Genomic DNA, 70,146 nt, shown 5'->3' with positions numbered 1-70,146 from the left:
GCCTTCCTGAGAAATGACCTAACAGTGGGGAAACAGAACCAGAAATAGAGGAAAACCAGATCCTATCATAGCCTGTGAGCCCTGGATCAGGCCTTGCCTGAAGGCAAATACTGTTGAACTCGAGTTACGTGGGTCAATAAAGTTCCCTTTTTACTTTAACCAGGTTGGACCAGGTTTTCTGTTACTATAAACGCAGATAAACGCTCTCACAGAAGAAATGTACAGGACACCGGGAACACCAAGGGGCCCTCCCATTCTCTGTAGATGGTCTTGCAAGAAGATGGGAAAGTGCTGGAGCAGAATTCTGAAAGATGGTAGGGGTTAGTTAGCAAAGGAGGAGGAAGGACTGTCGAGGGGAAATGATTTATACCAAGTGTCCTTTCTAAGAATCCAGAAATGACATTCATTCATCATCAGTGGTCGTAGAATGCCTGGAAGGCCAGCAGCCAGTTGGTACTCCAGCAGCCTGTCATAGGGTGAGGCTCTGACCCCTGACCCAACATTGAGGGCAGGGGAGGGAGTTGAATGGCACTGCTGCCTGGAATTGCTCAGCCTCCTGACTTGTTCTGGGGTGAGAGGACCACTGACCTACCCATGGCCACATAGCAGAGTCTGGGCCTGAAGGCGGGTGTGCTGTGTCGGAGGCTGTCTTTTCCCCCCACTGCTCTGGCATTCAACGGGAAGCAACAGGTAGAACTGATTTTGGTGTTTTGAAAAATCATTCGTTTACCCCATCTGAAATTCACATTTGGGCTCCTTTGCCCTCTCTTGCTTTTCTTTGGGTCTCAGACTCTGTCTCCTGCCTTTTCTCTGTCCAGGCCTCATAAAATCCATCAGCGGATGGCCGCATTGATTTTTAATCATGTTTTACTTCCAAGTAATGAGTCTCTCCGGGCCCTTCTGACCACTCTTAACATAGAGGATCCAGAGCCTCCTGCTCTGGAGTTATTCAGACAGAATTATTAATAAGGCTATATTTACTCCTGAAGGGGCTTGCTGGGAGCCCTGTCCATGCAGCAAAGTGGGGGAAGAATCTAGGGCCTGCTCAGGAGGTAAAGAGCCAAGTTGTTGTAGGGCCTCCTGCAACAGCCTGTGCTGGCTCCCACTGCCTTCCAGGCTAAGGGCCAAACTTCACCCTGCAGACTAGCCGCTAGCTCTGAAGTTACCCCCAGCAACCAGCCCACCTAAAAGGAGCGGAAAGCTACACCTCTTTTCTCTAATCTGCTATTTTTGTTCTCTCCCCAGGCCCTGCCGAGGGCATCCAGTGGCTGGCAGAGCAGGACCTGCCATCAGCCTGGTGTTGGCCGGTGGCCATCAAATGGAGCTGGGCAGAGAACCACAGAAGCAGGCCACAGGGGCGGGCAGGAGAAGGGAGAGAGGCTGACCTCCATGGATCCTCCCAGGTCATTTCTGCACCTTCCCGCCCTGCCCAGGAGCCGGCTCTCGGAAGCAATGATTGGGTATTGCTGCTGTTGCTGGACTAGGGCACGCAGAGTGGGGGCCGAGGGGGCCACTCCCTCCCCAGCCCCTACCCGACATGTGACTGGCAGCAGGCACTTCCTTGGCTCAGGCTGGCAGGCTGCTAGCTCGGGAGGCCTTTCAGTGCCGGAGAAAGCAAAGCCCCATTCTTCTACAAAAGAGTTCTCCAGAGGTGGGGGCTGCCCTAGGCTGCAAAGTCTGCTGAGCGGTACATCTAGAACTCTGCCTCCAAACTCTCAGGCCAGTGCCCCCACCTACCCAAGCCACCTGAGGGGCTTTTCCTACATCCTAATTTAAAACATTCTGCCTCTCCATTCCCCAGACTCCATATGAAGCCTGGTTGCAGCCAGGGTCTGAGTGCCTGCAGTGGGCCCAGCAGGAATCAGGCACGGGGCCTGCTGCGGGTTGGGGCGGGAAGCCACAGCAGGCAATCTGCATATTAAGGAAGCCCTGGAGGTGATTGAAAAAAAAGGGTTTAAAACAGCACTGCAGTTGAAGACCCCACGAAGGGGGCTGTCAGGCTCCATCTGGGAAATATGAATCTGCACGGTGCAGCAGTCTTCTAGGCCTCTCCCAGGGCTGCCTGGAGGAAAGGGCTGGGGGGTGGGGGGCAGTTTGAGTGGAGTGGGGGACACTCACTTAACCATGCCACCTTGAGGGTTTTGTAGCCTGGAATCCTGCCTTCTGCCAGTGCTGGTAAGCAGTGAAACCTGGGCAGAGTACCACAAATGTGCGTCTCAGCAGAGCACACATTTCTAACTAGATTTGGGGGTGTTTTTGTACATCGTAGTGAGCCTAGCAAGTGGTAAAAGAGCACATTGGCTGTGTTTGTGGAGGGGAAGGAGGGTATCAGACAAATCTGCCTTGAATCCTTTATGGGTTATTGGGCCGCTGTGTGTCCCAGCACAGCCACTTGGCCTCTGGGCTTCACTTCCTAACACAGGATTCTGTGAAGGCTCAGTGAGCTGATGCATGGGAAGTGCTGAGTGCACTGCCTGGCACACAGCAAATGCACAAAAAAGTGGTTGCTGCCATTATTACCACTGGGCTTGCTATCTACTAAGGCTATACCAACTTCAAGTCCTAAAGCCATAGAAGCCCAAGAACTCCAGAGAGGGCAATGAATGCAGCCAGCTTCTCTCCTGTTCAGCTCTGAAGCCTCAAGATTGGACCCCTAACTTAGACTTGCTATAGCATGGACTGTCTCAGCTGGAAGGAACCTTGAACCCCTTCATGGTACAGATGGGGAAACTGAGAGTGATTGTCCAAGTCTGCCCAGGAAGTTAGTGGATGTGGAGCCCAGGACTGTGGCTTGGGCATTAGGATTAGGCTGATCTCAAGTAAATGATGGACTTAATGTCATGGTCAAAGATGAGTTGAGAGGTTGAAGAGTCAACATCCATCAATTCACTTGTGTTGTCTGGCTTCTGCTCTGGATTGGGCACTCGGCAAGCAGCAGTGACAAGACACATGCATCCCTGGGTTGGCTCAGAAATAACCGAGTTATGGGAGCCAGGACTCTGGGAGACCTGGGCCAGAATTTGTCTGGGCTCTCCAAGGAGCTGTCCCTTGGATCAGCCCAGGGCAGTCCAAGTCCTGGCTCTAGTCTCAGGCACTCTGAGGATGAGGAGGGTCTGTTTCTGCTTAGGAAACCAGCAGGCATCACTCTGAGCAATGGTGAAGTCCTTGGCACCCACAGTGGTGGCAGCTCCAGGGCCTGGGCTTCTGCTCTGAGCATCTCTGAGCTTGGCCCTGGGAGAGCCCACTGGTCACTGGAGGCTCAGCTATGAACCTGACAGAAGCCACAGGACATGCATCCTCCCTCTATGTGGAGAAAGCAAGCTTCACTCCTGCTTTTTCCCATCTATAAAATGAGCACATTGGATCTTGTGGTCTCCAAAGTAATGGCTCACAGCTTTAAAGATTCTCAAATTCTGTGGTATATGAATTACCTCCCCTAAGAATTACCCTTTCAGGTGGACCTCTGAATCCATAACCGCATGATCTGACCTTTCTTGGCCATGGCTGCTTGGACCAGAGCAAACATCTGACTCACATGACCTATCAGATCTTTTCTCCCAAAACTGGGCTTTCTGATTCAGCCAGTCAGTATGATAGGCAGGTCAGTGGGAGGGGATAAAAGACCCTGGCTGGAGCAGGGGGCACAGGGGAAGCTGTTCTGCAAAGGCAGAAACCACTGGATTTTGTGCCTCCCCATACGTTCATTCCCTCTTCCAGAAAAAGCACCCCAGTTTACCTTGGGGAAGGCTTACCCTCCCCCTTTGGAAGAAGCATTGGAGAAACTGTCAGGCCAGCTGCACTGCCTGTCCCTAGCCAATGTGGCCTGTGACCAGGCAAGGCCCTTCAGACAGTCTCTCCCAGCACTGAATTTTGAGCAAAGGTCTGCAGAGTGGGAGAAAAGTGACCAGAGCTAATTGCTCTGCCCCATAATGGCAGTCTGAAGACATTGTTCCCTTGTTCCTGCTGCATAGATCCCAGGTCTCAGAGATTCCTGGGTCCTGCCCCTCCTTAGCTGATCCTCCAGCTGCTCCTTCAGACCTGTGAGTCCTTTGCCTTGCCAGTTCTGCTGTTGTCAGCCAACTTTGGTCTCTGTTTTGGACAACCTCAGAGCCTGGGTGTTTGTATGTAGGAAACTGCTCCTGGCCCAGTGGCTATCCTTGCCCTCAGGTCCCCTGGCTTGCTCTCCTACCCTCCTAATAAATTCTCCTTTTTACCTCAGTTGGCTCAGGGTGGAATCTAGTCTTGTAACCCAGGATTTCTTGACGTAACCTTGGATACAGATAATAATCATTTGTGCAGCTGGAAATGACAGGCAAGTGCTAGGGAACACAATGGGCTCCCTTTCGCCTCCAGGGGAGGCTTTAGCTCAGGTCTCCATTGCCTCCATGCGGGGACACAAGGAGGCTAGTGGCTAGCCCCCAGTTTGGAAGAGCCTCACTCCCCTGGGGGAAGGTGAGGTTCAGAGAGACTTGCCCAGGCTCACAGGTCAGTGAGAGATTTCTAGGACCAGGAGACCCCACCCGTTAATTGTTGCCCCACAGAGTACGGTCATGGATGCCTAGGAATGTGAGTGAAGTGATTCCTTCTCATTTCCAGGGCACTGAAGAGAACTGAGGAGAGAGGCCTTTGTCCCCAGACCAGATGGGCTTTGCATCTGTTGCTCAAACAAGCAGGCTGCATGTTCATTCACAAATTCACTCAATCAGCTGTTCCATGTAACAACAAGGCCCTGTGCGACAGAAGGAGCCCCAGTTTCAAGGCTCCACAAACAGCCTGTGAAGCAGGCAGGTATCCCAGGGCACCGTGATCCCAACTTGCAAATGAGGAAACCGAGGCTCAGAGTGGCCACATACCTGACCCCAGATTCCACAGTCAGGACTAGCTCAGACTCCTGGTTCACAGCCTTTTCCACAGAAAGTTTGATTAAATGATTTCCTTTTTTCCTTCCTCCTAAGGTTTTTCAATATTAATAATAGCCAATTTTTAGTAATTAGTGGTAAGTGTTTTGCAAACCTCACCTCACTTAATCCTCATAAGGGCACTGAGGAGCAGTGGTGGTATTTTTATTATTCCCACTTTCCAGATGAGGAAACTGAGGCTTAAAGAGGTGAAGTAACTTGCCCAAGCCACCCAGCTGCTCAGTGCAGCCTGGCTCCAGGGCCTGTATTAACCGCTGTTCTACCCTGCTTCCCTCATGTGGAGAAAGAAGTTGGCCACTTCCACAGGCTTCTAACAAAATAAGGACTGACCAGAGGGTCCAGTGAGGGCATGACTAGGGTGGGCAGCTCTAATGTGGTGGGACGACTAGCTCCTGACCCTCTCCTAACCCAGCCTTGCACCCTCCATTTGCCCTGAGTGGATGGTGATTGTTACTCCAGGTGAATGGTGCAGCCAGGTGTCAGGGATTGATTTTGGTGATGACCCAGAGGGCCACATGGGGTGGTAAAGACCAGGGAATTCTTTCTAAGGGAATTCTGAGGTACATGGTGCCCAGCTTGACTCTTCCCCAGTGCCCAGGTCAGACAGCATCATGATTCATGCCACTCTTCTCAGCTGAGCCTGTGCTTGCTCTGGGATTCCTCCTGATCCAGTGTTCCAACAACCACAGCCCATGTGTGGGAGCTGGCAGCCTGCCAAAGTATCTGTTGGTATCCACAAAATAACTTGCTGGGATTTAGATTGGGATTGCGTTTAATAGATCAGATTGGGGAGAATTGACATCTTAGCAATATTGAATCTGTCTGTCAATGAACATGGGATATCTTTCCATTTATTTAGAACTTGTTTGGTTTCTTTCATTAGATTTTGGTAGTTTTTCTCATATAGAGCCTATAAATATTTTGTTAGATTTATACCTAAATCTTTCTTTTTTGGTGCTAATATCAATGGTATTATATATTTTTTTCCTTCTTTTCTTCTTTTTTTTATTAAAATTCATTTTATTGAGATATATTTACATACCATGCAGTCATACAAAACAAATCGTACATTCAATTGTTCACAGTATCATTACATAGTTGTGCATTCATCACCAAAATCAATCCCTGACACCTTCATTACCACACACACAAAAATAACAAGAAGAATAATTAAAGTGAAAAAGAGCAATTAAAGTGAAAAAGAGCAATTAAAGTAAAAAAGAACACTGGGTGCCTTCGTTTGTTTGTTTTTTTCCTTCCCCCATTTTTCTACTCATCCATCCATAAACTAGACAAAGGGGAGTGTGGTCCATATGGCTTTCCCAATCCCATTGTCACCCCTCATAAGCTAAATTTTTATACAATCGTCTTCAGGATTCATGGGTCCTGAGTTGTAGTTTGATAGTTTCAGGTATCTACCACCAGCTACCCCCATTCATTAGAACCTAAAAAGGGTTGTCTGTATTGTGCATAAGAGTGTCCACCAGAGTGACCTCTCGGCTCCTTTTGGAATCTCTCTACCACTGAAGCTTATTTCATTTCCTTTCACTTCCCCCTTTTGGTCAAGAAGATGTTCTCCATCCCACGATGCCGGGTCTACATTCCTCCCCAGGAGTCATATTCCACGTTGCCAGGGAGATTCACTCCCCTGGGTGTCTGATCCCACGTAGCAGGGAGGGCAGTGCTTTCACCTGCCAAGTTGGCTTAGCTAGAGAGAGAGGGCCACATCTGAGCAACAAAGAGGCGTTCGGGAGGAGGCTCTTAGGCACAATTATAGGGAGGCCTAGCTTCTGCTTTGCAGCAACAGTCTTCCCAAGGGCAAGTCCTGTGGTAGAGGGCTCAACCCATCAAACCACCAGTCCCCTATGTCTGTGGGCATGTTAGCAACCATCGAGGTGGGGTAGGCCAATACCCCTGCATTCTCCACCAGCTCCTCAAGGGGGCTCTGCATATTTTTGTCCTTGTTTTTTTTCTTTTTAATTAACTTCTTTTAAAATCAACTGTATAAAATAAATAAATAAATATTTTTAAAAAACATACAATAAAAGAGCATTTCAAACAGACCACAACAAGGGAGTAAGAAAAAGACAAGTAACCTAAGATAACTACTTTACTTCCAACATGTTCCTACTCTACCCCAAGAAAGTAACCTAAGATAGCAACATTTCTGTGAACTTGTTCCTACTATACCCATCAGACATTAACAGACCATTGTCATTCCTAGGCATTCCCAGAACGTTAAGTTTACCCACGATAGCTTATCTGTTCTTATTGGATTATCGTTCCCCCTTCCTTAATTGCTATCACTAGTTCCCCTACACTCTACATTATAAACCATTTGTTTTACATTTTTCAATGTTCACATTAGGGGTAGCATATAATATTTCTCTTTTTGTGCCTGGCTTATTTCGCTCAGCATTATGTCTTCAAGGTTCATCCATGTTGTCATATGTTTCACGACACCGTTCCTTCTTACTGCCGCGTAGTATTCCATTGTGTGTATATACCACATTTTATTTATCCACTCATCTGCTGAAGGACATTTGGGTTGCTTCCATCTCTTGGCAATTGTGAATAATGCTGCTATGAACATTGGCGTGCAGATATCTGTTCATGTCACTGCTTTCAGATCTTCCGGGTATATACCGAGAAGTGCAATCGCTGGATTGAAGGGTATCTCTATATCTAGTTTTCTAAGGAACTGCCAGACTGACTTCCAGAGTGGCTGAACCATTATACAGTCCCACCAACAGTGAATAAGAGTTCCAATTTCTCCACATCCCCTCCAGCATTTGTAGTTTCCTGCTTGTTTAATGGCAGCCATTCTAATTGGTGTGAGACGGTATCTCATTGTGGTCTTAATTTGCATCTCTCTAATACTAGTGAAGCTGAACATTTTTCATGTGTTTCTTGGCCATTTGTATTTCCTCTTCAGAGAACTGTCTTTTCATATCTTTTGCACATTTTATAATTGGGCTGTCTGTACTATCGTCATTGAGTTGTAGGATTTCTTTATATATGCAAGATATCAGTCTTTTGTCAGATACATGGTTTCCAAAAATTTTTTCCCATTGAGTTGGCTGCCTCTTTACCTTTTAGACAAATTCCTTTGAGCTACAGAAACTTCTGAGCTTGAGGAGTTCCCATTTAATGGTATTATATTTTTAATTTCAAATTCTAATTGTTCATTGCTGGTATATAGGCAAGCAGTTGACTTCTGTATATTTTATATATAAAGAGAGAGATTCTGTATAACCTTATGTCTTGCAACCTTGCCATAATTTAAAAAAATAATTCTTCTACTGAGACAATCATATCATATGTGATAAAAGACAGTTTTACTTCTTCCTTCCCAATCTGTATACATTTTGTTTCCTTTTCTTGTCTTACTGCATTAGCTGGGACTTCCACTATGATGTTGAGTAAGAGTGGTGAGAGGGGACATCCTTGTCTTGTCCCTGATCTTAGAGATAAAGCTTCTAGTTTCTCTTCATTAAATTGTGATGTTGGCTGTAGGTTTTTTGTAGATGTTCTTTATCAAATTGAGGAAGTTCCCCTCTATTCCTGGTTTGCTAAGAGTTTTTATCATGAATGGTGTTGAGTTTGTCAAATGATTTTGCTATATCTACTGATATGATCATATGATTATTTTTCTTTAACTTGTTGATGTGACAAATTATATTAATTGATTTTTGAATATTGAACCAGCCTTTCATACCTGGAATAAATTCTACTTGGTCATGGTGTATAATTCTTTTTATACATTGTTGGATTCAATTTGCCAATAATTTGTTGAGGATTTTCACATCTATGTTCATGACACATATTGGTCTGTACTTTTCCTTCCTTATAGTGTCTTTATCTGGTTTGGTGTTAGATAATTCTGACTTCATAGGAGTTAGAGAATATTCCCCCAATTCTAATTTCTGGAAGAGATTATAGAGAATTGGTATTATTTCTTTTTTAAATGTTTGGAAGAATTCGCCAGTGAAGGCATCTGGGCCTGGTGCTTTCTTTATTGGAAGTTTATTAATTATTGATTCAGTTTCTTTAATAGATTTAGGCCTATTCAGATGATATATTTCTTCTTGTGTGAGTTTTGGTAGTTTGTGTCTTTCATGTGACTTTCATCTAAATTATCAAATTTATGGCATAGAGTTGTTCATACTTTATTATCCTTTTAATGTCCATGGGATCAGTAGTAATAATTTCTCATTCTTTTCTGATATTAGCAATTTGTGTCTCTCTTGGTAGCATGGCTAGAGGTTTATCAGTTTTATTGGTCTTTATTTATCTTTTTAAAGAACCAGCTTTTGTTTCATTGATGAAACCTGCTTTTTTTTTTTTAGCTTATTGTGTTATCAACACCTGTTTTTCTAAGTCTATAGATTTCCATCTATGCTATACTTTAACATTATTGTATAGGATTCCATGGTATGGATAGCCCAGTCCCTAATTTTTGAATATGTAGATTGTTTCCAATTTTTTGTTGTTGTTGTTATAAATGCTGCTGCTATAACATCCTTGAGTCTAGACATTTGTATAAATCTCTGATTGTTGCCTTAGGATAAATTCTTAGAAGTAGAATTGCTGAGTCAGAGAATGTGGATATATATTGCCAAACTGCTCTTTGGAAAGGTTGCACCAATTTACACCTTGCTGGGCAATATCTGGATGCCCATTTTCTCATTCCTTTGCCAACCCTGGGTATATTAATTTTTTCTCCAATTTATTTTGAGCTTCTCTGATGACTTTTAAAGGAACAACTCTCACATGGGCTGACCACTTGCATTATTATTTTTATATTGCCTGTTCAAGTCCTTTCCCCAACTTTCTTTTGAGGGGCTCATCTTTTTCTCATTGGTTTAGAAAGCTCTTTAAAGATTAAAGATATATAACTCTTTGTTATTTGCTTGTGCAAAGCATTTTTTATCTTTATAAACCTTCCCCCCCATAAGAAGATCAGATTAGTTTATGAGATGGGAAGTGATCAGCCAAGAGCCACATAAGACCCTGTCACATGAGAACCCCAGCCTCATTACACTGTTCTCCATGCTGGGGATTCAGTGGGACCCCTCTTCCTCCTCCCACTCCTCTTCTTCTGGGGCCAAGTTCCAGCAACCCCGACCCCATCCCTGGCAGCAGACTTTATCCTGGGCATCCTTCATTTGCATCCCTGTTCCTACCCAGACCTGTAGAACAGAAAGGTGCTATGGTCAGGTATATAACAGGGGGACTTGAGCTCACCTGAGTTGAAGGGAGGGTTCAGCAAGGCTCCTTGGAGGAGGTGATGTTTAAATGGAGACTTGAAGCAATGCCCAGGACATTGCCGTCCCCTAGAAATATAATGCAAGCACATACGTAATTTTAAATTTTCTAGTAGATGCATTAAAAACAGTAAAAAGAAACAGCTGAAATTCATTTAAATATATTTTATTTAATCCTCTATATTCAAATATTATCAGTTCAATATTGATAGATGGTTTACATTATTTTCTTTCTTACTAATCTTTGAAATCTAGAGGATATTTTATACTTACAGCACATCTCAATTCAGACTCCCCACAATTCAAGTGCTCAATAGCCATGTGTGTTGAGTGGCTACCCTGTTGGACAGCGCAGGTCTAGGAGTTAGCTAGGCTGGGGGAAGGGGCTGGGAGAGCAGGTCAGGCAGAGGGAAACAGCCTCTGCAAAGGCCTGGAGGCCGAGAGTTTGACTTGTTAGAGGAATCAGGAGATGAGGCAGGAGAGAAGGTGGCTCCTGTCAGGTCATACTGGGTCTTGTAAGCCTTATAGAGAGTCAAGACATTTTCCTGAGGGCAAGGAGAAGCTTAACCAGAGGGAGAGACAGGGTTAGGTTTGTGTTGGGAAAAGCGCATTCTGGCTGCACTAAGAACACAGAATTTGAGGGGGCCAGGCAAGGCTACGGGGAGACCCCTGAGGTGGCTGCGTGGTGGTTGGGCTTTGTGAGGTAGTGGTGGCTGGATTAGAATGGTTGTGGTGGGGATGGAGAAAAGTTCAGCCCTGAGGGCTATTTAGAGAGTAAAACCCAATGGACTACTTATAGTTGATTGGATATGGGGGGGGGGGCTGTCTCTGGGAAGAGTGGGGGGCGCTAAGGATGTTTCAGATTTCTGGCTGGACCCATTGGGTATGGGAGGGACCAGGCAGAGAAGGGTACTTTAATGGGAGGTGATGTTTACGTTTCGCGCCTGATGAGTTTGAGGTGTTTATGCGGCACCCAAATGGAGACAATCCCCCCTCCCCCCAAATCACTGGATACAGAGACTAAGACATGGAAAGAGAAATCTAGGTAGTAGCTGTTGGTCTGGCAGGGGTGGTCACTGAAGCCCTGGAAGATTTAATCCAGTCCCCGCCTACCACATGTATGTAATTCTGTCCCCCTTAGGGGAAGGACTACTGAGCAAGTTTCTGAGGTCACTCTCCCAGATGAGCTTTTACAATAGGAGAAGAAATCTTCTTTGCTGAAAGACAAGTAAAGACAAGCATTAAAAACAGTAAAAAGAAACAGCTGAAATTCATTTAAATGTATTTTAATATATTAACACACATGGCTATTGAGCACTTGAATTGTGGGGAGTCTGAACGAGAGGCTGGGTTAAAAGCAGATTCCCAGGCCATACTACCCCACCTCCGTCAGAATCATCATGTCTGGAGTGAGGTCTGGGAATCTGGGTCATCAACAAGCTCTCGGGGTGGGGGTGGGGAGGGTCACAGCTGGGTGATCAGGAAGGCTCTTCCTTAGGCTATCTGCAGATGAGCAAAATGATGTGATAAATTATTTTTTCTTGTTTCAAAAGCCAAGTGTCTAATTACAGAAAATGATCTAGAAGTCCAGGACTCAGCTCAGGCCAGGCCTTCAGGGGAGAAGCTAGACTGAAGCACGTTTGGAGGTCGGAGGGGTGTTTAAGGCTGAAAGTGCTGGTGACTCTGGTTAGGGTTTCTCTGTCTCCCTAGTTCCTTGGAGCTTCCTGGACCCACCGCCCAGGCCTGAACACTGTACCAAAGGGGTGGGGGGGGGGGGGTGAGGGGGCCTTGCCCGTTGACTCATTCCTGGCTGGTGCAGAGCATAGGGTGGTCTCACCTTCCACGTTCTCTCTACCTTCTACACCACTGTCATTCCTTCCTCAGTTCTTCTTTCACACACAGAGGGATGCTGAGTAGCTACTGCACATCAAGTTGTCTTCTAGGCCCCGGAGATACAACTACAGATAAGACAAGAATCCCTAGGCCCTCCTGGAGCTCAGATTCTAGTGGAAGAGACAGGCCAAAAGACAATGAGTAAGTAAAATTTGTGCTCAGTTTGTGATAGTTGCCAAGGAGAAAAAAATAATAATAAAGCAGGGAAAGGGGATAGGAAAGGTCTCAACATGTAGACATTTTAGAAGGGGTGGCCAGGGAAGGCCATGAGGGGCTCTCTTGCCATCCTCTGCCCCTCTTGCTTCTGTCTATCCAGGTGGAATCCAGGACACTCACCACCTCCCTCTCAGCTCCTGACTGCTGAGTGTGCCTCCAACACAGGCCAGATCCGACCCTGCCATGTCCCTGCTTAAATCCCTTCAACGACTCTTGGGGAAAGAGGGACTTACCAGGCCCTGACTTTCTCTCTGGCCTCGTATCACACACACACACACACACCCTCTTCTCCACACACACACACACACACACACACACACACACACACCACACACACACTCTCTCACACACACACACCCACACACACACCCTTCTCCCTGGAGCCCTGAACCTCCGGCCTTCAGGCCTCACTCCCTCCACCAGGTTTTCTGAGACTGAACACTTTCCCACCCCACCCCCTTCCTCATCCTGGGCTTGGAGGTCACCTTTCCCCACGCAGCAGGTAGGTGCCCCCCACCATGCAAGCGACATCTTGCATAGCAGTGCCCTCTGTCCCTCAGCCCCGTGTCTGTACAGCCCGTCTGTACTGTTTACCGCCATGTCCCAGCGCCCAACGAATACGTGTCGAATGAATGAATTTCACCGGGCAGGGCCTTGGCCTCATTCATGTCGGATCTTCCCCCGCCTGGCTCCGCCTTAGAGCGGGGTGAAGCACGGGAAATCATTCCGAGGAGAGGGGTGGGGGTGTGACCTCCCCCCCGCACCCCGGACGCGATGAGGAAAGGGGGTGCCCCTCTACCGGCCCTGGCTCCATCCTCGCGGAGCCCCCCGTTCTGTCAGCGGAGGGCCTGGCGGAGCGGGTGCGGGGCGGGAGGAGGCGCCGGGCGCTGAGTGGCGGCTCCGCGTCCACCTCTCGGCGCGCCGCTGCGGGCGGGAGGCGGGAGGCGGGGAGCGCAGGGGCGGCGGCGAGAGGGAGCGCAGCAGCGAGCATGTGCCGCCGAGCCCAGTAACCAGGGACGACCGCGGCAACAGAGCGGCCGGCCGGGTCGGCGCCGAGCCCAGCGAAGCTCCGCGCCGCGGCGCCCGGAGAGGGCGGGAGCGGTGGCCAAGGGCGGCGGCGGGAGGGCCGGTGCCCACGCCCGGGCCTGCCGAGCGGCTGCCCCGCATCCCGGGCCCTGCGCTGAGCCCTGGGCGGCCGAGGAGCTGTGAGCAGCGCATCGCGGCGCGCCGGAGCCCCGCGCCCGGGCCGCGAGAGCACGGCGCAGACAAAGGCGCGGCCCCGGCCCGACCCGGCCCGGCCCGCCGAGCCCTCCGTGCGCCCCGCCCGCGGCCGGACCGCGCCGGCCGAGCCGCTCCCGCTGGGCGCCCTGACGGGGTCCGGCCCGGGGGGCGGGGGCCGCGGCCGCCGACGATGGGGAAATCCAACAGCAAGTTGAAGCCTGAAGTTGTGGAGGAGCTGACCAGGAAAACCTACTGTGAGTGTGCGCGCGCCGAGACCCCAGCCCAGCGACCACCCCAGTCCCGCGCTTCCTCCTCCCCCTCGCGCCCCTCCCCCATCGCCCCGTCACCCCCAAACCCGCATTGCTCCTCCGGCTGTACACCTCTCTCAACGCCACAGCCCTCCCTCTGTCATTCCTTCTCCTGCCTCCACCCGGGGCTCCTCCGAGGTTTCCGGGCCGCGCCCCCAGCCCCCTACCTGGGCCCTATTGTTCTAGCCCCCGCCCTCCCCAGCTCTGGACGCGTGCTGTCTGTCAGCGTGCGCAGGGCCACCCCCAGATCGGGCGGCAGAGCCCTGGCCCACCCGCGGGCCTCTCTCTGCAGAGCTGTGGGAAGGGGCAGGGGTTGCGCAAGTGGAGGGGTGGTAGTCCGGGGAGGGGGCGCTCGGTTGCAATGTGGCTCGGGCTGCGCGGAGCCGACTGGCACGAGCCCGGCTGGGTGGGTGATTCATGCATCACGATGCTGCTGCTGCTGCTGCTGCTGCTGCTGCTGCGAGGTTGGCCTGTCGCCCCCTCCCTGGCCCCGGATCGTGTGTGGGGGGTGGCGAGATTTGTCAGAGCTCAGGGCGGCGGCGGCTGGGGCGGGGAAGGGTCCTTGCGCCCTGTTGGCTGCAGAATTTGCAGGCTGAATTCTTCTCTGGCCTAAATTTCACCACCCCTCTTCTGTCTCTCCTTGCCCAACTGCAAAATGGGTTTACAAAGCCATGGGTGATCTGGTCGATCTGATCATTTAACCATCGGGGCACCCGGAAGAGAAGGGTCTGTCAAATTTCAAGATTTTCTAGACCAGATCAGTGTGTCGCTCTCTACCACTTGCCCAACTTCATAACTCTCCTGTCCCTCTGCCTCTCCAATTTTTCTGGCTTCCTCCTTACCTGCATCTCTCTGGAGATGCCCAAGCATGCCAGGGGTTAATGGCACTAGGTCTCAATCACATTATCTTTCTTTGGGGCTGGAACTTGGGGAGAACATGGCTGTGTGGTCTTCAAGGGACTCTGTGTGGGTATTTGATTTGGGAGGGGGCAGTGCCCCTGGGCTCAGCTTGGAATTCAGAGCCCATCACCCAACAACTGTGTAGGCCCAGCTCCTCGGCGTCCCCCCGGATGCAGCAGATTGACCCAGGGCGTTGATGGAGGCTGGGGAGGTAGCTTCTGGTGGTGCATTGCACAACCTCTGTTTCCCGCTCCCCCCCACCAGCCCCCCCCCCCATCAGTCTTCCGGGCATGTTTGCAGGTCTATCCAAGCCCACACTTCATCTCCATGCTCCTCATCCTATGTGCTTGGAACAAAGGGGTCTTTCCTGAGTGGGTACTTGTCTGCTGAGGGATGGGTACTGACCTTTCTCCAGTTGAATTCTGCAGCAAGGAGCTCATCTCCCAGTAGCTGATCTGCAAAGGGGTGAGGCTCCGAGAACCAGGAACTATGTTCTTATTGCTCTCACTCTTTTCCTGCAGTTTGGGGGTGATCCTTTCCAGTCTGGCTGCTGCTTTATGACATGTGCTGGGACCACCTTCAGGCTCTGGCCAGATATGGCCCACAGCTGTCAGCAGGCAGGCTGCAGAGGGGCCCCACACCTGGGGTGGCAGAGGGCCCTGTGGGCTTCACTGGGAGAGGTGGAGCATGGGCTGCACTGGGCATATCCATCGTGATCCAGAGCAGGGGAGCAGCTCTAGGAGCCAGGGGAAGCCAGTGTCCTGCTCTGAGTGTGTCATGTTCCAAGCTCTTTGCATGTGTTAGCACAGTGAATTCTCTCAGCCCCACGAATGGTGGGTACTGTTACTATCCTTGTTTACAGATGAGGAAACCAAGGCTCAGGGAGGCAAAGGGGCGTGCCCAAGATTCCACAGCCAGTCACAAGGCGGGGCCAGGATTTGAACTCAGGTCTGTCTGGCTCCCCAGCCATGCCCAGTTAGAAACCTCAGGGCACATGCAGACAAGTCAGGAGGGGCCTTCTTCTGGATGTCACTTTTAGGTTTCTGCTGTGAGCCCATGATGGTGGATTCTGGATGGGGAAGGGCTGGACATTTCATCCACTCCCCACCTCCCCCTCTGGGAAGGTCTGTCAACTCTAAGAGAAGTTGAGTCCACAAGTCTTTGTTAGAAACATGCCCACGTGGTGCTGTGCTGGACTATTTTTAAAGGCCTTCAGAGACATGAAACAGTTTCGCTCAGGGAGAGTTAGCTTGGGTACTTTTCCTCTGCAGAAGCCCTTATTAGGGTTGGGTGAATGGAGGTGGTGGTGGGTTTGTTTGCCTCCTGTCTGTCTCTTTGGCCGAGGCAAGCTCCCTGGGGCCAGGCCTTGTCTGTTTAGTTGACAGCTGTTCCTCCCATGTCTTGGCACTTAGTAAGTCCACAGATATTTGTTGAATGAAGTCCCCCAATAAGAAAAGCAGAGAAAGCCTCCAGCTTGGTTCTAAAACCCCCAGATGGGCTTCCTTCTAAAGGAGAACAGAGCCATCTGCTCTTTGTTCCAGGGGATTCTGGGTCCTGGGTCAAGACAAGGGCTGTTAGGAAGGACTCTCAAATGTCAGAACCTCCCAGGTACCTTCCCAGAGTTCAGATGCATTAGGTCTGTGCTGAGGCCCAGGAATTTGCATCTCTGACACATGTTTGTTGTGCAGATGGTGGCTCCAGGGAGCCCAGTTAAGAACCTTAGTTGTTTGGGGGGGTGGGGTGGTTCCTGGAGTAAGTGTCACCTGGTGTCCTAGACCACCTTGTGCACGGCTGGCTACAATTCCAAGCAGGGCCCAGATGGAAGCCCCAGATGTTCATGCCTGAGTCGGTGCTGGATACCATCCTCGGTGGTGATTCTTCTACTCCATGGAAGACTGTCCTGGTGGTGTCTGTGTGTGTAAAGAAGCAGGTCTAAAAGTTCCAACTGCATGGCCCTTGCCAGACACATCTGGGTTCAGCTTGGCCAAAACCCCCCATCTTTCAGGCTTATGACGGCAGAGCTGGTGCTTTTCTTCCTCTGCAGATAAGATTTTTAAAATTGTCATCACTCCATATCCTGAACCTCGGCCTTTCTGGCACAGCTCACATCCAGGATCAGCAGGAAGTCAGTGCGAGGTAGAGGTGGCCCCTGCTCGGCCGGGACATACTGCAGTCCAGTTTCTTTGAGATTTGGCCCACTTTCTTCCAGCTTGTTGGTGAGGCCATTGGCATCCCTGTGTTCCCAGGTTGTGGGGAGCCCATTGAACAGGCCCATCGCCTCAACTAAATGAGCCTCAGTTTCCTCATCTGCAAAATGGGTGTGGTCATGGTACCTGACTGAGAGGATGTGAGGAATCAACAGGATAATTCACATACAGCATTGGGCCTAGTACCTGGCAGTCAATATATGTTAGCAATCACTGTTAATGTTGTTGGTTTTGGCCACACAATTCAGCTCCATCTTCAGTCGGTCTTAGTTATATCTTGTGGGCAAATTTCCTCTCTCCACAGAGGAACCCTTCTATTGTCCTGATCTTTGTGCCCAGCACACAGTAGGCATTGAAATGTAGAGTCTTTGATAGGTTTGCCTGAATCGTAGCTGGGTCTCATTTTTACCTGCAGCACTCTCCACCCATCCCCGCTTATTAAGTGAGTGTTCACTCTGCCAGGCGTTGAGATAAAACAGGGAACAAGAGAGATGTAATTCCTGCCCTCAGGTGGAAACCAGACAGGGAGTCCAAAAACCGAGTTCACAGAACTCAATTCATTTGTCATGGTCTGAGCTGCATCCATTTCAAGGCTTCTGGGGGCCACCCAGGCCCAAGCCAGCCTGCCTGAGAGGGAGAAGCCTCTGCCCTCCCTCCTTCTCCTTGTCTTTTCCCCGTGATGCTCACAGGTACTCCCCAGGGACTCTCCGTCCATCACTTCCTCCTTGTTGCTCTTGGTCAACCCCGGCTCTGCCTCGACCTTGCTTGCCAACCTTGAGTTTCTTCCTCCTTTTTTTCTAATGCCCAGGATGGTGCTGGGCACGCAGCAGGCCTGTGGAGGGAAGGAGCTGATGGGAGGTCTGGGTAGCCAGCAGCTAACACCTCTGGGATCCAGAGAAGAGAATGGGTCCCTAGCTCAGGGCCAGGGGCCTGGTGTTGAGTGATGCTGGGTGTCAACATCTGGGCTCTTGGGTCTCTGGCTTTGGTCTGGTTGTGGGACCTGTGGTCAGGGGAGGTCCCTTCCTGTAGGATAAGGATATTCTCTGATCACTGCTCCTCCTACCCATTTCTGCTTGACCACACAACACAAGACATTACCTTGGGGAATGCTCTATCCATCACCCGTCTTGGGGCAAATATAGGAGTTCGGTGGCTACTGCGTGAGGGTGAGGACCCCTGACTAGGCAAGGAATAAGCCACCAAGGAGAGGGAAGGGCCAGAGGCAGGAGATGGCTTCTGCAGCCCCTACACATCTTTTGTGCTTGGAGATAAAATGAAGAAGGCTGGCTCCCTATCTGCATCGAAGATCAAACAAAGCAGAGCCAGTGGAACTGAGGTTAGACTTTTCACACTGGGGTGGGACATCTGGGTGAGACATGTCAGCTGTTATTAGCAAGGAACTCAATGTCCTGGGAGAATGGAGCTGGGTCCTCACTTGGACTCTGGGACTTTTGGCAAATCACATAGCCCCTCTGAGCATCGGTTTGCTCATCTATGATACCTGCCCCCATGACTCCATGGACCAAATGGGAGGAGTGCTTCGAAGTGCAGAGAGCTGTACAGAAAGGGAATGGGGGCCATTTGGCAGCAGAGTCTCTAGGAAGAAGTGGGACTCAGGAGCCAGATGTGCTGGGGCGAGCAGCCTGGTTCTGGTCCTTTCCTTGGGCAGCCCCTTCTCATTGGGTTGCACTGTCCCCCTCTGGAAAATAGGCACGACAGGACGCCCCAGAGCTGGGGGGGATTCATGGTAAGTGGAAGGCCTAGCTTGGTTTGCAGGGCACCCTTGAAACCTCTGTGGTAGCGACTGGTCCTAAGGACACAAATCCTCCATCTTCTAGAGCAGGACAGGCAGAGCTGGTGGGCAGCCTGCCATATTGTTGTACAGAGGGAGAAGCAAGGGGCAGAGAGGGCCAGGGACTCACCTGGGGTCACAGGGCCCAGGCCTCCTCCTCATGAGCCTATTCCAGCTCTTTCTGTTTCCTTGGGCTTCACGTTAAATGTGACCGGCCTCCTCCCGTCCCCCCACCTTCACCTCCTCCCCCACCCCAGAGGGTTCTCACTTCTCGCTGCGTCAGGCAAAAGCCACTTCTTCTGGTGGAGACCTTGGGATTGGACCCAGCTTCCTCCCAAGGTCAGGCCTGAGTCCCTGTGGGGCTGGGTGGGGGTGGCAACGGTGGGAGGTGCTTCCCAGGTGGCCATGGAAAGGATTTCACATTTTCCAAACCAGTGCTTTGCCGTGGAAGGGGGTGCCGGAGACACAGTTAGGTTTGAGTTTGGAAAGACCGTTCTTGGCTACAGTCCGAAGAATGGATTGGCAGAGTGGGGAGGTAATCGAGGCCAAGGATGATCATGGTGATGAACTGGGTATCTGAGGGGATGGCACAAAGGACAGATTTCAGATATATTTGGGAAGAAGAATCAATAGAACTAGGTACACGTCTTGTAAACTTGGGATTTTATACTTTTTATTTTCTAACTTTTAAAAACTTAACAATTGTGAATTGCCCACATCATTAACTGTCCTCCTAAAACATGTGTTTTAATGGCTGCATCATATGAATACAACATATTTTATATAATTCCCTGTCATTGGACAGTTTGGCTGCTTTTTTTTCCGATATAAACAGTGCTGTGATGGACGTCTTTATACAGACAACTTTGCTCATATCTCTTCTTGAAGATAAATTCCCCAAAATGGCTGTGGACATATTAAAAAGCTTTTGATTAAAAATTACAAAATTGCTCTCTAGAGAGTATGCTCCAATATACATTTTCAACATAAGTGAATGAGAGTGCTTATTTCCCTGCATTCTTGCCAGCACTGGGTATTATTGTTTTTCTTAATCATTGCCAACTATATGAGGAAGAAGAAAGGTAACTCACTGTTTCAATGTTCATTTATTTAATGCCTATTAAATAGAATCCTAGACTATTTGAGCTGGAGAAGAGTTTTGGGGTCATGTAGTCCAATGCCCTCATTTTACAAATGGACTTAATGAGTAGCAGAGAGGTGAAGTATCTCTCCTAAGGTCACACAGCAAGTATATGGCAGGGGCCTGGGACTCCCGATTCCTGTCCAAGGTGCCTCCCACTGTGCTACACTGTCCATTGTGCAGGCCATCGGGGTGAGGGTGGGGATGTGTTGCTTTCTTCATTGAAGTACCTTCTGATACAGTTCATCTTGTCTTAAATGTCTCTAGCTCTTTGATAAGGGAAAAAATATATAAATTTAAAAGCACATTCTCACTACTATCATTACAAGACAAAACAAGTTGCACATTCTGTGTATTATCTATTTACCAAGGCAAAGAACATCGTAAATTAATGTGCAAAATTTCCAGTTGACTTGCAATTGGGGTCAGATTCGTGACCAAGGACAGGGCAGCAGTGTCAAGAGCGTGGCCTGGGTTTGAAGGCTAGCTCTACCGATTTCTGGCTGTGTGACTCTGGACAAGTCCCTCACCTCTCTGCAGCTCCGGGTGCCTCATTGTGAGATGGGGATGGACAGCAGTGCCTTCCCCACAGGGCAGTGCGTGGGGGCTCCTCCCATCACAGGGGCTGGCACGTAGTGTACGTCTTCCAGGCAGGAAGCTGTCTGCAGTTGGTGTCAGGAGCTCTTGGCTCAACTGGGAGTGGGGTGGCAAACATGGACGGTTCTGCGCTTGGCCTGGCTGGGTTGGTGGCCAGATCATTCTGCAACAGGCTCCCTGCTCTCCCAGCTGGGGAGAGAGGGACCACTCTGGAATAATGGGTTTTAGGATCCTGTGTAGATGTGGGGTCTCGGTTCCAGAATGATTGCAGCCTGCACAGCAATTTTGGAGCCATTGGTTTTCCCTGGGCCTGTTTCCCCTTCTGTACAATGTGCCGATTGCCAGGTGGCAAGATTCCATGGCGAAGTGCCATAAAGTCTCTGAGGTCCCAGGGACGGGGTGTGCTTGGGCTCTGGCATCTGAGGACCTGAGCTCTTGGGCCGTCTTGGCCTCAGGCGTGGTTCTTAATTTCTTGGTGACTCAGTTTCCCCAGCTGCAAGTTGGGGATAATAATAATTCCACCACAAAGGGTTTGTGAGGTTAGAAATTTTAGGGACACCGAATTTGGTGGCTCGTCTGGGGTGCCCCCTTTAGCTTATCCATGGTAACAGAGAATCCATAAACAGCAGTGCCTGTGCTCCTGCCAGGAGGGTCTGGAATTCAGCCTCTTCCGAGTGCCCCAGGCCCTGTGCTCATTGCTCACCTGCATTCCTCATGGGAGCCCTGTGTGGTCCTCATTTTACAGAAGAGGAAACCAAAGCCCAGAGGGGACAGGAGCTGGCCCAGGGCTACTCAGCTGGCGATTGGCAGAGCTGGGATTTTTTTCCTTGCAATTTTATTGAGATATAGTCACATACCATACAATCATCCAGAATGTACAATTGTTCACAGTATCATCATATAGTTGTGCATTCATCACAATTTTTGAACATTTTTATTACTCCAAAAAAATAGTAAAAGTAAAAAAGAGCACCCAAAACAACCCAACTCCCCATCCCCCCTATTATTCATTTACTTTTTGTCCCCATTTTTCTACTCATCTGTCCATACACTGGATAAAGGGAGTGGGAGCCACAGGGTTTTCACAATTACACGGTCACACAGTGTAAGCTACATAGTTGTACAGTTGTCTTTAGAAATAAAGGCTACTGGGTTGCAATTCAACAGTTTCAGGTTTTTCCTTCTAGCTATTCTAATACACTAAAGACTAAAAATGGCTATCTATATAATGCATAAGAATAACCTCCAGAATGACCTCTTGACTCCGAGATCTCTCAGCCCTTGAAACTACTTTGTTTCATTTCTCTTCCCCCTTCTGGTCAAGAAGGCTTTCTCAATCCCATGATTCTGGGTCCATATTCATCCCCAGGAGTTATGTCCCACGTTGCTAGGGTAATTTACACCCCTGGGAGGCCTGTCCCACATAGAGGGGAGGGCAGTGAGTCCACCTGCAGAGTTGGCTTAGAGACAGAGGGGCCACATCTCAGCAACAAAAGAGGTTCTCTGGGGGTGACTCTTAGGCACAATTATAAACAGGCTTAGCCTCTCCTTAGCAGTTACTGTCTTCATAAGGGCAAGCCCCAAGATTGAGGGCTCGGCCTACTAAATTGGTAGTCCACAAAGTTTGTGAGAATGTAAAGAATTCCCCAGGTGGGTAAATTTAATATTTTCACATTTTTCCCCAGTCCCGCAAGGGGGCTTTTCAAATACTTTTTTATCCTCTGCCTAAATTACTCTGGGATGTATCGGGCCTTCACACTAACCTGTACAAACCAGATCTCACTCCCTATTCAAGTTTCCATGTAATTATGGTGTTTGAATAAACTGACTATACAAGTTAAATTATGTAGCAAGCTACAGAAAATATAGATTTTCCACCAAATAAACATCTCTACCTTTGGTCTCTCACAGAAGTTGAGGTTTCATAACACAGTCAATATCATCCTCTACCCTTTAGTCTGATCTACCTTAGTCCTAACCAAGGCCATTTCGTTCACATCTCTAATTGAAGTCTGGTCTCTTTTTCAGCGTCGTTAACACTTGCTGTCTGGGGTTGAAGCTGGGCTTTGAGCCCCATCCTGTGTGAACCTGGAGCCCACACTCTTAACCCCTGGGCTGTAGTGAGGGGCCCTGTGTGTGTGTGAGGGGAGCTGGGAAGTCACCATGGTGGTGTGTGGGCGAGTGTGAGCAAGCGTGGGCGCCCAGTGTCGGTGTGCGGGTGGAGTGAGGGCTGTGGATCACGTGTGCACGCCCTGATTCCCGTGTGCACACTCTTGAGTGTGAGTGATCGGGTCATGGTGTGTGCCAGGAGTGGGTGAGCAAGTATAGATGTGCGCAGGTGCGTGCTGGCATGTGTGAGGGCAGCTCTGCACAGGTTGTAAATGCAAATGTGCATGGGGCTGGGGCACTTGGGAGGGAAGCACAGACAGGCCTCGGAACCTGCATCAGAAGCTGGGAGCTCAGCTGCTGGCTCTGGGACCAGGGAGTTTGGGCCAAATCCCCGGTTCCAAAGACAAGGCTGCCACTTCTCAGTCTCCTCCTACCCCAGCCATGGTGGTCCCCAGGAGTCCAGCTGTCCTGGACAGTGGGGGTAGGGGCAGGTATAACTGGAGGGAATAACAGTAACGACGACTCATGTTTATCTTGGTGCCAGGACAGGTTTTATGGCCGCACAGTTTTGCCACAGCTCTGGGAGATAGGAACTAGTGTGTCCATTTCACAGATGAAGAAAAGGAGGTCTAGGCAGGTTCCGGGATGTACCCAAGGCCTCACAGTCAATCTGTAGCAAAGCTGGGGCTCAGGCTTAGATCTTTGGGTTGCTAAAGCCATGCTCTTGCCTGTCACATGGCCCCCGTTGCCTGCACCGCTGGCCTCCCGCAGTCTTGAGCCTTGTAACCCTCGGAGCTTCCTGCCAAGGGTCGTGAGCCCTGGTCACTGGAGGGGTTTGAGCTGCTGCTGGAGCATCAGGCACTGGCCAGGCAGCCAGGATTCCTGGACTGGCTGTGAGGTTGGGCCGGGGGTAGGTGTGGGGTAGGGTCCTTCCAGCTGGGTACACAAGGCCCTGCTGGTTCCAGATGTTCTGCCTCCTGCAGGGGATTTGGGATGGCCTCGGCCTCAGCTTCCTCCAGAAACAGCAGGAGACTGTGTTTGGAGGAGTCAAGGAGTTGACAGGAGTGTGTAGTGAGCGCCCCCCCCTTAGCCCCCTCCCTCAGGCCCTGCCTCATTCCGGCACTCAGGTGCTTGCCCATGCACCCACCACTGTGCTGGGTGGTCACTCATGCAATCTCATGGAATCCTCCCATTTTACAGTGTCGGCACTATCCTGGCTCTCGGGGAACCTGCAGGCTGAGGCTGGGACCAGGATTCTGCAGGCATCTGTGGAAATGCAGCCGCAGCCCAAGGAAGAGGCAGCGGAGACCGAGAGCGCGGCTCAGGCTCCGCAGGAAGGGTCTGTAGAAGGAGGGAAGAGACTGAGTTTTGATGATGCAATGTGGGGCTCAGGGGGCACGATGGTAGAGGGGCCATTGGGGTCTGGAGTTCCATTAGCAGTATACCCCAGGGGACTGTAAAGTCCCTGAGGGCTTTCCAGGAGTCTTTGGCCTCCCAGTACAGTGCCTAGCCCAGAGCTGTGCACAAAGCAGGTCCTGTGGATAGTGTCTTGAGATTTCCAAAGTGCTTTTCCATCTCTTGTTTTGGGTGGGACCTATCTGTGCTTTGACAGTCATTGGATAGGGTCGGGGCATCTCCAGGGACTCAGGAGTCTGGGGTCTTGTTTCCAGGCCCAACTTGCTGTGGCCTTTGGTGGCTGCTTTCTGGGTCCCCCTTTCCCCTTCTGTCCCCCTCTCTGTGAGATGGGATTTGCCTTTTCTCAGCCCTGGGTGTCCTGAGGTTGCTGCTGGAGGGGGAGGCTGGTCCTTGTTGAGAGAGCTTGGTTATGGGGTGCCCAGAAAGGAGGGGTTCAGGGCATCTGCTGGCTCGGACACTTCTGTCTTGTGGTGTGGCCCCCAGGCAGCTGGTGGGACACCCAGGCCACCGTGCCCTGGATCCCAGCTGTGGAGGGGGGCAGAGGGCAGGAGGGAGGGAGGGATATTTAATGCAAGGCAGAAATAGCACTCTGCTTTTTTATTTCAGGCTTGGGTTTTCAGCAGGGAAGTGCCCTCTCTCTGTCCAGCCTCAGGGCCATGGTTATGCTGGCTTCCCACAGCTCTGCCCTTTGGGGCCAGGAAGTGGCCTCTTTTCTTTCTTTCTTTCTTCTTTTTTTTCCCCCAAGTAGTTGCTCTGGGGAACAGAAAGGGCCCTGGATTTGGAAGCAAACAGCTGGCTTCAGAGCCCTCCTTCTCCTTTTCCCAGCCCTGTGATGCCTTCTGCTCTGAGCCTCTGCTTTCTCTTCTACAGAATGGGGGTGGGTGAGAGGATCAGCAGTCGTTGAGCTGACATGGCTTGGCTGGGTGGGGCAGTGTCAGGACCACCTGCTCAGGGGCCTATCAGGCCTGGGTTCTAATCTCAGCTCCATTTCTTATTAGCTCCAGGACGTTGGCCAAACCCTTTCCCAGCTGAGCCTCCTAATTTCATTTGTAAAATAGGCAGATGATGATAATCCTGCCTCCTAGGATCGTGGATGGAATTAATGCAAAAATGTGAAAGGTCCTGGCATATCCCATAGCCTGAACCCTGATCGCCTCACATGTAAAATGGGAAAACAATGGCTTCTTTCAGGCTTGCTCCAAGGTAGAATGGGCGATCCATTCCTGTGCTTAGGGGGTGCTCAGAGGCAACTTCTCATCTGCCCTTCAGCGTGCCTCCTCCCACTGGCCCCGGACCCACCCTCACCCTCAACTGTGCTCTCCCAAAAGCCTGATGACCACTTCCATAGGAGGTGTCTTTGGACCCAACCAGGAGAGCTGAGCTTCCCCTCAGATCTGGTGGTGATGATTCCTTTAATTCTCTCTCTAACCATTCGGCTGTGGGTCCCATGAGGATGGGACTAGGTCTTGTCGCTGCTGAATCCCAACTTCTAGAACAGAGCCAGGTGCATAATAGGGGCTGAAGAAATATTGCTGGAATGAATGAAGAAACAAATAAAGAAATGAACAAATGAATGAACAGAGTCTCTTCTCATCTATATTGGGTCATCGCTTTCTGTTTCTTTCCAGCTCCCTCCTCCTTCCTGGGCTGGGGGATTTGCCCATGTCTGGGGATGGACCTGAGAGATGAGGTGCTGGAAGGCTGGACCTGGGCGGGTCAGGCCGAGTGAGGATCTCAAGCCCCTCCTGAGGCTGGGGCTGGAGAGACCAGGAGGCGTCCAAGCTACCTGCCAGCCAGCAAGGCCCCTCCTTCCAGACCCCTTCCACCTCTTTGTAGGAACCAAAAGATTCCTGTTCAAAGGCAGGAGATGGGGCTATTTTGGGCACTGTGGGGGAAAAAGTGAATGCTTTCCTTCTGTTCAAAAATATATGGGGCGTGTGCTGGGCAAATGAGGAGCTCCACAGAGCTCAAAGCCTGTGCTCGCTGGTCTCCTACCTCGCCTCCCACAGACCTGCCTTCTTCCGTGGCTCGGCAGCCCACACCGCCACGCCAGGTGATCATTGTTTCCCGACTGCCTATGACGAGGTCTTTGCTGGGCCCAAGCGGAACATGATCTTAATTATAACTAATGGCAGCCGTCAAAATAAACGAGAAGAACCTGCCTAGCTGCCCTTGCCTCGATTCACATTTTTTCTGCTCCTGCTCTGTGCAGCTGGGGGCGGCTTTGTGAAGTGTTCTGGTGAGAATCTTGTGGAAGGAGATCCAGCCAGTTGTGGGAGAAGGGCTGGGGGTCTGGGGGCCTGTGTGAGGCCAGCCTGGCTGAGGGCATCCCTTGGTTGCCTTCATTCTCCTCACTCCCTCATTCAAAAAGCATTTATGAAACAGCTGCCAGGCTCTCCCAGATCCTGTGGACACTGAGGACACAAGGGAGGTTGGATGGAGGGATATCTGGCCCTTTTGGTATTCAGTTTGATGGGGAAGCAACTGTTAGACCGGAATAAGCTTCACAGGGCATTGCAAGAGGCAAAGGGTATGCACAACAGGGGGTCTAGCTCAGTCTGGGGTGTATCTGGGAGGACTTCTTGGAGGAAGTGATGTTTCAGTTGAGACCTGAGGGTAGGATTCCCAGGCATACTATAGTAAAAAATTGTTTGTTGTTTATCCGAAATTCAAATTTAACTGGGTATCCCATATTTTTATTTGCTGAATTTGGCAGCCATACCTGAGGGAGGAGTAGGAGTTGAGTGGGCTCAAAGAGGTTTGGAGGGGTTTGTGTGTGAGATGTTGAGAGTGTTCCAGGCAGAAGGAACGGCATGTTCTGGATCTAGAGCCATCAGAGTGTGGCAGTTCTGAGGACCTGTAAGATGTGTGGTGGCCAGAGCATAGAGGGGCCTGTGGGACAAGGGGAGTCAGGGGCAAGGTGGGTGCTGTTGGCAGGATGTCATGTGCTATGCCCCACCTCAAGCCTCAAGAGTAGGGGATACTGGGAGGTAGATGAGCACTGGAGGCTGAGCATGCACCACCTGGGCTGGCCTGGAGGTGAGTTTAGTGACCAGAAATGGATCCAGTTTGAAGCTTGTCTCCATGTGGCCCTGGGCAAGTCCTTGGCATCTTTGCACTGTGGTTTCCTCTTCTGCTTTGGGAGCCACGTGGTGAGCAGTAGGCACAGTGGGTTAGCTCCTTAGAGGGGCATAGTGACCCTGGCAGGGCAGGGGACCCCATCTAGAGGGGGCAGCACTGCTGTGGGCTGGTCCTGGGAAACAGGTGAGCAATGTGAGGCCACAGGGCACACTCAGGGAAGATGGGGTGCCCCACCTTGGCACATGGAGGCACCAGCAGGCATTGTGGTCAAGATCATTTGGCCTCTGGGGAGGGCTTGAGGGGTGTGCGGCTGTGCCTCTCCACGCCCCATTGCTACTTGGAGCCCCTGGCGGCACCCCACCTTCCCTCCACACCAGGGCTGGTGTCCTCCTGCTCCCCGAGGAGGCTGACAAGGACCTTGATGTGTCATTTCTGTGCCTCTAGCCTCAGCTCTTAAAGGGCCAGGCTGGAGCTGGGATTGCTGCCTGCTGCTGGCCCTACAACCCCCACCCCACCCTTACGGGGCCAGGTGCCCTGGAATTTGAGCCCCAGAATCCCCCAGGGCCCCTGCTGGAGTCGTTCTGCTCCAGTGCGGCTCAGGGACAGGATCTCAGCATTCTGTGGCCATTTGGTGTCAGGAGGGGATTTGCTGCAACCTGGGCAGGAAGGGGAGGACTTCCTGGAGGCACCACTACTGCCCAGCTCCCCCTCAGCAAGAGGCACGAGAGGTGGGCGGAAGGCGAGGTCCTGGCCCTTTCCCAGTTCAGCCCCTGCTTGGTCTGTGTCTGTCAGTGTCATCTCAGCCCCTCCCTGTGTGGGTGCTTTGCACCCTTTCCTGGGGGGTCCCTTTGCTCCCCTCTCTCCTCTGTCTGGTCTTGGGTGTCCCTCAGTGGCCCCTCCCTTCTCCCACTCTGACATTCCTTGTTCCATTGGTTGTGACATTAGGGACTGTGACCGATCTGGCTTCTGCCTGAGCTGTGATAGGAACCAGCCCAGCGTCTCCCACCCCCTCTAGGAGGTGTGGAGGGGGAAGGGGTGGGAGGAAGGGAGAAAGGCAGATGCCACACGCTCCACGATGGGGTGGGCAGGAGGGAGGCTGCTGTCTGAGGCTTCTTGGCTGACGCTGCGGCACCCTACCTCCCTGGGGCCCGCAGGATTGGCACTGCTGGGCCTGCCTTGTCTTTGGGTGCAGTGACACCTTTATTAGCCTTGGTAACAATTGTGAACATTTTGGGGCACTTACTGTGCTCCCTCTGCCTGGCCACAGTTCCTCTGGCTAAGGCTTTGTTCCAGCGAGATGTGGCTTCTTTGGTTCCTTAAACCCACTGGGCTCTGTGTCTCTGAACTTTCAACATACAGTCCCCTCCTCCTGGAAAACTCTTCTCCCTTCCTCTTTGCCTGCCTAAGGGCTGCTCGTCTTTTATATGACAGCGTTCATGCCTTTTCCCCTGGAGAGTACTCCCTGCCCGCTCAAATTTTTTCACACCTTCCCTCCTTAACACTTATCACAATGGATTAGACCATTGTTTGCTTAACATCCATCTCCCCCTTTAGATCAGGACCCCTGGAGGACAGGGACTTGTGTCTGGGTCATTGCCATATACCCAGAGCCTAGCACGAGGCCTGGCCCTTTGGGAGTGTTCAGTAATTAATTGTCGGATGAATGACAGGGCAAAAAATCCATTTTTGTTCTTTCTAACCACCTGTGAGGAAGGTATTGTCACCACCATCACTCACATTTTACAGATGAGGAAACTGAGGCTCAGAGGGGTTGATTTAGTTGCTCACAATCAGTCACACAGGGGTGAAAAGATGACTCTTATTGACAAATGAGTTGCCTCAGAGCCTCTCACAGCCTCTGACCTTGGCAGGTGCTCAGAAAATGCTTGGGTAATTGGGCTGAACTGAATCCTTGAATGCCTGAAATATTTGAGAGGTTGTTCACCAGGAGTCTTGGAGGAAACCTTGCATGCCAACCTTTCTCCAAGATCTTGAAGGAGAAAGATGTGGTTCACCCTTTCAGGATTCAATCTTCTGGAAGAGTTAGAACCTGGCAGTAGAGATGGCTTGAACCATGAGGCTGTTCTTGAGGCCTGTCCTGTTGTGTGTGTGTGTGTGTGTGTGTGTGCACACACAGATGAGTGAGAGAGAGGGAGAGAGTGGGGGGATGGGGAGAGAGAGTGTCTGTCGGGGCAAAGTCCATTTATTAGCCAGAAATAAGTCAGAAATAAGTGAGTTTTAGAAAATAAAAGTAGTCTTGTCTACCTTCTAACATACACACCTAAAACAAGCACAACACACATATTCTTCAAGAAAACATGCCAAGCACCTGCTAGTTGTGCCAGATGCTGGGGATGTGGCTGCAGCTTTGGCCATATAGTTCCTGCCTCCAGGGAGCTCGCAGTCACTGGGGAAGGACAGAATGTCACAAAGGCGAGAACAGAAACACTCCTCATCCCACTTCTCTGCAGCCACTGACGTTAACTTTTTGACCTGGTTCCTTCCAGTCTTTTTTCTATGTATGTAGCTTTATCAGCCTCAGTTTACTGATGAGGAAACCAAGGCCCAGAGAGGTTAACTGGCTGGTTCAATGTCACACAGCAAGAATGTGGTAGAGTTGGAATCTGAACCTATATCAGTGTGACTTGGTCCTTGGCACTCAGTCAAATGCTGAGGGCCTTTGCTTCCCAGCACCAGCAGTGCTTTGTTGTGGTGTCGGAGAAGCAGAAGATTCCGTACCTCTTTGAGGGGACCCGATGCACTGGCACAGGAGTCAGGCAGGTTTAAAGGTGCTCAATTCCCAGAATGCATTTGTGCGATGTTTTTAACACTGTACTTTCCAGCAAGTTCTGGAGTCACACAGACCCTGGTCTGTCCCAGCTCTACTGCCGACTAGCTTTGGACCTTGGACAAGCAGCTTCTTCTCTCAGAGCACCAGCTTCCTCATCTGCATGATGGGACAACTAAAGTCCCTACCTCATAGCATCCTTCAGGCATAATTGAGATTAATGCATGCAAAGTGCTTAGCCCAGGATCCAGTGCATAATAAGCGCCTGATAAATGGCAGTTTTTTTTCCTTCTTCTTATCATTCCTGAGATTCACAAGACAGTGTACCTCTTCTTGCAGTTTTACCTAAGAATTTTTTAGAGAAAGTTATTTCACTTATATAGAAATTAAAGTCAGTGTATTTTATAACTTTATTTTTAGAGTGAAATAAACACCAACAGATGATGGATCAGAATGCATAACTTGCAGAAATATTGGAACTGGAACACAGGATTTGAACTACACCTTGTTTGCAGTGGCTGCCTGGGGCTCTGTCCCTAGTCTGGTCCCAGAGGACCACCCGCCCTCTCCCCTCAGGGGCTCTGCAGAGGGCACCTTGAGGAGCTCTTGGATTCCCTCTTTTCACATGGTCCTACTCCAGGGAGGAAGCCCGAGCTAGTCAGACTAACATTCATACCCATTTGTTAGGTGAGAAAATTGAGGCTCAGCATGAGGAAATGAATTGCAAGGATTCAAGTCTTATTTGGGTAAATCTAAAAGCAAGAAGGGCTCAGGGTGTCCATGGAAACACGGAGCCTGGGGACCTGACTCTCCAGGGAAGGCTCTGAGAAGGGAGGGCTTCCCTGCTGGACTGTGTGCTCCCAAGGGCAGGCATGCGAGTCTTATCCACCTCAGTATCTGGCACACCAGGTGCTCAGCAGGTGCTTGCTGTGGTCTGTGGGGGTAGGGGGCTGTGCTCAGTCAGTACCCCCCTCCTTGGGCATGACATCCCCAAGGCTCAAGCCTACTTGAGCTCAGGCTCTGGAGTCGAGTGGACCTGGGTTCCAATCTCTGCTCCTTTGCCACTGACCGTGTCACCTCGGACAAACACCTTCCCCTCCCTGTGAAGGCTCAGTTTCTGCATCAGTGAAGCAGCTGGTGGTGATCCACCTTGCAGCACAGGGCCTGGTGAGGTGTGAGAGACAGTGAGCGGAGGCCCCTCAAGGGCCACGTGGGACCAGGCAATCGGGGCTGGAGGATTTGAGCGGCTCTGAGCAGCTCTCGCCTCTGTGCTCCAGCCAGGGCCCGGCTCTTCTCCCTGACTGTGGCAGGCAGTTTCCCATCTTGATATCCGCTCTGCAGTCCGGCCCTGTCAGCCAGGCCCCCTGTTGCTGCCCGCAGTGGCATGGAGACCCTGACGTTTTATTCAAACATCGCGGCTCTTCATAATGACAACAACAGCACCATCTCTGGGCTGATTGCTTGGGGCCCAGCTTGAGACACCTGCATCATCTTGTTTCCTGACACCAGCCCCTGTGACCGAAGGGAAACCAAAGCTCAGATTGGGGAGTGTGTTGACAAAGGTCACATAGCGACCGAATGGCAGCTGGACCAGTATGTGGGAGAGAGCCCGGCTTCTGGGGCCACAGGAGCTCAGGGTGGTGAAGGGCAGGTCCCTGGAGCCAGGTGGTGGTCTCCTTCCCCCAGCCCTGGCTCGAGTCTGAGTCTGCCCTCTAGGGTCAGGGAACCACCCATCCCCTCCCTATCCCTGAAGCCAGGGCTAATGGGTGTGAAGATCTGCCCCCCCCACCCCCAGCCTCCCTCATTTCAAATGGGCTCTTGTGCAGCTGCAATCTCCCTGGGACTGCCCAGTCATCCTCCTGCCCAGTCATCCTCCCGCAGCGCAGCTGCCTGGCTCCCTCTCAGCAGGGGGTGAGGCCATTATGAAAGCGTGTAAGGAGAGGAGGGGGGAAGCCTATGTGCATGTGGGGTCCCACCTGGGTTCAGAGCCCGGTTCACTTGTGCATGTGACTGCCCCTGCCCTACCCCGGGCCTCGGGACTTCGTGGTGACACCGGCATAGCAACAGCCCGTGACCCCTGGAGCTGCAGAGGCTGTAAGGAAACAGCACACCCCAGGCACTCGGTGCAGGGCGGCCATGCAGGCGGCGCTCACTAACAACCGCAGCAATGATGGTGGCGGGCAGGCCTCTTCATCCGTCTGCAGATGGCTGGACGGCGGCTGTTGGTTACCAGCTCGCGAGCCCGCAGAGAGGGTGTCGTGTGGGACCGAAGCCGGCAGGGCCGTGCCTGTTCTTGTTGACGGCTGCGTGCCCGAGCCCAGCTCAGGGCCAGCCCCAGCGCTGCTCTGCTCGGCGAATGTGGGTGGGAAGAGCGAACACCAAAGAGGCTGAGCCGCCTGCCACCCCCATGGTGGGAAGAGGGGGAAGAGGGGGGCTGGCGGGTGCCGGAGCGGAGGCGGGTGGAGGGGGTAGAGGGGGTGGGTGATGGGGATGGGCTCTGGGAACTCACTCCTTCTGGGTCAGAGCAAGGGGCTCCCTGCAGTGCCTCAGCTCCATAAAGAGTATCTGGGAGTTCTGGGCAGGGTGCCAGCCTCCTTTCTGTTGAAACCCAGGCCTGGCACTGAGGCCCAGCTTCCCCCCAGCTGGGCATTTGTGGAAAACAGGCATGGGGTGGTGCGGAGGTGGGGGAGTCTGTCTCTCTTCTTCCCCCTGGCAGAGGCATCAAATATTCATCACAACAGTGGTTACAGTAATACCAGGTACCATTTATTAAGCACCTACTTTATGCCAGGCATTTCCTGCACATGTTTTCAGGTTACCTCTGGTTTTCACAATAATCCTTCCCCAGTGCTCTGTTTCATGGAGGAGGTTGCAATCCTTGGCTGCAGCACCCAGCGTGTTGGTGGATCTGGGACCCGCCCCAGGTTGTCCGGCCCAGGGTCTGGGCCTCTGTCTCTGCACTTCCTCTGGTGCCCAGGGGCTGGTCTTCCCAGGAGACACAACCTGCACCACACAGATGGGCACATGAGGCCCAGAGAGGGGACAGGGCATGGCCAAGGCCACACGTGGGGTGAAAGAAAAGGGGGCAGTCCGGCGGCCCCTCTGCCTCCTGGCATCCCCAGTGCATCTCTGTGGGGTTCTGGAGACAGTACCCCACAGGTGCTATGTGACCTCAAGGAGGTGCTGTGAAGGTGCCCACTTCAGGCCAGTACAGGGGAGTCTGTACTGCAGGAACCGGCTGGGGGGTAGGGAGGGCTTCGGGGCAGGGGGCAGCTTATGGCACCAGGAAGATTGTAGAGTGCAGGTAGCTGCTGCCCTCTATGACAGGAAAACCCTGCAAAGCATTTGACTATCTCTCTTATCTTCCTCCTGCCTCCTGGGCGCAGCACTTTTCAGTTGGCACAACCAGTGAATGTCTGCTGGCAGTAGGAGGAGCACAAGCCATTTCCCATTTCGCAGACAGGGAAACTGAGGCCCAGAGAGGGAATAAGATCAGACAGCAAGGTAGTGACAGTGCTCTGGCATCCAGGTCCCATGAGACCACTGCCACCTTCACTTTAGGGGAATCGCCCCTCCTTGGGGTGCAGGGATGACTGTCCCTAAGGTGGTAAAAGGGGCAGGCCAGGCTGTGGGGCAGGAGGGCACATGCTAGCCCGAGATTCCCAGGCAGATTCCCTCCCTTCTCTGACGCAGCTTTGCTGTAGCTACCCAGAGGAGGAAAGGAAGAGCATTCCACTCTGAGGGAACCGCACGGAAAGAGGCTTCTCAGGGCACTGCGAGCCTGAGCTTGGCTGTGGGGGAGTGGTGAGAGGGGCAGGGATGAGGCTGGAAAGTTTAGGCTTGTGCGGATCTGTGAACTTTAACCAGAGGGCAGAGGAGGCTGGTTCTAAGAGGGGAGGGACACAACCAAATTAGGGACGTTGGCAGCTGCTGGGTGGGGAAGAGATGAGAGAGGGGGATGGAAAAGGGGGGCTGATGCAGTGCGGGGAGGAAGGGAACAGGCCAGCCCCGCTGGGCTTGTTGGCAGTTGGTGTGGGGCTGCCTGGTAGGGCTGGACGGGAAGCACCAGGGAACGCACACCTGGGAGGAAGAGGTCCGGCTCTGGGGAGTGGGGTCCCTGTGGGCCACATGGAGCTCATCTGGGGCTGGAGCCAGAAGAGGGGCCCTAGCAGGAGAGGAGCCTGGGCATCAGGGCACGGGGTGGGGACTGAGCCCAGGGTGCAGCTGCCACCCCAGAGAGCGTGTGAGGAGGGAACTCAGAGGAGCCCCGACATTCTGTGGTTGGGCCAAGGAGACGCCTGTGGAGTGGGAAGAGCTGCCCGGGGGCCAGTCGGGGAGGAGGAAACCACCAGGCGAGCTGCAGTCAAGGGGTCAGAGGAATCAGGGCTAAAGGGAGTGTCAGGCAGTAACAAGGGGCCCCTGGGGACCAGGCCCAGACATCCCCCACATTCTAGGGGGCCCCTGCCGATAGGTTTTCCTTCATCGGGGTGGGGGGGGCTGGTGTTTAAGGGGGAGGTGTAGCGGATGTAACCTTTGTCCCTGGAGATGCAAACAGGGCCTCCATTAGCGTTAGTGACAGGAGAGGGTGGCTGACAAGGCCAGAAACAGCTCGTCATCGCCCGTGCTCCTTCCTGCTGCAACCGGCACCTCTGTGGGGGCCGCCAGCCCCGGCTTTCTGTTCCCACCATGTTTGAGTTGAGCTTCAATCAGGAGAGAGGTATTTTGCTTTAGGGAAATCAGAATCAGACTCAACATTTACCCTGGGCTCCTGGGACCGGCTCTCGTGTTCGTTCCTGGCAGACAAGAGCTGCGTGGAAGGAGGAGGAGCAGGGAGCGGGGAGCAGCCTCAGAAGCGCTGCTTGGGGTGAGGAGGAGGCTGCAGGCACTGTGGGTGCTCCCGGCGCGGTGATGGGTGCGGGCCTGGTGTCAGGGAGCCAGCTGGAGGTGGAGGCTGGGCCCCCTCCCCACTCAAGGTGCTAGGAGGCCCCTTCCTCCCACCCTGCAGCCTCCGCTTCCCTGGAGGGAAGTGGGAGGAGATGAGCGAATGCCCAGCTCTGCTCTCCTAATGGGAATTTTCTATCCACCTCTCAAGAACTCCTCCCAATGGCTCTGCCTGGTAGGAGTTTGTACCCCATCCTACAGATGAAGACTCTGAGGCTCAGAGAGGTTAAGGAACTTGTCCAGAGTAACCCAGCCTACAAGTGGCCAAGACATGATGATCACTCAGAACATCTTACTGTTCTGGCCGCATGGAAAGCGTGGCTCATCCACTTTGAAGATTGCCTGCAGCACGTTTTAGATACTGGTACTCTAAGGAGCATGGACCTCTCTTGTCTGGAGGTAGGAGTGTGCTGGGTAAAGGCAGCTTGTTTTTAAAATTGGCCAACGCCAGATGTAACTGTGGAGGCAGACATGTTGAGAGGAACACATTTTGGGATGTGTTTCAAACCCTGCCAGGTGGCTTGGGCTCGTCCCTGCCTCCCGTGTGCAGGACACAGGACCGGGCTCCATGGGTGATGCTAGGATGAGTCAGGAGAAGACCTTGTCCTCTGAGGCTTAATGTTCAGCTGGGAAGCGGAGGAGAACAAAATCCATGGTCCTATTGAGCACTTGCTGGTGCCAGACTTTGTGCCAGGCCCTTAAGGTTATACTCAGTGAAATCGTCCAACAACCCTGGAAGTTCAAGGCTGCTATTTGTCTCATTTTACAGATGAGTCCTCAGAGAGGTAGGGTCACTTGCCCAATGGTACATGACCAGAAGGGTCAGGGCCTGGCCTGGAGCTCTGGCTGGGCCGACCACAGAGCTCTTTCTCTGGCCACTCAGCTTCGCCACTGCCCACCCCCACCCTGGCCTGGCAGGGCACCCTCTGACCTGCTGTTGTGGAGCTGGCACGAGGACAGCCTGCAGGTGAAGCAGTGATTTCCCCCATGTGAGGAGGACTTCCAAAAAGGGAGATGGAAAGGTCAGGAGGACTTCCTAGACAAGGAACATCTCAGCTGGGACTGGAAAGATGGATGAGGTTACTCAGGTTGAAGAGATGAGGAAGACTGTTCCATGCAGAAGGAACAGCAGGCACGAAGGCTTGGAGGCAGGAACAGTCAGAGGACGTTGAGGGGGGTCACCAGGTTGGGTCTGGGCAGGAGGCCCATGGAGCTGGGTGCACTGAGTTTGGCGTTCACTGCTGCTGGGGCTCCTGGCCCTGAGTCCTCGCGGCCCAGTGGGTTTCATACTTGGTGGGAGGCTCTGGGAGAAGTGGGCGTGGGACCCGGCCCAGGAGCCTGAGCCTAGGAGAGCCTCTTTGGCATCTGTACAGAGGGTGGAGGCAGAGGGAGGCTGGACCCAGTGATTGTCCCCCATTGTCCCTTCTCCCAGTGCTCGGGGGATGCTCTCCGTGCAGGAAACCCCAGCCCTCCTGGCGCTGCCCAGTGTGGAGTGAGCCGGTGGGGTCACACACAGGGATAAATCCTGCATTTCCCCCCAAATTTTTATTTTGAAAAATCAAGAAAAATAGTGAAATAACAGTGCCATGAACACCTGTCTACTCTTGATCTGGACTCACCAGCTGTTGGCATTTTGCCACATTTGCCTCCTCACTTTTTCTAAACACATAATGTGAATATTTCTGAGCCATTTCACAAGAAGCTGCAGATTGTCCTGACCTTTCACCCCAAGTACTTTGGTGCATATCTCCAGGGAATAAGGACATTCTCCTACATAACCTCGATACTGTTACCACACCCAAGAGAACCAACAGTGGTTCAATATGTCATCTAATGGCCAGTCCACAGTTTGAGTTTCCCCAGTTTGTCCAAATAATAACCGTTTCTGGATTGCTCTTTGCATTTTGGTTGCCTTGTCTCTTTCATCTCTTTCTCCAGAACAGTCCTTGCCTTGCTTCCTCTCTCATGGCGCCGATGTTTTCAAGTGTCCTGGCCAATTGTCCTGTAAAATGTCCCATGTTCCGGATTTGTCTGATTATGTCCCTATCATTAGACTCATGTTAAATGTTTTTGGCAGGAGAACTCCATGGATAATGAGTCCCTCCAACTGCATCCAATAAAGGGGCACACGGGGTCAGGTTGTTTCATGATTGGGGATGCCAGGTTTGATTACAGACAATCATTTTTTATTTTCATAGTTATGTTTTTATTGTGTATTAGAAAAAGTACAACTACCGCATGTCATGGGTGATTTTATGGATATTATTTCTGAGACTGAAGCTAGATTAGGCAACTAAGTAAAAACAAAGTGAGTTGATTTAAGGAAAAATCCTGAGTGAATCATTGGACAGGTGGATAGGGAAAAGTTGCAAAGGTGGTGTGAGAATGGCTGAACTTCTGGAATACTAAGGCCTCGATGTTGGGCAGACCTGGTCTGAGGTCCACCGTGCCTCTTGTTGTCAGTGACCTTGGGTGTGTCCCTTAGGTCACCTCCCTGAGCCTCAGCTTCCTCGCCTGTACAATAAGGCTCACCCCGAGGCAGCTGGTTAACGGGGCCTGGGATTTGGACAGGCCTGCCTGACCCTGCCCGGAGCTCCCTGGCTGGCCGAGGGCTGATGGGGCAGATGGCCAGGCTCTCAAAGAGCTGCTTGCTGCCTGTTACCCTCCAAGCCCTCCAGGGCCCTCGTAGGCTCTGGGCAATGAAGCAGTTAAGAGCTGCGGTCCTAGCATGGTGCCAGGGGACACCTGAAGGCCTCATCTGTTTCCTAAAGGTTAATTAGCTGCTTAAAGCAGCCTTCCGGGCTTATTTCTCCCATTCCAGCTTGAGTCCCCTGTGGATCACCCGGCATTCTGGGTGGGGACAGTTCTAATGGGGGGGGGCAGCCCACCATGTGCCTCCCCCACCTCCCATGGCTTGGGAGGGGCCTTGGGGGAAGCTGCTCAGAGACTGTGGAGGTGTGTCTGGTCAGGATTGGGGTGTCTGAGCTGGGGGATCCCAGGGAATCCCTCTTTGGCTATGTGAGGCCCTGCCTAAGGGCAGTAGTGGAACTGACACCCAGGACCCTGCCACCCAGCTCCTGCTGATTGTGTCACGTGATGCCACCTCTTGCCAAGGTCATCCAAGGTCACACAGGTGGGAGGGGGTGGGCAGTCACCCAATTGGGTGTCCATCCTGGGCTCTGGAGTCGCAGTCCAGATGCTGCCATTTCCTGGCAGGGTAGTCTCGGACAAGTGAGCAGACCTGTCTGAATCCCAGTCTCCTCATCGGGAAAACAGATTCACACCTGCCTGTGGGATGCTTGTGAAGGTAAAGAGCAGCAAGTGCCTTAATCTTCACAAGAAGCCCATTTTACAGATGAGGAAACTGAGACTCAGAGAGGGAAGTAATTTGTCCAAGGACACACAGCTGGTAAGCTGTGGAGCCGGGGTTGGAACCCCCGTGGTCCAGTCTGTCTCCAGAGTAAATGCTCCTAAGCTTCCAGCTGTGTTAGAGGGTCTCCTCAGCCCCTGCTGCCCTGCACAGCTGAGTGTGGGTGGCAGATCCAGGCTAGCCCAGCCTGGGTTAGACCAGGGACACCTTCTCTCTCCACCCCCAGGCCTGCCCCCCTCCTTTGCTAAAACTTGCTCTTGGCAAATTGCATTCCTTTATACCAGGTCTGCCTGTCCTAGGAAACCCACACCTCCTGCTGTCACCTCACTCTTAGCAGCCTGCTCAAGGACGAGCCTTTTCCTCAGTCTTGATCTGGGCTTGCAGAGAGGGGTGCGTTACTGAGGAGGGTCCTGGTGGGGGCTTTAATCTCCTACCAGGAGTCTGATAACTGGGTTCCAGGCTGTAGGTGGGGGAGGCTGGAGCCACAAACCTTTATTCAGACCCGACCCACCATGTACTGGTCTCTCCATGCCTCGGTTTCCCCCTTTGGAGCCAGGGCAGAGTCATGCTGTCTTCTCTCTTGGCTGTTGTAAGAGTAGCTGAGTCAAAGCCCAGAGGCCCACCCTGGGCACAGATCCGGGCATGCAACAGGCACTGTTTTTGGCAGTTGCTACGAGCTTCCTTTGAGCAGTTTTTGAAAAGCTGCCTCCCCAAGTCTGATCAAGCACAAACAACTCAAGACCCACTTCCCTGGGAAGGAATTCCAAGTCCTTTGCTCACCTGACCCCAACCTAACATCGGCCTGCCTATTCATTCATTCATTCATTCATTCATTCATTCATGCATGCATGCATCCCTCCATTATTCATGCCATAGCCTGTATTGAGCGCCTTTCAGTGTCAGGCCCCAAGCAGGATTCAGGAGCATTCACAAGCGCTCTGACTGAATTTCCAGCTCTGTGTGGTAGGCACTACTACTACTTTTCCCACTTCACAGACAAGGAAACTGAGGCACAGAGAGCTTGAGGAACTCTCCAGAGGTCACACAGCAGGGAGTGAGTATGGTCTCAGAGATGGTTTGATGTTCTTGTTCAGTGATATTAGAGAGAGCCTTGGCTTGGTTCCAGCTCAAACTGATTCAGTACTTTTCAGAAAAAAAAAAAAACATTTTTTGTTTTGTTTTATTTCATGGTTCAGTAAAGAATGACTATTTGGACTTGGCTGGAAGTTCAGCCACTTTATATAGCTTGTTCCAGCTTTTGGTTCATAGCTCGGTTCATGTCTTGCCAGTAAAAGAACCCAAGAGGGACTGGAGGGATGGGCCTAGGAGGGGAGAATTTGGGGTGCTGCTGGGGTCGAGGAAGGGACATAACCCCTCTGTTGAGAGCTGCTTCCACTCAACCAGACTCCCCACATGCAGGCAGGAGCAGCCGAGTGCCTGGGGAAGTCAGCACCTTCTCTGACCATCCTGTCCCCAGGGACTGAGAGATGGGAAAGAGTTTGTCTTAAATGTTGGCTTCCTCAGTAGGCCTGGGAGCAACAACCCTGCTTGCCTGCCCCCAGGACCAGAGCGAGAAGCCGAGCCCTGAGTGTAAGAGGGGTTGGTAGTCCTTATAGCAGCAGCGGCGGCAGCAGCAGGCATCGGGAGGGGACAGGGCTAGGGTCGTCCCCTGCTGGGGGAGCTGGATACAGAAGCCCTGACTGGCACTGCGCACCAGGGGAGCTTTTTCTTGTCCAGGGCTGGCCGGCACCCCAACCTGGGCCAGCAGGTCACCAGGTGAGGGCAGGAAGGGAGGGTCCCCAATGAATGTCCGCCCATCCCCTGTGGCACCTTCTCTGAGCTAAAAGCTTGCTTTTTCTTTTTTCCCTTGCAGTTACCGAGAAGGAAGTCCAGCAGTGGTGAGTGTCTGCTTTTTTTTCCAAACTGTTGGAGGGCTGAGGGTATGGGCTCTGTGCCGATGGGAACAGCAGTTCAGCTGCCCGGGACAGGGGCATGGGGAGGGGCCTCTGAGAGTGGCTCACCCACAAACCAATTTGGCCAGTCCCTGGCGTCCTTCGTTCCCTGGCAGTTTCCTGATGCAGTTTCAGCTCAACTGGTGTGAGGGGTGGTATTGGGGTGTGGGTGATTTCCTCCCTCATGTGGCATCTTTAAGGACCACCAGGCCCTGAATGGTTAATTCCAAGTCCTGTTCACAAAAGGGAGGGATTCAGAATCTGCCAAAACAGCAAGTCAGGAGATTGAGTTCCAGGCCTGGTTCTTTTACTAAATCACCTTGTCGCCTTGAGAAGTCTCTTCCCCTCTTTGGGACTTAATCAACCCTTCTATAAAATAATTGATTAGACTGGATTAAGAATGGCAAATAGGCTTCCTCTTGGATGCCAGCTCTAAGCAATCAATGTTGCTGCTTGGAGTGCCATGTTAAGAAGGATCCTGAGGCTCTGTATCATGGGGTACATGGGAACTATTGTGGTGAGGTGTGTAATGGATTAGTGATGCCTGCCTTGCATGGGGGTAGGGAATAGTGGTTATTATCTGTCATAGTGGAATGTGGAGCAGACTGGGAGGCTCACTCTGTAAGGTGCCCCTCCAACGGGGGAATGGGGTACATGAGAAGGAGAGCAGAGACTTCCAGTAAAGTTTGGTGGTTTAGAAATGGACACTGGAATCCTGACTTTGACTCTTCCTTTCCAAACAGCCTCAAGTGGTGACTTAACCCCTCTGAGCCTCTGTTCTGGTTTGCTAAAGCTGCCGTTATACAAAACACCAGAAGTGGATTGGCTTTTATAAAGCGGGTTTATTAGGTTACAAATTTACAGTCCTAAGGCCATAAGAGTGTTCAAACTAAGGCATCAGTAAGAGGATGCCTTCACTGAAGAAAGACTGATGGTGTCTGGAACACCTCTGTCAGCTGGGAAGGCACATGGCTGGCGTCTGCTGGTTCTTTGCTCCCGGGTTGGTTTCAAAATAGCTTTCTCCAAAATGTCTCTGGGCTTCTGTCTCTCTTAGCTTCTTTCTCTCAGCTCCTGTGCATCCTTGCTTCTTTCTCCCAGGGCATTTCTCTCTAGGCTTCTGGGGGTCCTCTCTTGGCTTCTCTGGGGCAAATTTTGGGCTTCATCTCTTAGCTTAGCATCTCTAGATGTCTTTCTGTCTGTATCTCCAAGCGTCTGGGTCTGCATTGGCTCTTAGCTCTCTGAAGGACCCCAGTAAACTAATCAAGACCCACCCTGAATGGGTAGGGTTACATCTCCATGGAAACAATCTAATCAAAAGGTCCCACCCCCAATTGGGTGGGTCACATCTCCATGGAAACAATTAATCAAAAGATCCCACCCATGATATGTCTGCCCCCACAAGTTTGCATTAAAGAACATGGCTTTTTATGGGGCACATGACAGATTCAAACCAGCACAGCCTCAGTTTCCCTGTGCCTACAACAGGAATGATGATGCCTTGGGGAGACACTCTGTAAAGAATGTAGCACAGTGCCAGAATCTGGCAGCCATGGCTGACAGTCTTCCCTTCCATACTTCAGAAGGCCACTTGTCTCCTGGGGTAGTGCCTCTCTTTTGGAGGGTGGGGCAGGGCCAGGCTTCTGACGCTGAGGTAGACAGGCCCTAGGGCCATTCCCTACACCTGCATGTCTCTGAGTCCAAGCTGCAGAAGGCATAGAGCTAGGGCTGCCCACCCAGCCCTGCTTTGCTGGATATCCCAGCCAGGAAGACAGAGCTCGGTGGTGAGCCTGCTGTGTCCCAGCAGGGGGTGCAGAATGTGGAAGAAGCAATATCTCCTCATACTAGCGTCCCAGGCCCTTTCTGGAATGCCTCATTCTTACTTCCTTGGCCTTGGCCTACCAAATTCTCCCTTTTGGAATGCACCCGTCCTTCCTTTTTGGGTTGTCTAGCTCTACCCCTTTCCAAGACTCAGCCCAAGTCACCTTCTCCATGGAAACTTTCTGGGTCCCCAATCTGTACGTATTTTTTCTTCTTCCCACATGACAGCCAGAAGGGTCTTTGTTGAACAAAAACCTGAAGATGCCAGGCTTCTGCTTACATCCCCCCTAGCCCTCAGGGTCAAATCCATGCCCTTGGTTCCAAGGTCCAGCTTGTTCCAGCCCTGCTGACTTTTCAGTCTCTTCCTCTGCCCTTTGCTCCCTAACCTCCAGCCGGCCTGAATGCTGTCCATTTCTTAAACTCACCCTACTCTCTGGGGCTTCCTGATCTTTGACTCTTCCCCCTGTTTGGGACCCCTTTCCTCTTCTTTGGTTAGCTACCCCTTCCTTACATTAGGCCTCCCTCCCAGAATCCTTGTCAGATCCCCAGGTGGGGTTAGGGGTTCCTCTAGCTGCCCACGTCCAGTGCTCCCCCATCATACACTGGGTTGCAGTTAAATGTTCACATCCCTCTCTGCCCCCACCCTGACCTTGAGGACTGGCTTTGCCTTGTTCGTTGCTGGGTTCTGGGGCCCGGCCATAGTGGGTGCTCAGCAGCCAACAGGCCCTATCCCAGGTGTTATAAATATGTGCTGCTAGCAACTCCTGGGAGCTGTCCTCGGGGTCAGTGTGATTTGTCATCCTCACATGGCAGGTGAGGAAACTGAGGCTCAGAGAAAGTCCCTGGTCTGTGGTTGAGAGGCAGCAGGGGCAGAACTGAAATGCAGGCAGCGAGACTCCAGAACCTGAGCTCTTGCCTCTGGTGGGTGAATATTTGAACGAGGAAGGAGTGAACATGCAGTGAAGAGGTTTCTTGGGCCACGAGGGAACCCAGCTTCTGAGGAGGGTCAGGGCAGGACAGTGGTTAGAGACACTTTGTGGGAGGCAAGAGACAGATGTGCACTGATGTCCCCACCCCCTGTGCCCTGGCTGTGACCGTGGCTACTCACAGGGCTGCACCTCCCCAGTGAACCCAGGGGACTGGGGACTGGGGAGGGGGCGCCCAGAGCTGTGTCCATCTAGGCCTGGCCCAGGGCAGGGAAGAGATTTGTCCTTGAGAGATGGTACAGGCACTTCCTGAGCAGTACTGTGTGCCAGGCATGCTTTCAGATACGGCCTCTTTTCATCCCTGCAGTCACCCAGAGGAAACGGTCCCATCACACCCATTTGTAGATGAGGACGCTGAGCCTCAGGGGGTGTTGGCCCTGCCTGAGCTACTCCAACCGTCCGTGGCAGGGCAGGTGGCTTTTCGAGTTCCAGGCCTATGAGTCATGGCTAGGACCCCTTGGTCACCCCACGCTCAGTCCTGCAGACCCCCAGGGTCTGTCCCCCACCCTTTGGCTCCCACCTGGGCCTTCTGGAAAGTCAGGTAGCAAAATGCTCAGAAGCCTGGGCTCCCAAGCCAGGCAAGCTGGGTCAAACCCCAACTCATCCACATGCTAGTTGAGCAACCTGGACATGTTACTGAACTTCTCTGTGTCTCAGTTTCCCCATCTGGAAAGTGAGGGTAATAATAGTCATAGTTTATGGGAATATTGTGAGAAATAAATGAGCTAATTAAGCAATTTAGTAAGTGCTCTCTCTGTTGGTATTAACAGCCACAGCAGTATTACTGATGTCCTCATCAGTACAACCCATTGAGCCACCCTGAGATTGAGCATTCCTTCCTCATTATGTAACTGGGGAAACTGAGGCCCAGAGAAGGGAGTGACTTTCATTCACTCATCAAGCATGGATGAGTGTTCACTCTGCCACCAGGTACTATCCCAGACACTGGGGACACATCCCTGAACAAGACAAAACCCCTGCCCTCACCCATACCCATAAATGCAAAGGGAGGTTATCACAGGTTGTGAAAAGCTCTTTGAAGATGATAAAAGTGTGAGAGATGGAGGTGGGGGATGCTACTTAAGGTGGAGAAGTCAGGTAAGGATTCTCTGAGGAGCTGACATTTGAGCTCCACCCTAGACAACGAGAAGGACCCAGCCTCAGAAGGAGTGTTCCAGGCCTAGGGAGTGTAAAGCTAAGGCTTGGAGGTGAAAACATGCTTGATGTGTTTGAGGAACAGCAGGGAGGTCAAGGAGGCTGGGCTGTAACAGCTGTTTTTGAGGCTCCCACAATAAAACTGGGACCCTATGCTTTATGATGCCCCAATCCTTACTATAGTAGAACTTTCTCTAAAGAGCTTACAGAAAAGTTAATGATCTTTTCTTTGCCAGAAAGTTCTGTGGAGCTCAAGTAAATGTGCTTTGGTTCATTTTGATGTTATCTTCAAGGCTAAGAGATGGTTCAACCAATCTGGCCCTATGGGGTCAGCCCACTCCCGGCCCCACTGTTGTGTTCCAGAAGGGGTGCATCCTGGAAGGGCAGCACTAGGCCAGGGAGGGTTAAACAGTGACACTGGTGCCACCACTCTCCCCTCCTATGCCCATGGCAGACATCAGTAATCGATCATGGATTATGGTACTCTGGATCGGTGGCCGCTGCTGCAATTGTTACCACTTCACAAAATGAAACCATTTACTATCCCTCGGGTGGCTTAAAGCTCACTGGTTAACCCAGGGCTGTTACAACCCACTGTCTCTGCTGTCCTTTGCATAGGAGACAAGTAGGATGAGCACCTACATCCCAAATTCACTGGTCCCTTTTTAGAGGACTCCAGAGCCCCCCTGTAGGCCCCTTTCTCTCCATATCCCCTGGTCAGTCTCTGTTCAAGTTCTAAACAGCTCTCAGGGGACCCAACAGCTGGCGAATGCTCCCGATGCCTCCTCTTGGGAAGTCTCAGGGTTCTGGAGTCTGGCCTACCAAGGCAGCAAACAATTTAGGGCCAAAGCTGTCCAGGGTGGGGAGTGGGTAAACGAGAGGGAGGGGTGGGCTGGGAGCAGGCGGCTGAGATGTTCATTTTCTGAATCCAGCCCTGGCCACAGCGGACGTTGTTTTCCTTCACCGCCTGCGAAGTGCCCGGGTAGTCAGCCAAGGAAGCCACATCCGCTTCCTCCTGTTTGTCTCTCCCGTTCTCACTCTCCTTCACATGTATGGCCCCTCCCTCCTCTGCATACACATCCAGGAGACCTCTCCTTCCCCTGCCCCACATCCAGCTCCCCAGCCAGGCCAATCCTCCTCTCCAAAAAGACGGATCTGGAATACACCACTGGTCTCCCACCTCCTGTCCCAGTCACCATCCCACCAGGCTCCTGCTTTAACGCTTGCCTGGTCCCATCCGCCCTCCACAGGGCACCCAGGGAGAACTTTTGAAAATGGAATCAGATGGGGTTATTCTCCTGCTTGAAGCCCCTCTGTGGCTTCCCACTGCACTTGGATTAAAGTGGGAAGTGAAGTGCCTGGCTCCCCGGATGCCCTGAGATCTCTGTGACCACACCCTCTCCCCCTCCCTAGCTCGTGGGACACCAGCCACACTTGCTGCCCCTCACCCATGCTTAGCTCATTCCTACCTTAGAGCCTCTGTCCTTGCTGTTCCCTCTGCCCCCATATCTTGGCAGGGTTGACTCCATCTCATTAGTCACATCTCTGTTCAAATGTCACCTCCTCAGAGGGATCTGTGCCGGCCACCCTGTCCCCATCTCTCCAGCACAATCAGGAGCATCTTGCTCTGTGCTGACTTTTGGTGGCCTCTGTTCAGAAGGAGAAAGTGAGGCCCAGGGCTCTTGCGCAAGTCTGTGATTTGTCCCAGGCCATGCCACGAGTAGAAACAGAGCCTGGACTTGAACTGAGGCCCCAGGTTCTCCGGGGAGAGCCCAGGCCCCCAGGTTGTCAGGAGCACAGCCTGGGTGATAGCAACCTGATGCCTGGGCCAGTGCCAGCTGGGCACTTAGCTCCCCCAGGCTCTTCACTGGGCACCCCGTGGCATCATGTCCTCACCCCCTCCCAGCTCGGAGATGCTGTTGGCATTGTCTAATTCTGACAGAGGGAGGAGGCTGGAGGCTTGGAGAGGTGGAACCAGCATGGGGGTCTGCAGCCAGCCTGGTGTCCCCCAACTCTGCAGACCCCTTGCTCCTGAATATCCCAGTCCCCACTCCCTTGAGCCCAGTTCATTGTAGGGAAGATCTGGATCAACAATGGGGCTGACTATGAAAGATTCCAGGTCCTTAAAGGTGATGCCTGTGAAAATCATAGTTACCTGGAAAATGAAGACAACATAGCACTGAGTGGAAAGGAAACAGCAGGGCAGAAATAGTACGTCCAACACAATTCTCTGAAGGAAAAAGTTAGGAAGGGAAAAAATTAGAGAGAAGGAGTGGTGATGGGAGTTTTGGGGTGGTGGGATCAGGGATGGTAGGTTCTTCTTTTCTCTTATATTTTCTATTTTCCAAATTTGATGTGATGGTCATATTACTTTTATAATAACCAAATAACCTGGCAATATGGTGTCAAAAACAATAGGGAGAAGCAGGAGGGATTCTGTACCCCCTAAAGTGGGCCAACCAGCAATCCTGGACCATCCATCACAGCTGTGGATGCGGAGGCAAGCCTCTTGATTAGAGCCACATCTTAATATTCACCAAGTGTTCTAGTTTGCTAATGCTGTGAGGATGCAAAACACCAGAAATGGATCAGCTTTTATAAAGGGGGTTTATTTGGTTACAAAGTTACAGTCTTAAGGCCACAAAGTGTCCAATGTAAGTCATCAACAATTGAGTGCCTTCACTGGAGGATGGCCAATGGTGTCCAGAAAACCTCTGTTAGCTGGGAAGGCACATGGCTGGCGTCTGCTCCAGAGTTCTGGTTTCAAAATGGCTTTCTCCCAGGACATTCCTCTCTGGACTGCAGTTCCTCAAAAATGTCACTCTTAGTTGCTCTTGGGGTGTTTGTCCTCTCTTAGCTACTCTGGAGCAAGAGTCTGCTTTCAAAGGCTGTCTTCAAAATGTCTCTCATCTGCAGCTACTCTCTCAGCTTCTGGGCATTCTTCAAGGTGTCCCTCTTGGCTGTAGCAAGCTTGCTCCTTCTGTCTGATCTTATATAGTGCTCCAGTAATTTAATAGACCCACCCTGAATGGGCGGGACAACACCTCCATGGAAATTATCCAATCAGAGTCATCACCCACAGTTGGGTGGGGCGCATCTCCATGGAAACACTCAAAGAATTACAATCTAATTAACACTGATAGGTCTGCCCACAAAAGATTACATCAAAGATAATGGCGTTTGTGGGGGCATAATACATTCAAACTGGCACACCGACCGAGCGTTTCCTGGGGGCCGGGCGCTGTGCTGACTGACACCTAGAAGGGAGCCATGAGGTGGGTCCTAGGAAGAGCCCCATTTTATAGATGAAGAAACTGAGGCTTGGAAAAGGGGTGTATACACTTGCCCAGGTCCCATGGCTGAGGGTGTGTGTGCATGTGTGCACGTGTGTGTGTGTGCATGTGTGCACGCGTGTGTGCGTGTGTGCATGTGTGTGAGTGCGTGTGCGTGAATGTGTGTGTGTGTGTGTGTGTGGTCTGGGCTCAGCCCTCCCCGTCTCTACAGCCCAGGCTATTGGGCCTCGGACGTGCTTGCTCTGGCTCCGGGAAACTCCACACAACCCATGGTGGGTGTGTGTGGGGGGGTCCTCCTCATGAATGTGTCTGGGGCACTCCCCCAAGATTGTCTGAAGCCCTTGGAAAGAAGTTGGGTCTCCAGGCTACTCTGGGAGGAGAATGTGACCGGAAGGGAGTTTTGCTCGAAAAGATAATGGAGAACAATTTGCCGAGGCTGTTGCTGCAGCGGTCCCGGCTGCATTTGGCTGATTGCAGGTTGGGGTTACGCTTCATTATTTATCTGTCTATCTATTTATTTCCCACCTTCCACACTGCAGAAAGCAGCCATTGTAATATTTAACTCTTGTCTTGCGGGGGAGATGCACTGCTTTCTTTCAAGCAGGGTCGCAAGGGACAAGGTTTCTATGAGAACTGACAGCCAGCAAATTCCAGAAAGTTCTAGAAGTTCAGGCCTTTGGGAAACCAAGGCCCTGACAGCATTGGGCTTACTCAGGACTCTCAGAGAATTAGAGGCTGAACTGAAATTGGACTCATGTGTCATGGTATTCATTCATTCATTCTTTCATTCATTCATTCATCAAATCTTTACTGAGCACCTACCGTGTGCCAGACCCAGTGCCGGTTACCAGGGTAACAGGAACTGAGGGAGACCAAGTGCTTGGCGTCTACTGGGGGACGCAGGCGTTCACCCAGGCTGGCGCTGCGGCGGGGCGGGAGAGAAGGTGGGAGGTGTGCAGAGAGGAAGCACAGCATCAAGTCGGGGAATGTTTTGCAAATGGCATTCAGCCTGCGGTATTCTTATGAAATGACAGATTTCTTTTTCCTCCCTCCCCTTTACAGAAGTGTAAGAATGCAATTGTTGAATCCAGGTTTTCCTTTTTCAATCTCCACCCTGTTGCAAGGAGCTGGCTCCTTATCCATCTTTAAAAAGTCAACCATATAAAAAACTGTTGCTTCCCATGGCTAGAAATTGTATGCATAGAATTCTGTGGACTCTGCCTGTTTCTGAAGCTTGATTCCACGGCTTTTTATCTGATTCCCCAAGGGGTCTCTGGCCCCCAAAGATTTTAAGAACCCTGTTTTTGATCAAGACTGTGAGACATCACTTCTACATAAATGCCTCAGGTTGAGTCACTGAATGGGGAGGGGGCACAGAGGGATCTTGGTACTTCCCCGAAAAACTCTTATCCATGTACCAGGAGGTCAGGTATTAGGAAGGACTTCCTGGAGACAGAGCTGAGTCCTCCCAAGAGTGTGCTGGAACTGCCTTCTTGGGACAGCTGGCTGGGCGGGGCAGTGTGGCTGTCTTCCTCTGTCGGGTTAGGCAACATCCCTGGGGCTGAGCTGGGCCTGGTGCCCTGACTCTGGCATGTGGAGGGCATCCTTTGTGGTCAACAGCAATGACCCCCATTTATTGGGACTCATTCAGTGGCCTTAAGGCAGGTGCTCTATTAGTTCCCAGTTCCCAGGTGAGCTAACTGAGGCTCAGAAGGGGAAAGTCACCTGCCCAAGGCCAGCTGCGGAGCTGGGATCAAACCTAGGTCTGATTTGGGAGCCAGAATCCTTCCTTTTTAGTTCTTTAAAGAATTAAACTCGTGTTTCATATTACAAAATCCATGCACACTGTGCAACCAGTGAAACAGTAAGCACAGGGATTAATCATGATGGAGATAACCTGCCCCTGACCGGCTCATCTCTACGGTGCGCTTGGCTCACTTGACTGAAGTGGGTTCCCCGCCAAGGGCAGGCAGTGCCTTGTACACCTGGGCAGCTTCTCACAGTGGGGCCGACGTGGTGGACTCCCGAGAGTTGTCATCCTCTGCGGTGCCTGGAGATTCTGGGGCTGGGCCCTGAGATCCTGACCATGCAGGTCACCCCTGAATAGCCAGTTGCCCATCCAGGCCTGCTGTTGCTTCCCATCTTGGGCCAAGATCCAGCAGAAGATGCTGAGGACAGCAAGGCCGCTGAGGGCCTCAGGCCTCCATGCTGACCCTGGGCTGCTGGAGAGGCAAGCAGGATGCCGGAGACCCGGCCCCTTCTTTCTCCATCAGGGCACTGGGCACAGCAGTGGCAGCACAGTCTGGGCTCCAGTTCTGGCCACCCCATTTGCTAGCTGTGTGACTCCATTCAACATTTGTTGAGCACCTACTATGTACCAGGCACAGTGGTGGGGCCTGTAGATTCAGGGGTGAACAGAAGATATTGTTCCTGCCTCAGTGGGCCAGAAAGTGCCCTGGGGGAGACAGACACTCATTCTCAAGGCACAGCTGTACAAGGGGTCGAGGCCCTGGCTGGGAGCTGGGGGCTGCAGTGTGTGTGCCAGGATGGGACCCAGTCTGGGATGGTCATGGGGGCCGTCTCCGAGGGAGCTGCACTGAAGCTGAGACTGAGGGTGAGCAGGAGTTAGGGGGTAAGAAGGAAGGGAAGAGTGAGCAGAACAGAAGAAATGGCCAGGTGAAGGCTCCAAGCCAGGAGGGGACTTAATCTTTCCAAGCCTCAGTTTCCCTACGTGTCAGGTGAACAATTCGGTGAAGTCTTGCCTGGAAAGTGTGCGACACAATGTCTGGCTCCCAGTAGGTGCTGTTATCCAGAAGGTTTAGAATCACCAGCCCAGGAAAGGCAGGCACGAAATCCCAGGCTTGTGGGGGTCCCCTGAGACCATCTGCTCCAGTGGTTGTCAACTGCGGTGATTTTGTCTTGCAGGGGACATTTGGCAATGTCTAGAGGCGGTTTTGGTTGTCACCAACAGCGGGCATGTGCTGCTGGCATCTAGGGGGCGAAGACAGGGGTGCTGCTCAACATCCTACAATGCACAGGAAACCCCCCCATGATAAAGAACTATTTGACCCAAAGTGTCAATAGTGTCAAGGGAGAGAAATACCAATCGAATCTAAGCCTCTATTTTCCCAGCAGGGAAACTGGGGAGTAGCGTGGGGGCAGGCATTGGCTCAGGGTTGCCCCCCAACCCCGTCAGTGTGACAGGACAGGGGCCATTGGTGCAGGTTTACTTGGCAGCCGTATTTCTGATGGAGGGAGGGTGCGGCTGGCCCAAGGAGACAGGAGGCCCCGGCTTGTTGGAACCTGAGACCCAGGCATGGGGCATAAGGGCATGGAATCACTCCTCTCAGTCATCTTGTCCTTCAGGGTAGCAGCTCTCTGGGATGCCTGCAGTGGGGAGGAAAGGGGTGTGCATCTGGTTTGGGATATGCTGACTCAGGCAGCTAGTGGGGGGTGGGAGGAGACAAGCGGGAGGCTCTTAGGGTCACCTCTAGGGATTGGACCCATTACATAAAATCCTGTGACCATTTGTAGGGGACTTATGGACTGGGGGGTGAGGGGGGCAGCCGGGACAGCTCCAAGTTCCCCCATCTGTCTGCTCCAGCTGCCCCGATCCACCTTCTGGTGGTGACAGTGGTTACATAATGTTCAGGGAGGGAGGTGCTTCCCCATGCTTACTACAGAGGTGGTACAGCCTGCTCTGGAGGGGCAGGTGAGAGGGGAGTCTGGGTGGCCGAGCCCTGGGTCTGAGCCCTGTTTCTGCGGCTAACTTGCTGTGTGACCTTGGGTCAGTCTCTCCCCTTCTCCGAGCCCCCGATTCCCCATTAATACAAGAGAGGTCAGAGCAGATCGGTGGTTTTCTAACCATCCCCATGAAGCTCTGTGTCCTAGCCAGGGTCTCTGGGGGCCCTTTCCTGTGGGGCTCAGGAAGAAGGCGGCTTTGAGCTGTCTCTACCCCTGCCTGGCAGTTCATGCTTTCATTCATTCATTCATTTCACTGGACAAACATTTCCTGAGCCCCTGTTATGGGCCAGGCCTCGTGCTGGGCATCGGGACACAGTGATGACAGGGAGCTTGCAGTCCAGAGCAGGCCACAGCCTCAAGACTAGGCATATTTGACACAGTGTAGTCCATGCCCAGCTGGGGAAGTACAGGTGGTGCAGGGGAGAGCCCGCGGCCTCAGGCTTGGGGAGCCTGAGCAGACTTCCTGGAGGAGGTGACATCTGAGCAGTGACCTGGAGGAGGAGTGGATTAGCCAGATGAAGAGAAGGAGGAGGCACTGTGCAGGCAGAGGGACCTGCAGGTGCAGAGGCCTGGAGGCTGGAAAGGACATGGCACGTTCTAGAAAGTGTGGCTGGGTGTGGAGATTGGGAATGGGGGGAGGTGGAGAGAGGAGGCTGGAGCAGAGGGCTGGGGTGAACTGGGCAGTGCTGCATCATCAGGCCAGGCCTTGTGGGATGGGCTTCCTGGGCACCTGTTAATGTGCTTGGGGGGGGCTGGGATCCCACAGTGACAGCCTCCTCAGTGGTCATCGGACAGGGCCGGCCTGCTGTGCTCACCCTCCTCCACTAACACTGCAGGCCCCCATTCCTGGCCCACCCCTGGCGGCTCACAGTGCTGATGGCTCCCCGGGCTGCAGTGTGCTCCATCTTCTCCCTCCTGAGAGCTGGTGCATTCTGAGCCACCCACAGGGACAGGTCCAGGAGAGCCCTTTGGGAGCATTTTGTTTTATCTTTATTCTTTTTAATGATGTTTTAGAATCACCAAGTAGCACTGTGGAGATATTAGAAGATAGGGAGAAGTACAGAGGGGAAATTGTCTCCCCTACTCCGAGCATCCCGAGAGGTTTGTACTGGTGGGGTGTGCCCTACATGCATCATTACGTCCCCTCCACCCACCGTGGTGCCAGGCCCATCCCCTCCCTCTACCCAGGGACCCATCCTGACTTAGGGGCCCAGGGTCATGGACTAATTCTTGTCCTGGAAACATTCCTTCTCTCTGGCTCTGCATTCCAGGCCCTGGTGTGAAGTTTTGAGCTGGAAACATTTTGAAACACCTGGCTGGGAAGGAAGCAAAGAGAAGGCAGCTTTGTGGGGAGGGAGTTGGAGAGGCCCTTGTGCCTTCCCTCTGCCAGGTGGCTGCTAAGGGAAGGGGCACAAAGCCTGCTTGGTGTTGGGGTCCCCAACTCTGCTACAAGCTTTGCTTCCTTCTGGGGGCTAAGCAGAGGCCAGTAGACCCCGAGGGTCCTGCCAGGACGAGGTGCCGGGATTCTGGGCGGGCCTGGGGACATCACGTGCTAAGGAGGGGTCAACGCCGGGGTCACAGGCTGCCAGGCAGGGCAGAGGGCAGGCTGATGGTTGAGCACACACTCTGAGACCCCCTTATTGCCATGGGACCTAGGACAGATTGCCTGACCTCTCTGTGCCTCAGTGCCTTTGTCTGTGAAATGGGGATAATTAAACCTACCGTGAAGAGCAGGCAAGGAAGGCTTAGCACAGTGCCTGGCATTGGGACTGCCGTCATGGAACAGCTACAAAAGATCCAAGCTGAGAGTGAGACCCACCAACGATCCCGGTTACTGGGCCAAGACCCAACCCCCTGGGCTTCTGAGCCCTTGAGGTGCCCTTGGGGCAGGGCAGAGAGGTGGCTCAGCCTTTTGTATGACCTCGGGCTGCTGTGGACACTGTTAGACGGTAGTCAGAGCTCCCCCCCACCCCCCGAGGATGGAAACGTCCCACCCACGACACAGTCCCGCTTCTCGGGTCTCCTCCCAACTTTACCCTTCACCCTTCAGGCACCACAACAACCCGTACCCCATAAGGAACAGCTGGTGTCACTAGCAAGAGTCTTGTTTTATTTTTACCATTTGCTCTCCTATCATTTAGGCTACAGAAGTCCTGAGGCTGCTGCCTTTGGGTGCCTCGTATGTCCCTTTAGGTGCTTGTGCATGTCCATCCCTACCCCGAGTCCCTTAGATTGTTCTCTAATGGATGGGAGAACAGTGGCTTCTCCACATTTTCCCTCTCTCCATGCACCCTAACCACAGCACCACAAACCAGTTCAAGCCCAAGACCCCCAGATCCTCTCCTACCTTAGAGGGGAGAGTGGAATCTTCACATGGATTCAGGTTAGAACAGAGAATGGGTGGGAGCAGGTGTGAAAGTCTTCAATGATCCAGTTGCTCTGAATATTGGACTTCGAGGACTTGGGCAAATGACTGTGTCTCTGAGCCTCAGTTTCCTCATGTTTAAAATGGGCATCCCCATGGTTCCTTGCTCACGGGCTGTCACGGGCATTCAAAGAGAGTAAGGTTTGCAAGGTTCCCAGCAAAGAGTCTGGCCTAGTGGAGGTGACTGATAAAAGCTGATCCCTCCCTCTGGCTTCCCTTGGTACCAGGGATTGTCCCCAGAGGAGTGTGCGTGCCAGGTGGGGGACGCTCAGCTCTGCACAGGCACCAATTCGGAACTGATTTGAAACAACACGTATTCCAGTCCACAGTAATAAAGATCATGCTATTATTATGTTCTGTAATAAAGATCATGCTATTGATTATGTTCTATGTGCCACCCTGTACCAAGTTGCTACATTCCTACAAGGTGGTGTGATAACTGTCCCTTCTTCATAGGTGAGGGAAACTGAGGCTCAGAGAAGCAAGGGCACTTGCCTGACATTGCTCAGCTAGTGGACGGCAGAGCTGGGACTCAGACTGCAAAGCCTTGCTGCCATCAGCTGGCTGGGCCCTGGGGATTCAGGACTGGACACGTCCAGTTGAAGCAAGCCAGGGTACCCTGTGTGCTCGCTGTGCTGTTTACACAGTTCCCTGGGAACAGAGGGGGGAGGTGTGTGTCTGTGCATATGGGGGCTGGAGTACAGACATGTGGGAAGAGCCAGCTGCCAGCCCCCTACAGCACTACCCACCAGCACTGCCCAGATCTGTGTTGCTGGAAGGGGCTCGGTGAAGAAGATGGGGGAGGCAGAGGTGGCTTGGGCAAGAGCACAGCTTTGGAGGGGTTGTTTGTGTGAGTTTTGTTTCAGCCCTCTGTGATGAAAATAGGGCTGAATGGCCAAGTGCTCTGTGTTCAGTATTTCGGTTAATTCTCATGTCGGCTCGGTAAAATGGTTTTCTTGGCCTCCTTATACAGATGAGGCTCAGAGAGGTGAAGTCACTTGTCCAAAGTCAGAGAGGCAGAGGTGAGGTTGAGCCCAGGCTTGTGATGTTCAAATCTGTGCCCAGGACCCCCATGTGGCAATGTCTCTTTGAACAGGGATTCACAGCCTCCTGCACCCTGGGCAGGTCCCTGGTGGGTGGGGGAAGTTGGCATCTCTTTTTACCCTCTCTTGCCTGGTCTCCAGGTATAAAGGCTTCATCAAGGACTGCCCCAGTGGGCAGCTAGATGCAGCAGGCTTCCAGAAGATCTACAAGCAGTTCTTCCCATTTGGAGACCCCACCAAGTTCGCCACGTTTGTTTTCAACGTCTTTGATGAAAACAAGGTGAGCAGGGGATTGATGGGGCCCGTACCAGCCTGGAGTTTCCTTCCCCCTACCAGCAGCCTGCTCAGCTCTGGTAGGCACCCACAGCATTTCCACACCCACTTTCTCCTGCCAATGTTCCCTTTTGGAGAAGGAATACACACAGGTGCACACTCACATGCACCCTTGTACACACATACACAAGCACATACAAATACATGCTCATGTACACACAGGCATGCAGACACGTACCCACATACGTGCATGCACTCAAGTCACATGCACACATGTACTGCATATGCATGCACAGATACTTGCACACACATGCACACATATACTGTGGACATGCAAATGCATGTACATACAGGCATGCAGACACGTACCCACATACGTGCATGCACTCAAGTCACATGCACACATGTACTACATATGCATGCACAGATACTTGCACACACATGCACGCATATACTGTGGACATGCAAATGCATGTACACACAGGCATACGCAGGCATCCCCAGAATGTTCTTTTAAAAGCATAAAATGCAAAATACCTCCAGGGATATCAAGAGGATTAATAATCATAACTGACAGTTATCAACATTTACTATGTGCTAAGCCCTTTACATGGATTGTTTTTATTGAGATCTTACAACTGTCTATAGTGTAGGTACTTTTAATACCCCAGTTCTGCAAACGAGGAAACTGAGGCTCTGAGGATCATATGATATGGAGTTTTTGTGGCAGCTTTAACTCAGCATAATGTCTTGAAGGTTTATCCATGTAGTGTGTACTGCCCTCCTGGAAATGACCACTGCAACCAGTTGGTGTATCCACTGTTGGTGTATCCACAAGTCTTCCAGATTCTGTCCCAGGAAGGCATTTTCCCTGGCTACGTAGTATTCGTAGGTGGATTTACTACACCTTGTTTCTGCACTCCCCTGCTGTTGGGCACTCAGGTTGTTTCCGTTATATGTCCCAGCTTCTTCCCAGGTGCCCCGGGCTGGGAGCCACACACTCTGGCCCTGCTCCAACAGGTTGTGGGTCCCTGGGAAGGGCTCTGGACCCCTTCTGGGCCTCAATTTCCACTCTGCAAAACAAATAGGCTGGCTTAAAGGGGCTCTTCCCTCTGCAAAAGCCTCTGAGCCTGCTGTTCAAGGCTGAGGGTGTTTCTGGCAGGTCTTGTCAAGAGAGGGTGGGTGCATGTTGGGGTGCCCGCTGGCTTGGGGCTCCACTGGGGGAGGTTCTGAGGCATTTGGTCGCATTAGAAGGGGAGTCAGGCTCTCCCCTTAGCCTTACCCCTATTTCCTGTCCCTCCCGCTCAGCTTGTCCCCTTTCTAATTCCTTCCCCCGCCACCTTGCTGTCACCAGGCTCAGTCTCTCCTTTCGTCTCCCCCTTCCTTCTCTTGTCACCTCAGCCCTTTGTTTCTGCTCTCTTCTCCTGGGTGCCCATCAGCCACGGGTTTCTGGCACCTGCTGCTGCCCATCACGGCCTGCCTGAGGTCTGGGCTGGCCAGGTGGCCCAGCACTGACCGAGACCACCCCTCTCCCTCTCTCTCCCGTCAGGACGGGCGGATCGAGTTCTCTGAGTTCATCCAGGCACTCTCAGTGACCTCGAGGGGAACCCTGGACGAGAAGCTGCGGTGTAAGTCCTGCCCTTTGGCAGTAGTTGGGCTCCACCGGGAGGTCCCAGGCCAGAAGGGAGGCAGCCCTCGGCCCTTGCCAGGAGAGGGCGCCAGACACACATGGCAGCAGCCGCAGAGGGCAGCTCTGCTGGGGGGGGGGGCGGCAGTGGCCTCTGGGCCAGTGGGCTCCATGGGGGTCCAGGGAAGCAGGAGACAGTCCCACCAGGGCCTCACAGTCTGGCCGGTTCTGCTTACATGGCAAAATAACCAGGGCAGGCCTGTTCAGGACTAAGAGAGTGGCACAGACCACCGTTGGAGGCCACCGGCCTGGAGGAATGAGGTTTAGTTAGGGCAGGTGGACGGGGGAGGGCTGTGGGGCAGCGGGCACTGTGGCCTGGAGACAAAGACCCAAGTTTCAGTGCTGAAGCCACCATGTAGGTGGCTAATATTATGATTCCTGATTTCACTCATTCATTTATTCCTCCCTTCACTCATTTACTCAGTAAGTATTGCATGGACACCACCACCCAGTTTCAGCACTGGACAAGAGACTGGGAATCTGCTGGTTTAGACAGGTTCCTGTTTTCATGGGCTCAGTCAGTCTAGAAGGGAGACATTCAAATAATCTCATAAAACTGCAACTGAGGCAGGAAGGGGGGTGGTGGGAGCCAGTGGTAGAGGAACTGACCTTGTTATGAGTCAGGAGGTGCTTTCTTGGGCTGAGCTCTGAAGGGTAGGAGTTGGCCAGTTAAGGAAGGAGAGGAGAAGGTTCCAGGCAGGCAGCAGCACATACAAGGCCCTGTGGAGGGAGCAGTGGGAGAAAGACTCAGAGGTGAGTGGCTGGAATGCAGGTGCAGGAAAGGGGATCTGAAGGAGAGAAGATGAGAACAGTCTGAACCAGAATCCACTGCTCAAAAGACTTTTACAGTTCACTCCACTGGCAACAAGAACCCCCTGCAGTTAGCCCTGGTTGCAATGGCGTGAGTCTGTGTGTTTGTCCCTGTTTGTTGACCACATGAGAAATGGGGTCACCTGGTCCCTGGCTGTGTGTTGAGTGCAGAGAGGAGAGGAGGTTTTGAGGAGCCTCACTGGTTACTTGCAGGGGCCTTCAAGCTCTATGACTTGGACAACGATGGCTACATCACCAGGAACGAGATGCTGGATATTGTGGATGCCATTTACCAGATGGTGGTGAGAGGCCTGGGCTCAGCGGAGCAGGGGGTGGCACAGGGCATCAGATGCAGTGACTGTTCCTGAACCAGGGGAGCCATGCTGGGTGGCCGCTCTCCTGCCTGGAGCTACTCTGGACATCTCCACTTTGTACAGGAGGGAGGCGGGGGCAGCTAGTGGGGCAGGGGTGGGTGGGATGTTCCAGGCCAGAATGGCAGAGCTGGTGGGGGCATGGCGGGGAGGGGGAGTAGGCAGTCCTCACCTGGAACCAGCCCAGGTCTGGGGGGCAAAGGTTTGGCCAAGAGCCCAAAGCCCGGACTGCCAGGAGCCGAGCCTACCACCCTGTCCGTCCCTGGCAGGGGAACACCGTGGAGCTGCCCGAGGAGGAGAACACCCCTGAGAAAAGGGTGGACCGGATCTTTGCCATGATGGACAAGGTGAGGGCTGGGGTGGGGCTGGTCCTTGGCCAGGGAGTTAAGGTGTGGGGGGCAGGGAGTAGAGACCCTGGGACCTGGGCCTGGCTTTGCCACAGACTGCCTAGGGGTTGGGCTCAAGGCAGGGGATGTGGGCTGCTATCCTTTCACCGCATTTTAAGTAAGTTTACCTTAACACTTTTGTTTCCCTCCCTGATTTATGGATTTTATTGTACCTTTTTTAAATGCAATTTTATTGAGATATATCCACACACCATATAATCCATTCAAGGAATACAATCAATCGTTCACAGACTGTTTTCTTTAATCGAGCATTTCTTAACCCCACCCCCAGTGGTTTTGTTTTGTTTTTGCTGTGGACCCCTTTGGCATTCTGGATCTATGGACTTCTTAGAATAATGTTTTTAAATGCATAAAGTAAAATTCATAGGATCACAAAAGCTAATTAGTTTGCAATATAGATGTAAAATTGTTTAAAAAAAAAAAAATGAGTGATACAGTGTTAGGTGGGCTTCTTTATTAATACATTCAATAACCAGAGGCGGCAGTGGGTCTACTAACTCCGAAACTGCAAAGTAGCAATGGGAGTACCCGATGGCTGCCACAGCCGTGGTGTGTTACGAAGAGAGCTGTGGTCCCCATTGCTGACATCGCCCCAGGTGCTGCCGGTTCTACTGGGGACTGTTCCCTGCATTCATCAGTGAAGGAAAAGCTAAATTCCAGTTAGAGATTAGTGAATAGAAAGACCTAGTTTTTTCCCCATCCAAATTTCAAACCTGCTGAATTCTAGTCACAAATCCTAGGCTAAGAAACCCTTCAATGAATCAAACTTTTTTTTTTTTCCTAACTGAGATTACTTTGTTTTAAATGGAAATTTGATATCATGATGGTAAGGAAACCCAATGTTGCTTGCCTTAAATAAAAGGATACAAATAATTACAGTGAGTTTTTTTTTTTTTAAATACATTCTGACTTGATACAGTTGCCTGCCCTGAAATCTTTGAGCCAGAGGTCTGTACATTCTTGGTTGACAAAGGGAAATTAGCACATGTTAGAGATGTGTTAAAGACACACTAGGCTCAGAGGGAGCCAGTCTCTTTGTAATTATCAAAAGATTTATCTATGGAGAGTAGAACGAGAGATACTAACTTGTGCCCAGTGTGATTCAGTGATGCCAAATGTGCTCCTTAAATCTGCCTTGTCCTCGCCTCCCTTAGTTTGGGAAACAGTCACACCCTGGAGTCAGACTGAGTTGGGTGTAATTTCTGGCTTTCCCCCTTACCAGCCATGGGACCCTGGGTAGGTGATTGTGCCTCAGTTTTCCCATCAGTAAAATGGGGGTGAGAGCAGCACCGTCTTGCTAGGGTGGCTGTGAGGATTCCACGGGGTCAAGTCTGTCCCATGCTAAGTGTGGGCCAGGCGTGAGGCAGGCTGTCCAGCTTTGTTGGTGTGGCCAGAAACGTCCTCGCTGTTTTCCCTCTCTGGGCCTCAGGAGGTAGAGTGGGGGCCTCCGAGGCCTTCTTCTTTCCGCCTCACGGGTTTTTTTGAGGATGCTCCAGGGAAGGGATTCAGGCTCCAACCATCCCCTCCCCCAAGAGACCTCCAACGTCCCTCTGTGCCCTGGCCTGAGTCCCGCCTGGTCCAGTGTGGGCCGCCCAGGAGTGGTTTAAATACCCCCAGAGAAATGTGTTAGGCTCTTAGCCCTTTCAACTTAACCACCATTCCTGGGAATTAATAATAGCAATACCCAAACTGATGGGGTTATGGGGTACTTCCAATTTGCCAAGCACTTTATGTGTCTTAAGCTCATGGAGCCCTGAGCCAAATTACTGGGGATAATCACAGATGAGGAAACAGAGGCCCAGAGAGGTGGGTCACACGCCCAAGGTCACCCAGCAGCATCCAGATCTGATGCCAGCTCTTTTTATCCAGCGAGCTGCAACACCTTCCTCTTGATCTGATTTTAGAAGCCCTCTTGGAAACAGCCCTGGGCTGGGCTTGGGGAGGGGGTGTCCAGGGTCCAGTTCTGCACCTTCAGTCTCCACCTCCAGCTCCTCCTCTCTGCTTACAGAATGCTGACGGGAAGCTGACGCTGCAGGAGTTCCAGGAAGGCTCCAAGGCAGACCCCTCCATCGTGCAGGCGCTGTCCCTCTATGACGGGCTGGTATAGTCCAGGGCCCGGAACTGGGGTGAGTGGCGGGGGACCTGGAGCCTGTAAGGGAGGGGGTGTGAAAACCCAACCACAGGACACCAAGGGTTGGCAGGCAAGTACCAGCGGGGGCATAGCCAGTGGGTGGGGGGAGACCTAAGGGGCAGGGCCTTCAAATTGGCTAAGCCCCTCTGGGTTTTGTCATTTTCATATACTCAGATTCAGCCTGAGAGTTTTCTTGAATACAAGTTTCCCTGGCTTGAAACCACTTTGGAAACCACAGTTCCTGTTAGGGGCAGGCGCTGGGAGAGCAGGGGTTGCCATCCATTCTCTGCATGGCCAGTCGAAGACCTAAGCCCCTGCCTCTCTTGCTCAATAGCTCAAATGTGGTTTCCTTTTTTATCCAGTTGGATTTGATGTAAGTGCAGAATGACAGCGTACCCCAGTGGAGGCCTCTGTTGCTGACAGAAAACTGTCTTCCTTTTTCTTTCTTATTCTATCTTACCCTCTTTCTGCCTTTTCTCTGTTATGTTCTCCACATCAGCTGAGTGTCCAGTTATAGACCTTCTTGTACACGTCTTTTGGTGAACAAATGTATTCATTCTGCTGTATATACCTAAGGGGAGAATTTTTTCGTGGCATAGGACATGTGTATATTCAGCTTTGGTAGGTACTGTCAGACAGTTTTCCAAAGTGGATGTACCATTGTGCACTCTCATAGTAGTGTATGAGCTCTCCAGCTGCTTCACATCTTGCCAACACTGAATATTTTCTTTTTAATTTTAGCCATCTGGCAGGTGTGCAGTCTTAGCTTGTTGTAATTTTAATTTGCATGTCTCTGATGAGCAGTGAAGCTGAGCACCATATCATACGAGTATTATCCATTTACTATCATCTTTTGTGAAGGGCTGTCTTAGTTGTATAAAACCTAACTATAGTCTAATGCCAAGTAAGACATCATCACAAAACAGCAGCTTGAAAGAACAAACGAAAGGAATCTGGGCCCAGCTTGGCTGGTTGCCTCTGGCTCAGGCTCTCTCATGATGTTGCTGTCAAGTCATCAGTAGGGTGAAGAGCCATCCCGGGTGCCAGGGACTGTCCTGGATTTAACTCAGGAGGTCCCCCATCCCAGGAAACCCCTCAGTGCCAGGTAGATGGGGGTGGTTGGTCACCTCGCTGCTGGACAGGGCAGTGGCCACAGCTGAAGGCTTGCCTGGGGAGATCCACTTTCAAGCTCACCCATTGTTCTGGTTTGCTAAAGCTGATGAAATGCAATATACCAGAAATGGGTTGGCTTTTACAATGGGGATTTATTAACTTACAATTTACAGTTCTTAGGCTGTGAAAATGTTCAAATCAAGGCAGCAGCAGGACGATGCCTTCTTCCTGGCGAAAGGCTGCTGGTGATCTGGGACTCCTCTGTCACATGGGAAGGCACCTGGCAGCGTCTGCTGGTCCTTCTCTCCCAGGTTCCATTGCCTTCAGCTTCTCAGCTTTTCTGTGTGTTTCTCTTTCTTAGCTTCTGTCTCTCTCAGCTTCTCTGGGCTTTTCTGTGTTTTTCCTCTTAAAAAGGACTCCAGTAAGAGGACTGAATGAGTGAGTCACATCTCAACTGAAATAACCTAATCAAAGGTCCCACCCGCAATAGGTCTACACCCACAGGAATGGATTAAACGTACATGACCTTTTCTGGGGTACACACAGCTTCAAACCATCACACCTATGTAGTGTGGCAGGTCTGGACCCCTCGCCATGGGGCCTCTGCACAAGGCTGCCTCATAACACAGCTGCTGGCTTCCCTCAGAGTGAGAAATCCAAGACAGAGAGAGCTCGAGGTGAAAGTCACTGTCTTTTTACAAACTAATCTTGGAGGCAACATCCCATCACTTCTTTTTCAAGAATGTCTTGGCTCTTTTGGGCTGTTTGCATTTCTATATAAATTTTAGGATCAACTTATAAATTTCCACACACACACGTACAAGCTGGTATATTGATTGGGATTGAGTTGAATCTACAGTTTAGTCTGGGGAGAATTGGCATCTTTATAATGTTATCTCCCAATCCATGAAAATGGTATACCCCTCCATTTTCTCTATAACATTTTATTGTTTTCAGGTAAAAGGTCTTTCCATCTAGTGGTAGATTTATTACTAGATATTTGATGGTTTTGATGCCATTGTAAGTAGTAATTTTAAAATTGTATTTTCTGTTTGTTTCTGATAATAGAAATTCAGTTGGTTTTTGTTTATGGACCATACATCCATGACCCTGCTAAATTTGTTTGCTAAATTTGTTTACTAAATCTAAGAGTCTGCCTGAGGTTCTTTTGGATCATCTACTTTTATTTCTTCCTTTCCTACCCTTTTGCCTTTGTTTCTTTTTCTTGCCTTGTTGTGCCAGCTCAGACCTCCAGTGCAGTTTTGACTAAGGGTAGTGATGGTGGGCATTCATCTCTCATTCTCAATCTCTAGGGAAAGTTTTCAGTAATTTACCATTAGCTATGATGTTTGTTGTAGGTCTTTTGTAGATAGACTTTATCAGATTTGGAACGTTTCCTTGTTTTCTAGTTTGCCATGAGCTATTTGTTTAAAAAATCATGAATGGTGTTTAATTTGTTTTTCTGCATCTATCATGAGTGTTTTTTTTCTGCATCTATCAAGATGCTCATGTGATTTTCCTCCCCTTTTTTTTTTCTGTTAATATGATGAATTGCACTGATTGAGTTTTGAGTGCTAAGCCACCCTTGCTTTCTTAGAATAAACTATGCTTGGCCAAGATGGGTATCCTTTTTATGTATTATCAGATTTCATTTACTAATATTTTATTTAGGAGGCCTACACTGTTTTGACGTTTCTATCACTTTTTTTTTTTTTACACAAATTCTTTTTCGTTGAAGAGAACTTAGCAAATATATTTAAAAAGAAAACCTTGGTAAAAAATTAATTTTAAAACACCCTCATATAGAACCCAGGTACAACCACATTTTAGTGTACAAAATGATTCAAAAAGAATCGAACATTTACAAAAACTTAATACTCAGTAACTAGGTCACAGATGGACATGCACTCAAAACCAATTTGTAAGGGAACCATTTCGGTCATTTCTATAATCTCACAAACACCCAGTATGCAGCCCTGGGTCCCAGGAGCACGTGGATCTGTTGTCTGATTCTTCCAGGCCCCTTTTGTGGTCACCAGCAGTGGTCCCAGTGGCAACTGTCACAATGACACATTGCTCTGTTTCCTCAAGGCTGTGGGAAAAAGTGATACGAACATGGGTTTTCTACACAAGAAAGAAAGTCACATGCTATAATTAATTTTTAAAGTATGCAGTTATTTTTGAATCACCCATTTGCTTTTTTTCTCACAGTTTTCTATGAATATATATGTATATTTATTTTCTCAGCAACGAGTCCAAACCATATGTTGTTCTATGCTTTTTTTTAATGAACAACTTATAGAAAAAAAATTTTTTTCCTTTGGAGATTCAACACTAAGAAAATAGTCTTTTAATGTGTGTTGCTCTACTTGGTTTAAAGTTCATACCCTGTTGTGTCCACACTGGCTTTCCTTTATATGATTTGTGTGGACATACAGCTTACCTTCACCAGTGAGATGCTGACCAAGAAGATTTAACTGTTTTCATGATAAGCTTTTCAGAATAGAGTAAGGGCCCTCACGTGACATGATCCACCTTTCTATAGTTCTGCCCTTAAATTGCCCTCCTCTTTCTCTAAGGCTTTTCCTGGCACCTACACAATAATTATATCCAGTATGTGTTCTATCATTTTTGTGATATATTGGTCTGCTCAGATCCCTGATGCATCATAATTTTAGATAAATTATTGTTATAAAATTTTTTAATTATTCAGGACTGAGATAATGAATATTTTCTATATCATTAAATGTTGCTGGAGATCATTTTTAATAGATGCAAAGTATTCTATTATATGCCTGTACCATAACCAGTCTTATGGTATTGGGCATATAGGTTGTTGGAAATTTGGGGGAGGGATTTAAAAAAAAAAGAAAAACCTTTTCTATTATGGAAGCATTCACTCACAATGGTAGAGAAAAGGCTATAAGCAAGCTCCACGTACCCATCACTCAGCTTCAGCATCACCAGTTCGTGGCCAATCTTGTACCGTTTCTATTCCCTTCCCACACACATATACCCACAATTGGTTGCCTTGAAACAAGTTCAAGATATCATATCATTTCATACATAAATATTTCAAAAATATATTTCTAAAAGATAGGGATTCTTCAAAATAATCCACAATACCAAACAAAATTAATTCCTTAAGACCATCAAATCTCCAGTTGGTTTTCCAATTTTCTGCTATGTTGCAAAATGATGATGCGCTAATGTTGTTTCCTTCTTCATTTGTTAGCTGGATACCTGCTACATAGGGAAACTTCACCTCATCAACTATTTGGTTACCACGAGGCCTAATTTTTATAGGAAAGGCAGGATAGATGCTTTCTCCTTACTTACCTGTTTTCAAAATGATGAGTTGGTTTCTAACATCCTGTAGTGGTAACCAGTAAAGTTCTTTGTTCTTTAAATTTCATTATGAATTCATGGATTTAAGAGTATTTGATGAGTTTCATGTTTGCAGTTTTCAGCTAGCTGAAACAAGACTGCACTGAACATTCTCTCCCATGAGCCTTCTGTCATATCTTAGTCAAAGCTCACTTGACTCCACTCAAGCTATTGCAAGAACAGGGCAAATCACCAGGGTTCACAGTAGTTCACTGTGGGAGGCCGAGAACGCGATGAGCAGCAGCAGCCAAGCCTCCTGGCACTGGCCTGGGGAACTGGAAGACTGAGAGGACCCAGCCACTCTCTCCGGGAGCACAGGTCTCTCCCTTGGGGTGCTCTGGCCTCTCTCTGGGCTGCTGCTCCAGTTTCCTCTTTCATGAGCCCTTCTGCTCACTCCATTGCCACCTAGTCCTCAATGGCCAGCCCAACTGTGGCCCTGGGACCTTCCTTCTCCTTCAGGACCAGTTTCTCTAGTTCTTATTCCTAAGAGAGGAAACTGATTGGCCCAGATAATTTTTTCAAGTCATCCTGCACAAATCAGGGATCAGGTGCTTATGTCTGTCCAATCAGAGGGGAGCAGAGACATGTGATTTAAAACATGGCTGTTGAGTCAGAGTCAGGAAGGAGCTGTGGCTGGTGCAGAGAGTGACAAATATGACTCTACCTCCTGCATTATTTCTAATGGTTGCAAACCATTTTATTCCATGGGTATGTTCTAATTTATTAAACCAATCCCCTGATTTTGCACACTTAGGTTGTCCCCATCCCTTTTCTGCTATTATAGATGATACCATAGTGAATGTCTTTATATTTATTTCTTGAGGATAAATACTAAGATTCCAATGGTTAGATCAGAGGGTATGCGCACTTGGGAGACCCCTGACCCCTAACGCCTCGTTGCCCTCTGGGTGGCCCTCCCACAGTGTGGGAGTGAGTCCCCGGCCGCCAGCTCTTACCCTGCCTCGCTTCCTTGTGTCTTCCAGATCCCTGGGAACCACTCGGCTCCTCCCGTGCCATGAGGCCACCTCAGCCCCGACCACCGCCCTCATGTGTCCGCCCCGCCTGTCTCCGCACCCACATGGCACCCATACGCGGCAGGGCTGCACTTGAAACGTGAGGCCCTGGCTCTCCTCCCGCCTTCCCTGCACCCAGCCGCCGCCTGAAGCCACTGCCTCCAATTGCCAACAACCTCTGCTTGTGGGGGGTGGGGGGAGCAAAACGAAACAGAAAAGGCTACAGCCCTCTGCAAAACCAAGGACTCGGCCGCTTCACAGGCAGCCTCTCCGTTCCTCCTGCTCTCTTGCGTGTGTGCTTTTTTTTTTTTTTAATTTCAAACAGACATTAAAAACAAAACAAAACAACTACCTTCTGTCCTAGAAGATACGGAATGACAGACGGGGAGAAGGCCTTGGGGACCTCGGAGAACTCTGCCTCCCACCTCGTGCTTTCGGCAGCCAGAAAGGCTGCTGGAAAAGCCCTGGCCTCCGCCGCGGTGGGGGGCTCAGGAGTGTTTGGGGTGCCTGCCTGATTCACGTTATTTGTCACTCCATCCTTTAGCAGCAAAACCACCCTGCGTGGCTAGGATGATTACTTATGATGATGATTATTTTGTGACAACAGTATTGTGCTTTTTGTGGGGAAAGTGAGTTTTTTTATACATATATAATTGATATCTTTTATTTATTGGGTGTTAACTGTTGCTGCTGCCTCGTGTGTCCAATCGGGGCTCCCGGTTTACATGTGCACGTCCTCACCCACCTGCCCCACACTCACCTGGGAGGATGGTGGCCTGCAGTGGCCAAGAAGCCAAAAAAACACTTTTTTTTTCCCCCAGATAATGTGTTCGATGTTTGGAGATGGGAGGGGAACATCTTTTGGTTTCCCAACTCTTGTTTTGATGTTTCCAATAGCATGGAAAAGGAGAAGGCTTGTCCTAAGCTTGGGAGCCAGGAAAGAGGGAATTAATTGCATACAAGGCAGAGGGTAAGGATAGGTGTTCTTTGCAAGCAAGTTAGCAGAAGTAACTAAAGGATGCCTCCACCTCCTTGGTTTTTTGTTTTTTTGTTTTTAAATAGTCGGTGAGCTCTCACCCTTTATGCTTTCCTGCCTTCCTCTCTGCTTTTACCAGTGGACCACATGGCATCCTTCTTCCCTATCCCTCTCTTAGGTCAAATGCTTGGAAGGACTGTAGATTCCATTCTGGTAGGTCTTGCTACACCGAGCTGCAGCCCATACACCCTTACTGGAGCCTTCTCACTCTGCCTGCCACTGAGACAGGTGCGGCCCCAGCACAGCCCCCAGGAGTGTTAGATGACCCTGGACCCAAGATCAAGGGTTTCAAGGTCTGACTCTTGCTCTGTGGCTGTCCTCCCTGGGCCTGGGGTACCCCATCTGTAGAACCAGGAGGCTGGGTTGGTTGGTCTAGAAGGTCCCTTTCCATGTTGACACTGTATGACTCTAAAAGCCTGGGATTCAGTCTCCTAAAGCCCATGATTCTGTGGTCTCTGGTTCGGTTTGCAAGATCCTAGCAGATGTGAGGACCGTCTGACCAGCAGCACAACTCCTGTATTGTCACTTGGCACAAGCCCTCAGAGAAACAGCAGCCACCAGTCACTGGTGTGTGGGGTTGGTCCCAGGGACCAGGATGTGTCAGATGATGCACTTTGTCCCTCCCTGCAGCACTTCCTTGTTCCTCCTGAATTCTAGAAGAGCCAACTCACCTATGTTTTGGGATTGGACTAGTCCTCACCAAGAGAAGGTTTCTGGGGGTGAGAAGGAGCATCCAGACCGCTTGGGGGCAGGCCTGGGTCTAGAATTCTTGTTTCTTCTTTGCAGAGTCAGCAGTCTATCATTCTCCTGCTTAGCCCAGCCCCAAGGGGAAAAGTTGGCTCTCAGTTCCTGCTTTGGGTTGTCTTTGGTCTCCACTTTGCACTTTTCCCAGGAGGCCAGAGCCTCTCCTGCTAATTAACCCTCAGCACATAGATCTTCAGCCAGAGAGAGCCCTCTGTTAAAGAGAGTAGCTTTAGCCAATGCGGGCCTTGCATGTCCATTCCTGTCAGTTGAAAACTCATAGCCAATGCCAGAAATACTTTGTTGCACTGGCAGACCCTTTGCTGCACTCTGTCTCGCTGGTAAGCCCCAGATCCTGCAGGGATGGGGAACTAGAGTTCTACCTTCATATGTGATTTTGAAGGTTGGACTCCTTGAGGCCCCTCTGGGTCAGCTTCCTGCTCTGGCCAGTGACCTAGGAGGCCTGGGACTCACCACCAACTGCTGTGGGTCCTTGGCCTGGCTCTGACCTGGGGCCGAAGGGCAAGGGATGAACTTGGTGACCTGGGATTGAAGGGGATGAGGAGGGGCCTTTCCCCGGGTCAAATTAGTTCTCTTTGGCCTCTGCCTGAGCCTCAGTTTGCTCTCTGGTCAGACAGGAATGATACTGCTTTACAGCTTATTTTGGAGGTATCATAGAAAGGAGCTTGTGGCTGAGGGTTTTCCAGGGTTAAGCATGTGGATCCTTCTAGCTAAGGCAGTCAATTCCCAGACATCTATTGAGCATCTGTGTGTGAGGCCTGCCTCCCATCCTGTTTGCCCTTTGGCCTCTTCGTTTTGAGCCACAAGTATGGCTTTGGCCACAGCAGACAGTATCCTTGGTGACCCGGGACCAGAATGCCAGTGGGCCCCATGCCTCCGATACAGCCGAGAGCTGTCGGCAGGGCCACCCCTCTTCCTGGTGGGGTGCCAGACCCTGGTCATTTTTGGCTTAAGGTTGCCAGGCAGGGACAGCTTTCTGTCCCCTTCTCACCAGGCCTCTAGTCAGGGCACCCTCGGAATCCTAAGCAAGGCCCCTCCTGAGCAGCCTGTGGACCTCTCTTCCCAATGCTGTTTTCCCCACCAGGTCCCCAGCAGATGCTGCTTTTTTTAGGATTCCAGACTGGAAGCTAGGCTCTTGTTCCCCTGCAGATCCAAGCCTCCTTTCAGAGGTATTGGAACTAGCCTCAGGCAGTTGTCTGCCCTGGCCTCTTCCTCGTGGCATCTGCTCCCACTTTGTGCTGATGGTGACTTAGGAGCATTTCAAGGTTTTCCATTGACGAAATATCTAACCAGGCAACGTTTAAATAACATTAAGGCAAATGTATGTATCATCCTTTACACAAACATCTCTTCTCCTTGAAAGCTTTTGACATCCAACTCTAGAGGACAGGTGCACCTGGGCTTTGGGAGACATTGTCTCTTCTCTGGGAGGTGGAGATTGGGGTGTCGGTGCCCCCCTCTGGGGGGGGGAGGCAGCCTCTGTCTGGAGAAGGCCCTCACTGCCAACCAAGCGGAAGGCTTCTCTGTTCCCGAGGCAGTGTCAGCTTCCAAAGGAACAAAGGCAATGGGGAGCGCCCCCTGGTGCTGCTGAGCCGCAAAGGCATCTGGGAGCTCCAATCCTGCCCAGCAAGTTCAAGAGTGAGGCTGGAGGGAGGGAGGTGGAAAAAGGGCTGTGATTTCACGAAGGTCCTGGGCCTCCAGCCCCACTTTATTGGCAGTGTTATCTCCCAGATGCCCCTATTTAGGTCTTCCCCAGGGCTAGTAAGTTAATTAGTGTAAGGGCACTGTGATGGGAAGCCTCGCCCACTCCCCAACCCCGTTTTTTAAAAATATCTGCAGAATAAACCCAATGATTGATTTTTGAATGAATAAAAGGCTTTTGTTGAATAAACAGCTGGTCCCATCTTCTGTCTTGGCATCTTGGAATTTAGGCTCAGGCTCTGTCTACTCCCTGGGCGTGGGATAAATGCAGAATCCCCCCCCCCCATGCATTTCCCTATGTCTCTCAGTGGTCCCTGGCCCCAGGGAAGGCCACCTAGGTCCTAGTCTGACTCGGTGACCTTCTTCCTCTATGACCTTGGGCAAGTCACTTCCACTCATTGGGTCTCAGTTTCTCCATCTGTCAGATGGACACAAGAGTTGCTGCCCTGCCCACCTCACAGGGGTGTTGTGAGGACCACATGTGAGTAAGCGAAGCCCTTTGCAGGGGTGAAAGGCCAGTGCCAGAGAGCAGTGGTCTGAGCTGTCATGGGGCCCCACCCAGAGCCTGCAACTTTGAAAAGGAATTTGGACAACTCTTGCAAAAAAAAAAAAAAAAAAAAAAAAAGCAATGTTTCCAGCTGTGGCTATTTGTTTTCTTTCCTACTTGCCTTCCCAGCCCCCTTAGAGTCCCTTTTTGGGCTGTTGTCCTGTCTGAATCTGCTGGTGTGTGTCTCTGGGGAAGGGGCACCCCCTTGCCCTGGTGGTGATGGCTGGGATAGGTGAGGCCAGGGGTGGACAGAGCATGCCCAGGCCTCCAGTCCCCCTCCCACTCTCCTGCTGTATGTCGTCCCTGTCATGCCAATTAAACATGCT

General features: G+C 51.3%; 1 protein-coding gene and 1 long non-coding RNA gene across 2 annotated transcripts; one reads left to right on the top strand and one right to left on the bottom strand.

The window, feature by feature from the left end:
* Positions 1–10,369: 10,369 nt before the first annotated feature.
* On the bottom strand, positions 10,370–13,193 carry LOC119505390. Its single transcript, XR_005210729.1, has 3 exons — positions 12,890–13,193; positions 12,024–12,189; positions 10,370–11,403 (listed from the first exon to the last, which is right to left on the bottom strand). It is a non-coding gene; the product is annotated as an uncharacterized LOC119505390 (long non-coding RNA).
* Positions 13,194–13,342: 149 nt separating this feature from the next.
* NCS1 (neuronal calcium sensor 1) lies at positions 13,343–69,898 on the top strand. Its single transcript, XM_037798313.1, has 8 exons — positions 13,343–13,770; positions 40,040–40,064; positions 54,724–54,862; positions 56,405–56,483; positions 57,566–57,654; positions 57,993–58,070; positions 60,139–60,256; positions 65,745–69,898. The coding sequence occupies exons 1-7, from the start codon at positions 13,707–13,709 to the stop codon at positions 60,235–60,237; spliced, it is 573 nt and encodes a 190-aa protein (XP_037654241.1). The 5' UTR covers positions 13,343–13,706; the 3' UTR covers positions 60,238–60,256; positions 65,745–69,898.
* Positions 69,899–70,146: the final 248 nt, after the last annotated feature.

Source organism: Choloepus didactylus, chromosome 10, assembly GCF_015220235.1.
Source record: "Choloepus didactylus isolate mChoDid1 chromosome 10, mChoDid1.pri, whole genome shotgun sequence".
Taxonomy (NCBI): domain Eukaryota; kingdom Metazoa; phylum Chordata; class Mammalia; order Pilosa; family Megalonychidae; genus Choloepus; species Choloepus didactylus.
The sequence above is the reverse complement of the archived record's forward strand: the minus strand, read 5'-3'. Positions and strand labels throughout refer to the sequence as shown.

What these genes read in the sequence shown, in the direction of transcription:
- NCS1 (XM_037798313.1), top strand. Translation starts at nt 13,707, where the DNA reads ATGGGGAAATCCAACAGCAAGTTGAAGCCTGAAGTTGTGGAGGAGCTG. An exon ending in GCTGACCAGGAAAACCTACT is followed by an intron (nt 13,771 to 40,039) that starts GTGAGTGTGCGC and finishes TTTCCCTTGCAG; the next exon opens with TTACCGAGAAGGAAGTCCAG. An exon ending in CCTGGACGAGAAGCTGCGGT is followed by an intron (nt 56,484 to 57,565) that starts GTAAGTCCTGCC and finishes GGTTACTTGCAG; the next exon opens with GGGCCTTCAAGCTCTATGAC.